The following is a 72,089-nucleotide window of genomic DNA, read 5'->3' as shown; positions in this document are numbered from 1 at the left end:
CTTTCATATAGAAGAACTGTAAATAATTTAAAATCAATAATTGTAATAATAATAATCAATTATTGACGATAATATAGCTAGTTCTTCTATGAAAGTGACAGATTCGGGTTTGCGGGCCTGCTCAGCGGTTGTAAATAAACAAGTACAATCTCGGCAGTGTCACATGAAAAGTCCTATTGTGTTAATCTGCATGTGCTTTTCGTGTGCTTCGGTCAAAGTGGGTCCGTTCACAAATTACGTAACGCAAATTTTGACATTTTCAAACCCCCTCCGTCCCAAATGTCATTTATTATATTCGCGAATACGAAGGTATTCACTCTTATGGCAAAAACACATTGCTGTCTGTCAGACTGCGTGAAATATGGCCGCCGAACACCCTTTCTTGTTCCTCTACAGTAAAATCCCATAAGAAACTGTCAGACTGTGCGTGAAGAATTTACCTTCGTAGTCGCGAATAGGACACTGCACGGGCTACTTTGTCTCTTTCTCGCTGCAAAGAAATTAGAAAACAACAAGGCCAGTAAATGTCAAAACTTATGAAGCACGAAAGAGAAAGAGATATTTCCGAGCAGTGTCCTCTACATAGCGTGCCTTTTGCTCGTATAGGCCTTTCACGAGACGTTTGAAAACAGTTGACAGTTGACAGTTCTTCTATGAAAGTGACAGCGTCGGATTTGAACGGTTTGCTCAGCAATTGTAAACAAGTGCAGTCCCGGCAGTGGCACATGAAAAGTAACAGAAGTTGGAAAAAGTTAAGAATTTTTTAATCGCATCTACGGGTAAGTATTTAACTTATTTTCTTGCCTATATTCTAATCTCCAGAAAACTTCCATCCATAATTTATTAAAAAACTTAAAGATTATTTACTATGATTGATTTCAGAAATTATGTCTCTTAGCTCAAAAAAATAGGAAGGCTATTCCATCGACGGTCAAAGAATTTTGATGCTCTGAACAGCTCTGAACCATGGAAACCATCAATCTGTCGAGTTCGAATATTTCGAGTCGGGTTCTCATTTGCGACATACATGATACGTTCTGGATAAAATATGACCTGCAATAGCTGCAGTCGGTTTATTTCAAGGACAAAGTGGTAGGAGAGCAGATTGATTAGGGCTTGCTGGATGAAAGTTTGAACGCAAGCCCGAATGCATATCACATACCGCCTTTACTAGTAAAGTGGGAAAGCAATATCCGTATGATTTCATTGTCCTGTTTCGGGACAATCTCCCTCACCTTGACGCAGTACGAAAGGACACCGAATGCCTCTGTGAGACGGGACAATAGATTAGTAAGTTATCCTAAACATGTAGCTCTAATATTTACTAATGATGTTTCTTTCACAAACAGCAAACTCCAGGAATGTAACTGATGGTCTGCTACCTGATGGGGATTTTGACGCCGAAGAACTGCGCATGCTGCTCTGTTACACCAAGGACGAAAAGCTAGATATAAAATATCGAACCGGTCTATGATGTAACCGCCCTGTACGACATAAGGACTACATTCCGAGACAATATGAACGACTGCTTCTAGGTGAAATTATAGAAGATGTTTGAGCATCTGACGCCGTTGAATCACGTGTTCCTTTTTAGTTTTAGAGAAATGTAAAGAACAAATTTATATTTAGTTGAATAAGAAAATAGCAGAAGAAAGAATATGAAGAGGTGCATGCAAGCAATGGAGCATAGAATACTAGAAAGCAAGATAGGAATTTTGAAGATATGTGGTATGTGAAATAAAATATATGAACAATATTCCTTCCGTAATAAGTAATAATTGTGGAATTCATAAGGCCCAAGGGTTCCATTAGCAGAGTCCATTCATGTGTTGTTGGCCTTCTCTATACTCTATACTCTATACAAACACTCCATAATAGGAAATGTTAGCTTACTATGTAATCATTATGAATCACCATCTGTCACAATGTTTATCAATTAACTACGGTCAAATTAACTAGGCCAAAGGCCTACCCATAGAACGGTACTAAACGTTTTGTATATAATTAGTTTTTAATGACTGCTATCATTCTCTGCCATAATATAAATTTAGATTTGTTATATTGTTAGCGAAGTTTCTAACCCCTTGTCAATTTCTGAAGGATACTATATGCATTTTTTTTAAATAATCTTTTATGAAATACTTCATCAAATAGCCAATCGAGTTTTCTCTAATTTCCGTACGTCGGAACTATATCGCGAGTCGTACACACAGCACGAGCACATGCACATATACGCTCACATAAAGTAACGAACGATTATCTGATCTCAATGGCTCTAATGTTTAGCCTCAAAACTATCGCATAATCTTGACGGTAATCGCACTAACCCTTTGTACCTACTTCAGAACTAGTTTCAATTTAGTTCCACTTCTATCATTGGGTAAAACATAGTTCATCTTTGTGTAAGATTGTTAAAAAAAATCCAAAATGTATGTTACCAACTTTACTCACAATACTCATGACGAGCAATTATGCTCACTCACATGAGAGTATTGGTATCCAAACTCACCTGCGAGTTACTCACAGCGTGAGTAATACTCGCAGTGAGTTTGGTGTCCTACTCACTGCGTGAGTATGAGTATTTAGTGAGTAGCTCACGGCCTGAGTATTACTCACAAAATGAGTAAAGAGTGAGTATTTTTTTACTCACGAGTAAGAGTTTCGCAACACTGGTTCTGCATACAAATGGTTTGAAAGCTATTTGTCTGACAGATCCCAACGGACTGCTTTCAATGATTATATGTCGAGTCCCGTGGAGAATGACCTTGGTGTACCACAGGGAAGTGTATTAGGGCCCCTTTTGTTCATTATGTACATTAATGATATGCGACGGGTCTTACGTTATTGTGATATTAATTTGTTTGCTGATGATACTGTAATATTCATTGCAGCTCAAAATCTGGAGGAAGCGATTGAACACTTGAATGAAGATTTGCAACAGTTAAAATTGAATATTAGTAAAACAAAGTATATGATTATTTCGCGAAATCGTTCAATTGATAACGTCTCTGTGAAAATTGATGACGAGACACTTGATCGCGTACGGGAAATTAAATATCTTGGCGTGATTATTGATGATAAATTGAAATTTGACCAACATATTGACAATGTCATCAAGAAAATAGCCAAGAAGTATGGAATCCTATGTCGACTGAAAACGAATTAAATACAGCTAGTAAAATACAGTTGTACAAATCAATCATCTCTCCTCACTTGTACTTTTGTCCTTCCATTTTGTTTTTAGCAAATCAGACACAAATATCGAGATTGCAGCGCTTGCAGAATAAGATTATGCGTTTGATTTTAAGATGTAACAGATTCACTTCCTTAACTTTTTTGTTGGATGCATTGCAGTGGCTCTCGGTGAAGCAAAGAATTGTGTATTTAACAATGGTGTTCATTTTCAAAGTAGTAAATGGTTTGCTGCCTCGATATTTGTGTGATCGAATTGAAAGAGGAAGTGACATTCATAGATATAACACTAGAAACGCGGAAGATGTAAGAACACCAAACTTTTTGCATGGAGCTTCACAAAATTCTTTGTTTTTAAAGGTATCAATGATTTCAATTCGATGCCTACACATATCAAACGTGCAACGACATTATCACAATTCAAGAGACTTTGTGTTTCACACGTAAAAGCTGTATTTTAAGCAGCTACTTAGTTGACTTTTTAAAAATCATTAATTATTGTATCTTGACGAAGTTTGACCTACGGATATTTTGTTTGGACAATTGTGTTTTTCAATTATTGAGGCACTAATAAACTATTTTGTTCGCCTCGATGATGATGATGGATTTTATATTTATTGACGTAATTGTAATTTGACCTTTTTCTTGTGTAGTCTACAAAAGTTTGAGTCTCGCGCGCGTAAAGCAGATATGAATGATTTTTAAATTTATGTACAGACTTGCGCTTTTCAGCTGTTTCAATGATTCTGCGGATTAGTAATAGGCTATCTAGTAGAGTTTGGTTTCCGCGGTTGATACCGAAACCTGGCAACAGGTTGAAGCGATAGCTGGGCAACGCTCAGGATGGAGATCTTCCAAGTCGGCCCTTTGCACCACCGGAGGTGTACACTGTACAGGATTCATAAGTAATTAAGTAAGCCTAGAAGTCCTACAGCTAACAACTGAAAAAAAAACCCCGCCTAATAATCAGCTGTTAGACAGTCGTTTGCCAAGTGGAAATGCCAACAAAGGAAACGACGAAAGCCCACACCACCCAATCTATAGAGGCAACTCCGCCCAAGCTATAAAAAACTATAGGGATTTATCGGAACACTTGTGACGAGAAAAGAAATCACGAAATCCGCTGTATTATCATCCCCGGACACAAATTTTGGTCGAACTTCGGATATCTTATATTGAAAAGCGTATAAGTATAATTGAACATCTTTATTTAAAAATAAGTATCACATGTAAAAGCACGACCGAATGAACTACAGCTCAACTAAGTGAACCAGCACCGGACGAAGCTGCCGCATTCAGCACGTCGCTCGCCTCACTAATCACGCGGCCACTGCAGGCGAAGAAAGGCCCGGGTAGCCTGTCTACGACAGCCTGGGCAGCACAAGCCGTGATCTGCTGCTGTGCGTTCGACAAAACCACACTTTTTACCGATTCTGGAGCATTGGATTTCGCAACCAGCACATTGACAATCTGCAAGGTGTAGGCCACCCGTTGTTCCACCAGTTGCTCGAAGCTCGGCTCCGTCGCTGTCAATTCTGCGCCAGAAGTCGGTTCAGCCTGAAAAGAGAAGGGAAGCTAGTTGCTAGTTTACCAAATGTTCGAACTTGTCGCTGAATCAAAACTATCCGAACAAGCCCCTGGCCCCCCAAAAAAACAATTTCTCTATATCATTACTCACCTTGACGGTCGTCGCAGTCAGAGCAGCCAACCCCAGGAGTGTCACCACAAGCGCGAACAATTTAACCGACATTCTACAGCTAATGTCAACCACTTTGAATTCGTTGCTGAGCCTTCTGCGGGATGGAACCAAAACTTTTTTATTGAAATTCTTCACACCGCAGGAAACACGCTCTCTCGCAAAAAAACGTGGCACGTGGTAGTCGGTTTGGCAGAAAGGATTCACAATACGCGCGCCGGCGAGGAGTTCCGTCTGATCCTATCCAGAGCGAGCGAGGCTGCTCACGACGACTGGTGGAAAACTTAATTAAATTCTATCGCCACGGCTCTATCGCTTTTATGGAAAACTGAGAAACCGCATCGTAGATACATGTCTCCGTGCACATCCATTTGGAGGTGTGTGCATCGGAACATTTTGCGAAAGTATGACCGAACTGGGGATGGTGGGGAAATATGCACCACGTTCATTCTTGTTGAACTTCATAAGGAACATGAAAGGCATTAAAACATAAATGCTTTATTCTTCTCCTCCCCAGACGATACACCTCCTTTCAGAAACATTAATTGGGCGTTTCTTAGCCTAGAGGTAAGACGCACTGCTGGATATATTTTCCGATCCGGATGGATTGCACACAAGTTTTTTCCTAGAATATCTTCGGATCGAGGGAGAAGTTCCACAGTTTTTGATCTCCATAAAATTAAGAACTAATGAACAATCTTTGACAAAGGTTCAGACACGTACAAGGAAGAATATATCACTGGAAATCATTTACTCGAAATACATTTGAAATTTCATTAAAACATTTCCCATTAAGAGACATGAATTAGCATGATGCGTCTACCGTGGCCAGCACCTCGGATATAAGTAGAGATGTCGCAAATTCATCGATTACTTCGATTAATCGATTCATCGTTGTGATAATCGATTAATTTTGAATCGATTATTACCCAACGAATAATCGATTCAATAATCGAGAGGAATCGTGAGTAATCGATTAGTTACTAATCGATTAATCAGAATTTTACGACATCATAAGGATGTCGAAAATTAATTGATTATTTCGATTAATCGATTCATCGTTGTGATAATCGATTAATTTTGAATCGATTACTATACTATGATTAATCGATTCAATAATCGACAAGAATCAAGAGTAATCGATTAGTAACTAATCGATTAATCGGGATTTTACGACATCTCTAGATATAAGCACCACCGGATGAGACTCATGATGCACATGGGAGATCGATGGTCTGCATTGGAGTTGACCTAAATAAAAATAGGGAAGATCCATAAAGTACGTCACGCAAAAATTGGCGATTTTCAACCCCCCCCCCTCGTCACACTTTTTGTATTAACATTCTAATTTTTTTGTATGAGTCGTCACGCTGCTCGGGACCCCCCTCTCCCCTAGGAGCGTGACGTACTTTTTGGATGGCCCCATATGGTTTTTAGTTTTGTGGATCGACCCCTGACTTCGCTTTAAGCTAGGATATGTTCAATTCCATCGTCCTCGTCCCCCGTACTAACATAGTCATCTCCTCCGCTGTCTTGAACATATGAACCAGCGTTTTCAATGTCAATCAATTTATTCGACTATGTCGTTTTATTCCCATTTCTTCTACTGCTCACCAACAGATAGACAAACAAACGAACGAACAAACAGACATCACTATAGTCATAGTGGCAACAACAAGGAAAACCACGACCGCGCCTGTGGAATGTATCCAGCATAGAGACGGGAAAACACCGTTCTCGTACATGAGCAGACTGCGAAGATAGTTTGGAGAAATTTCAAGAACGATCGGACCGGAAAGAGACGGAGGAATGTAGTGCCATGGAATCTCACTACCCTTCCATAATTGTGCTCGGGTGGCAAGACGACAATGATAAACACGGCGATGGCGGCATAGATGGTCGCAAAAATTAATTGTGCGCTCTTCTTATCTTTATCTATTAATTATCATATAATTTCAACTTTGCCTCTTTGCTTGATAGTTCTGATTACGACATACACCTGTCCGAGACGAAAACTTTCCAGTGCAATTGCTGGTCATAATATCCAGTTGACAATAGCTAAGGCGATAGTAAACACCAGGAGACTTTACATGACACATCCCGATCATCACGATGGCTTTGGACAAATCAACGTCTGTATCTTCTGCTTGTCTTACCCAGTTTTTTTTTTTGTAGAAAGTCATGATGTTCCGATTATCCAATTCAAGATTTTGCTGAATATACCACATGCCAGTCTCAATTACGACTCCGTAGATTTTTGGCTTTTTTTATACAGTAAAGTTATACACCGAGGAAATTTTCCGCATACCTGTTATGTGTGAAACTACATATTTTTTTGCAATTAACTTTGGCTAATATATATTATGTTTGAGGAACATAAACAACATTAGACCCATAACAAATAAAATTTATGTGTGTAAAATTATTAATATTTATGATAACGCAATTAAAATTTATGTGTGGGATTTATAACAATCATTACAGGAAGGACTATACTATTTAAATGCTTTTCTACTTAATATTCATATGTTTTTTTTCGTTTCTAGGCTCAAATTTGAAAAAAATGTAAGAACTTTTAAAACAAAATTCCTTACGTCGCTGCAACGCTTGTACGGTTCGCCAACACTATCCAAATAAATAATGAGCGACAAGCTTAACATCGACGTAAAAATCTTGCTTATAAAAGCAGTTCTCTGTTGTAATGTTTAGTTTATTTTGAATCTTTATTCGTTGTTAGTATTTATTTTACAATTTACAAGAAATCTCTAAATTTTACAATATTTTATTACAGTTATTCTTATTACAAATTCATCGAAAGAAAATCTATACTATACTATACCCAAGTAACCACTAAGCCGTTAAAACCGGCTTTATTTCGGTTTTATAGTCGCATAAAAAAGTTGGTTACAATGTTAGTAAGCCCTAAATTATGATTTAGTGCTGCTCAAAAGCCGCTTTTGGCGAATTATTTGGCTGATATACTGCATGCCCCTACCTATTTTTCCACGCCTATGCCAAAATGTCAAAAATTTTAGACGAGTGGGGAAGGAACAAAAAAAAATGAAATGAAAAATATTTATTTACATTTTAATTCATTCTTTCCTTTTTCTTCCCATTGGAGATTTTATTTTTTGGTAATTATATTAATTTCCGGATTTGAACGCTTGCTGCGTTTGGAGGAAGTATGTGGTTTCGGGTGGCCGATGAGTTAGCCATCTGATCTACCTCAGAATTGGTTAGATATGTGTCTTGAGAAGGGTTAATAAACAGAAGGATCCTGTTTGCCTACAATTCAAGGGCTGGGTAGCATGAAAATGGAAATATGAAACATCGGTAATAACATGGAAGTTTTTGTTTTTATCGGGGTATTTACGAATCCATTCTTCAAGTGCCTACTAATAAATATGACTATAGACTAAATCTACAGCGTCTACAGCTTACGAATCATTTATCTGGCATACATACTCCATGCAATATGCTGCAGTTCTCTAAACAAATGGTAATTATGTTACTAATAGCATACATCACAGGTTTAAAAAAAATCTCTGCTGCAAATGCGAGTAAAAGAGACAGGTTATGGAATTCTATGCGTTATTGTTGTTGATTTCACATAAACGTCAAAGATTGTAGCCCCAAATTGGCAATGATAGTTCCCTTATACGGCTTGTATCAACAGGGCTTCTTCGAAGCGTTATATACCGATATACGACTTCTTTTACTGCTTAAAGTTTATACTGCCAATAAGCACTTGAAAATCATATATACAGCTTTTAGACACTGAAAAGCTGATATATGGTTAACATAAGGCTTATTAAAGTGCTTAATGGTTTCCTGGGTATATATATATACAATACAATTCAATGTTCTACAATATTTTTTTTTTAACAGGGAAAAAAATCACATTTTTTTTGTGAGATGCAAAAAAAACTTACTTCTTTACCAATCATCATTGCAATTTGTACACAGAAAGAAAAAAAATTGTGTTACTGAGAACATTGCGCTTTGATTTTAACAGTTGGTCAGTTTTGGTAATTTTGAGTAACGAAACATCAACTGTGACAATAAAACTCTAAATACAAAAGTTTCTTTTTAAACAAAAAATTGTTATTTTGAATGCGAGAGTTTTTCAAATGACTAATCAAAAAATATCAAATAGTATCCAAATCTTCTTGAAGCTTGGCAACACTAGACAAAAATTAAATCCATTTGGCACCTATCCGAGCTGTCAAATAATTCCCGCTCTCTCCCCAAAAATATTCACGACTAAATTGCGTTTCGAATTACTGACCGGGATTCGGCATTTTTAGTGATTTGTCCGCAGTGTTCCTTCAGCTTCCGATACACTCCAAATCCCGGCAAGAAAAAATCATCCGCCGTGCCAATAATAGGTAGATGGGGCTCTGAAACTGATCGGCGATTACGGAATGGAGGAGTGTATGAAAAGGTGAAGGAGGTCACCGGAAGGAGGAAGTAATGGCAGATGTCACTGACTTCACAATTCGAAGCTGAGCGCCGCAAAAAATATTGTTTTCATTGATTACAACTTTAAGCTACATGGAGATGAAGGACGAACGGATGGCCTTGAAATTTCTTGAAGGTAAGAAACTTCTCAATGCATCAAATAACTCATTCACATTAAAATTATATTTTTCAGCATATTTGATGTTCTCGGTTAGGGAGAGATATCACCAAGGACATCCCCAAATAGCAGAAGAGAAAGCTGGACTACAACGCAGCGGAGGAGATATTTAAAAAAAAGTATCATTTACACAACTATGCAAGATAATATATAATAAATAAATAAAAACGAAATGATGGCATACAGCATTTTATTGCTTTGAATATATCACAGTTGATTTTAATATAAAATATACTTTTAGTTTTGAGAGGAAAATGTAATTTTAAGAGTAGAATTCACATGTAGTCTTGAGAGGAAACTGTTATTTTGAAAAGCAAAATACACATTTAGATTTGAGAGGAAAAAGTTATTTTGACAAGTTTGCTCTTGTCAAAGTCTTCACCGAAGTGACAATTTTTGCATTGGTAGATTCAACAATGTTATACTTTCTACACTGAAAATAATGTTGAAGTAACAATAACCATGGAACAGCGCTTAAAATTACTATTTAAGTTTGTTTTTGACATAAACGAAAACATATTTAAAATAAAAACACATTTGTAAATTTTACTACACGCATGGTTCAAATAACAACATTATGTGGTGAAGAAAATTTACAAAACAAAGAACATTCTCAGGCCAACATCGAGAATGATATGGGTGGCAAATCAATTTAGCTGCGAATAATTAAGTACTAATCTGCTCAATCGAATACCTTGGGGATAATGGTGAGTATTTATTTAAATTTAATGAGTTAAAGGAAACACTCGTGGCTGATGAAGAATCTCATTATTGTTCCTTGCATTTTTGTCTTACAGACTATCGTTCTATTCGTCACTGAAAGTGGTTCGTATGGATTCATTTACTGGCCCGGAATATTCATCAAGGAAGTGCAGGTTCTCAGGTATTACGAGAATCAAGAATGTAATGACCAAAGTGATCCGACGTAGGTGCCATACAAGTAACTGCTGTCGCTGAAAGATTCCTGTTGCTGCCGAAAACTTAGAAAATCCGGAGGAATGATGGATTGCAATTTTTATTCGTACCTACTCGAACATGTTTTATCACAAATATTCTTTATCATGCGCCAATGTTCTATTAGTTAAACAATAGATGCTAATAAATGTTCAATGCAAACAATAAATAAACCAAAATTAATCATTTTCTTATTCCCTTACATAAATGAAAATATCAATTGTTATACTATTGTTATACTATGGATCAAAAATGGGCATGGTTAAAAGTACCGCAATATTTACTGCTGCACATAGTAGTATTAACAAAAAACATGGTACAATTGGACAAGAAATGTCAAAAAGACACCATAGTAAAATCAACTGCAGTTATGGTTGATTCAAGTGTATGCTGTAGTCTGCACAAATCAAGTGGTAAAATGTTTTTAATTTTACCCTCGATTTGGTAGATATTACCATGCCGCTTCTTTCAGTGTACTGAAAATCACTATTGCCTGATTTTCTCAAAATTGCACGCGGCGAACCTTTCATGAAAGGTACCGCCGCGCTTTCTGCACCCCGTTTACTTGATTCTTATGGATGAATAGCATTGCGGTGTATCGTTTGTCGCGGCCGTACCTTTCGACAGTCATTCGCCGCGTGAAGTTTTGTGCAAGTACCCATTTGGGAACATTACAAACGCCGCGCAGTGTATCATATCCAGAAAATCTGACAATAACTATTTTTCTCAATTTTACCAACGTTTCTTTTAATTTCACCAACGATTTTTTTTTGTGTGTAATTGACGATTGTGTAACAATATTTTGTAATGCTTATTATTTTATGCATTTCACAGGAAATGTGATTTTTCTCTTGTTAGTAAAATAAATTATACCCTGCATTTCATTCATTTTTCTTATTTAAATTTTAATTTAATGTTCTTTAATTTTTAATTCATTTTACTATTAAATATTCTTTTTTTCTAACGCACGATACTTTTGTCATCTTATGGATTGATCAGGGTTTTCAGTTAAGTTTTCATTTAAATTTAAATTATTTTGTAAATGCATTTTATGTTAAATAATTTCAATTTTATGTTTACTGTACACTAATTTTGATTTCAACCTAAGTTCAGTTAGTATTATTTTATCAATTACTTGAATGTAATGAGCATTTCAACTTCATCAGCAAGGCGGTACTGTACTGTCGGTTTCTGGTGATCCATAATCTGGTGGTTTCTCGTGGTCAAACCGGGTCCAACCAACTCAACCTAGAATATAACGATTTTTTTTTTCAAATTTCGTTCAGGGTTTTCCTATTTGTTTCTAATGAAGTTAACTTACCAGCTAAGTTGAATCCAACATCGGAGCATCTGTTGCGATCCAGGATGTTGACACTATGCGGTGCTGCCAGAAGTACACGTCGAACACAATGAAGGAAAATGATCGTTGCGGATGTCCAAGCGAGAACCAGAAGTTGTCAGCTGACTTGATCTGCTCTTCAACCGTTTGACCAGCGGCTTCCAACATTTACCGCAACAGAAAACACTTTTACGAACTCTCTCTTTCCGAAACTTGTTTCATGTTTTGGTGCAGAAGAAAACATGTCAAATCTCCAGCATACACACTCAACGGAAACTACGAAATACTCAAATAAAAGAAATTAAAAATTTGAAGTTGATTAAAAAATCAATAATATAAAAGAATAATAAACATCTTGATAAGCATAAATTGATGCTAACAGAACATGAAAAATAACAAAAAAAAATCATTTTTGTTCAAACAATAGGGTCAATTGAAATTTTACTGTTTTATACTGTTGTTTATCATGAAAGCATATTCGAAGAATCGTATATTTTTTATCTATAAAAATGATTTTCATAACAATGGAATAGAATAGTTTTAACATTTTGTACATTTTTGATAAACAATACAAAACAATACAAACATAATATAATGTATTAGTAACATTTAAATGTATTGTTCTTATAATGTGGCTACAATAAAGATTTTTTTCTATCGTCAAAAAATTACAATGAAATTACAATAGATGGTACTGTGTACCATAAAATTTATAATATTTCAATGGCTTATACCATACAAGTTACTGTAAATTTTTATCCGGGATGTTTTAGATAAACATATGACATCGTGGTGTATCAATTATATAATTTGCTATAAACATAGTCATTTGAACTGAGTTTGTGAAGAACATCTCAGTGATGTGAAATACATCAGACTTGATGGTGTAATTTGGAATGAAATATCAACTTTCTGAAACACACGAGTCGAACGTGTATTTGTTATGGTTATTCATGGATGTGCATATCATATGGTAGTGTATCAATAATGAATTTGGATGTATACAATGACATTTGAACTAAGGATGTCAAGAACATCGTAGTGATGTGGATTGCACTAGAATTGATGGTGTAAGCTGATTGAAAATATCCATATTCCGAAAAACATGAATCGAACGTGTATTTTTTTATCAGTGGATGTAGAGTTCAAGCGCAACACGAAAAAAATCCTAGTGTCATATCCCGGTTATTAGTTCCTGACTAAACTATCTCATAATCATCATAAGCCTCATCTTATAGAGATGAGTGACGTTTAGCGCTCGCACACTAATGTGCAATTCGTCATGTGTAAAAACATGTTTGTTTTCCTTCTGCTCATAACCTCATAACCTCATAAACTAAAATGTCCCCTTCCACAGGTTCCCCGGGGCCAATCCGTAGATCCTGGAAGCGGTCAGAGCCATCAATGGACCATTTTATATTCATACTTCGCTTCCTGATCAAAAACCATGAAAAAAGAGCCGTCGAATGACTGGTTTTGGTGGTAAAACTAAAATGTCCCCTTCCACAGGTTCCCCGGGGCCAATCCGTAGGTCCTGGAAGCGGTCAAAGCCGTCAATGGACCATTTTCTATTCATACTTCGCTTCCTGATCGAAAACCATGAAAAAAGAGCCGTCGAATGACTGGTTTTGGTGGTAAAACTAAAATGTCCCCTTCCACAGGTTCCCCGGGGCCAATCCGTAGGTCCTGGAAGCGGTCAGAGCCGTCAATGGACCATTTTCTATTCATACTTCGCTTCCTGATCGAAAACCATGAAAAAAGAGCCGTCGAATGACTGATTTTGGTGGTAAAACTTAAATGTCCCCATTCACAGGTTCCCCGGGGACATCCCAGCGACTCCAGGATTCGTTTATTCATATGGGTTCTTCATTCTGGACACATTAGAGGCCATCTGAAATAAAATCATAGTGGACGATCTATCAAAAAGCGAGATTCAAATGAAGTTTTGGCCTGACCCCTTTGATAAGTATCGATCGGAACCGATTTTAAAGAAATGGCCATATCTCACTTGATTCTGGTCCGATTCCAAATCTCAATATATGGTTCCAATCAGCAAGAACCCTACTTCATTTGTGGTTACTAATATTATTCAATTTTTTACTACAACTTCTCCTAATATACACCTCAAATTTACGGTTTTGAACCTACCTCCGAAAAACCCGGAATATCTCCGGAATCCGGTGGCCATAGTCGGTTCCATGGACGTACCGTCAAACTGCATTAATTTTCTAGTTCGGGCATGCCTGAATTGTCAAAATCGGATGATAACTAAGGTAGTTACAACACATCTAATTTTACCTAAAATTTGCCTATCCTAATTATTTTGTCCATCCCCTGTACCACACATGTTTCGGACAGAACAAAGGGAACCGAAGCGACAATCTTTAGTAACTAAAATATCTTTTGTGTAAACAATTGAATTACCATACTCTCTACGGTATACAATAGGATAAATTGTTTCTTGATGGTTGTCCATATTGTATCAACACCGTGGATATAATACGTCAACATAGTTCTCTAATGTAACAATACTTCCAATTGTTTTTAGAACATTTAGTGCATAAATTTTAATCATTGATAACTTCTGAAAATTGTGTTCAAATTGCGTATAAGCAATATTTATCCAATTGCCGCAAATATGCATTATTTTTCTTCAAATTTCATTGTTGAACGGTAAAGCCGTCATAATTAATACTATATCCACACTACGGTCTAATAACATGTTATTCGCGCTTTGGTGTTATTCGGCCAATAACATGTTATTCGAAGGTAATATTCCCATACATTTCTGACAGCCGAATAACACCTATGAAAAACATGTTATTGCGAATAACATGATACAACTGATCGAATTTGCTGCTCGACTGAAGTCCGAAGGCCCTGCGCATGTTTTCTTGCATTCAAGTGGTTGGTCATTTCGCGTGTCCAATTGGATTATACGGCAATGTCATTTTTGATTTCCTTTTCGTTTTCTATCGGATTCTCCAATCAGCCGTGTAGAACGATGGACTGAAAATTGACAAGGTATACTTCATGATGGACTGTCGCATTTAATATTTAATATTTAATATATTTTATTAATAATTTATAAATATTTAATGTAAAATACTGAAAAAAATATAAAATATTAAATATTAAATATTAAATATTAAATATTAAATATTAAATATTAAATATTTAATATTAAATATTAAATATTAAATATTTAATATTTAATATTTAATATTTAATATTTAATATTTAATATTAAATATTTAATATTTAATATTTAATATTTAATATTTAATATTTAATATTTAATATTTAATATTTAATATTTAATATTTAATATTTAATATTTAATAAAATTAAAATATTAAATATTAAATATTAATATATTAAATATTAAATATTAAATATTAAATATTAAATATATATTAAATAATAAATATTAAATATTAAATAATAAATATTAAATATTAAATAATAAATATTAAATATTAAATAATAAATATTAAATATTAAATAGTAAATTTTAAATATAAAATATAAAATATTAAAAATTAAAAATTAAATATTAAATATTAAATATTAAATATTAAATATTAAATATTAAATATTAAATATTAAATATTAAATATCAAATATTAAATCACAGACAAACAGACATAACACATTGAACATTTACTCATCAAATTCATCGTCGTTCAAACACTAACGACATCCACAGACAAACAGACATAACACTCGTCAAATTTCCATCGTTCACTGATTTACCGGTCAATTCAAATAATCATTAGTTGGCCAATCGATCACTCGTGGCACGCGCATAGCTTTTGCTCGAGTTTGACGTTTGCTCACTACCGCCATCTGGTTCGTGATTTGCCCAACTAACTGAAATTAAGAGATTTCGTTAGTGTTTGAATGACGATGAATTTGATAAGTAAATGTTCAATGTGTTATGTCTGTTTGTCTGTGCGACATCTGTTGATTTCAGTTAGTTAACCAGATGGCGGTAGTGAGCAAACGTCAAACTCGAGCAAAAACGATGCGCGTGCCACGAGTGATCGATTGGCCAACTAATGATTATTTGAATTGATCAGTAAATGAGTGAACGATGGAAATTTGGCGAGTGTCATGTCTGTTTGTCTGTGGTTAAATATTAAATATTAAATATTAAATATCGATTATATTACCAAGTAGCTGCTGACTTGCATTTTAGTTCCTAAGTATGTAAAGGAGAAACGATTTAGAAATTGCCTGCAGAATGCACACGATAAGTCGTAATCGGTACTGGATTCCGCCGATCTAACTTTGGATTTCTCCCGATATTCAGAACACAGACAAACAGACGTAACACTACAGAAATTCCCATCGACTATGACTTCAACGCTCAATTTGAATTTGATCGATTGCGCGTTTCACAACTAGAGGCGCTAGCGTCGAAACCCTTCGAGTTTGACATTTCACTCCAGCGCCTTCTGGTGACGATGTCATACGAAATATTGTTTCGTGTAACATGCTCGCAAGATGGTGATAGAGCAGTTTTGCGATGGATTTATCTGAAAAATGTTCAAGCTGTTACGTCTGTTTGTCTGTGGTCAGAAGATCGTGTGCATCGAAGAGTTGTAGAAGTACTCCGGTGTTCGGGTGAACGACCCACATCGCGAAAGAATTGATCATATCGAAATTCCGGCCATACTTGAAAACCCGCCATTGTAACGTATTCCACAAGTGTTCGACTTCTCATAACTCATAATAAAAGTTAAATGGAATTAAATTGGGATTGCATTGAACTGGACACTGCAAATAAAGTTCACGTAGCATTTACCTGAAAAGATACGTAGATATTTTCCACCTATTTTTTCAGGTGAATTCTACGTGAATCAGAATGTCAATCTTGATTTATGTGACTCAGGTAAGTTGTACGTGATTTTCAGGTAACAATTACCGTACAAGATCAACGTAGAATTTACGTGATTTTCAGGTGGATTATAAATAGGATATTCTAGTAGATTTGAATACAATTCATGATTCTTTCGCGCTTGCTTTTGGGCTTACTCTTTATATCTAAATTTGCATTTATTAAAGAAAACAACATTTTCCAAACATTAATGACTACAGAGAACACATTTCACAACAAAATATTTCAGGATTAATTAGTTTTAAGTCAGAGTTCAACTGTAGCCTTTACTGCTTAGATACTGTTTCCACATTCATATTGATATTTAAATACACTTTTATTGATAACCGTAATCCTGGCAAAACATATATCGGCAGTCCTGATTGTTTTATGATTATGTTGGCGTCATTTTTCTCGGCGAAATTCTATTTAGCTATAATTCGAGAACCCATACAAATTGCCTTTCCGCATTCTGAAATTATTTTATATTAGAAATGATTCCAAGACAGATTTATTCGAAATTCATACTTACGTGAGCCTGCTGCAGAATGCAGAATTCTAATATACAAGAAAAGAACCAAAAGCCGCCTTGCAATATTCTAACTGATGTCGCCATGTTGTAGCATATGCAAGTCGTGACAGTTATTTTATTTACCATCATGCCATATACAATTTACCAAAAATTCACGTAGATTTCACCCGAATTTATGGTAGAGGTCACGTTTATATCGGTGAACTCTAAGTGCATCACATGATGTGTATCATATTCAAGTTCTCAAGAGTTTACCTGAATATTCAGGTAAAATGTACGTGCGCGATTGGTTCAGTGGAGGTGTACAGGATCCGTAAGTAAGTATTGAACCCAAGTAACAAAGTTTGTTGAATGAAAGTGAAAAAAAAAACATATAGGTTGTTTATTTTTAGTTAAGTTGGAAGTGAGTTTTCAATAACATTCACTCAAAATAATAAGATCTGTAAATTTAATACAACAAAAGCTGTTGATAAATGTTTCATTTCAAAAAAAAATATTTGCAGGATTGGATGAAAAAAATCCATGCATACATATTTTAGAATTCCATTTTGATTAAATAAATTAAAATACACATACATGGTATTTGAAATTCATGTCGATCATAACTGCATATCTTCTAACTAAACAAATGTCAAAAAATGAACATGTTTATTGAATGTTCGAGAAATCATCCTGGCGACATGTTCTATATCTAGAGAGTGTAAAACAAAACATCTTGAAAAACCAAACAAATATCTAAAAATTACATGTTATCAGAAAGTCGTAATGTAATACAAAACATCTTCTATCAATCAATAAGCTGTATGTTTAACAGACACCTTTTCACAACTTAGGGTCTGTTCACAAATTACGTAACGCAAAAATCCGAGATTTTGACCCCCTCCCTCCCCCTCGTAACAAAAAGTAACATTTTTGGTACCCCCTCCCTCCCCCATGTAACGCGTAACTGTAAAAATTTTAAAGGCAGATTTTTTACCTTCTCTGAAGCGTTTGGGTTTTGGTATTTTTTGAACACTGTTAGACGGCACATAATCAAAAATCAAGGATATCAAGAATGCAGCTAGTAGAAACGAAAATAGAATTTCCGATCATAACCATTTACATAGTTTTGCGAAACTGTGGTGTCGAGAAATACAATATTCGCATGGTATTTTTACGCATATTAGTCCCGCTATGTCAGCATGCCTGATTTCATTAATGACTAATAAACGATAACGATAAACAGAAATTACTTCAATCAGTGATTTAAAAAAAAGACATTCAAATATTTTTTTTATTCGCGTTATGCGTAACATTTGGTAGTACCCACCCCCTCCCCGATCTTTTAGTGTAACAAAGTATAACGCAAGTTGGACCTCCCCCCTCCCCCCAGAAGCGTTACGTAATTTGTGAACAAACCCTTACCGCACGGCCAAGGAGGGCCCCAAAGCACGAATGAGTGAGGTCTTCTAATCACAATCAATCATAATTGGTTTTAACAAACACCAGAACAATTAAAAAATGTCCTGATTTTGAATGAATCCACTGAATTAAAAATGAATTTAGCTTTCACCGAGACATGGCTACGTGAAGACAAAATATCTACCCAGATTTTTGGTACCGATTACAATGTTTTTCGGCTGGATCGCAACTGTAAAAATAGTAACAAAAAAACTGGCGGTGGTGTGCTACTAGCCGTTCGAGCGAAATATAAAGCTCGTCAATTGTCCATCCCGAAAAGGATGTCACCATGAACATGAATGTTAACTCTGCTATTATTACGGTCTCAAACATATTACTCTACTCGATTGATCAGTTTGTACCAAAACGTATATCATCTCTTCCTATGAATCCACCTTGGAGCAATAATTATTTAAAACGCTTGAAAACCCGGAAAAGGTCTGCCTTGAGGAAATACTCAAAATTCAAAACGGACTATTACAAGGTCATGTATCACTCCACAAATCGGCGTTATAAATATGTGAACGACAGGCTCTACTCTTCGTATCAACGAAAAATTCAAAGAAACCTACGACTTAACCCAAAAGGATTTTGGGGCTTCGTGGATTCACAACGGAAAGAATCCGGTCTCCCAACTGTCATGACTAATGGGCATATCGAACAGACGTCTACTGAAGGAATTTGCGATCTTTTTTGGAGCAATTCTCTGAAACCATCTTCTCAACGAATCAGAAGTTCAGCAAGCTGCTGCCAATGTCCCGTTATATCCTCCAGTTGGGCAACATCCCGTTGTCACCGCCGAGTACGTTGCCGAATGCTGTTCCTCTTTAAAATCATCGTGTAATCCGGGACCGGATGGCATCCCATCAATCATTTTAAAAAAATGTTCCTCCAGTTTATGTCTGCCTCTATCAATGTTGTTAAACTTATCGCTGCGTACTGGAACTTTTCCGGATCACTGGAAAAAATCCTACATTTTTCCTGTTATCAAGATACGTGATAACCAGCAAGTCAAGAACTATAGGGGTATTGCTGCTCTATGTACAATCTCAAAGCTGTTTGAAAACTGGTCCACAATTTTTTACCTCACAACTGCCTAGGTTATATATCAGAGGACCAAAATGGCTTCATCCCCAAACGATCAACAACTACAAACCTACTTGTTTATTCGTCAACCATCACTAAGGCTCTTCAGAAAGGACAACAGGTTGATTCGATTTATACGGACTTTACAGCAGCCTTTGATAAAATCAATCATAAAATCGCCGTAGCCAAATTCGAGCGTCTCGGAATCTCCGGGCCTCTCCTGAACTGGCTTCAGACATATCTGAGCAATCGAGAAATGGCAATCAAAATTGGAGATTGCATTTCCTCCAATTTTCCGATGACTTCAGGAGTGCCCCAAGGTAGCCATCTTGGGCCACTTGTTTTTATCATTTAGTTAAACGACATCAATTTGTTGCTCAAGTCTTTCAAGCTCTCATTTGCCGATGATTTCAAGCTGTACTGGATTATAAAAAATCTCGATGATGCGTCGTTCCTACAATCACAACTGAATTTGTTTTTAAACTGGTGTGATTTAAATCAGATGGCACTCAATGCTGACAAATGCTCTTTGATGTCATTCTCTCGCAAACGTTCTGTGATTAGCTACGACTACAAAATCGAATATTCTTCGTGATCCTCGAAATGTAGCAACAATTTTTCGAACAAAAGTCGATGTCTTTAAGAATAGCCAGCTCTGAGATAAGAAGTAAAAAACTACAAAGACTAAAGAGCCCCGCACATAGCATACGTTTGCGTTGTGTTTGACACATTTCCCATGGGAAAATTATCAAACGCAACGCAAACGTATGCTATGTGCGGAGCTCTTAACATGGGACAATTATAATTATTATGGTTTTGAAGAGGATAGGTTGATGCGTATTTATCGACTTGATCATGACATGTCAGCAATTACTTCAATTAGTGTTAAAAAACATTTAAAATATTTTTTTATTCGCGTTATGCGTAACATTCGGTAGTACCCACCCCCTCCCCCACCTTTTAGTGTAACAAAATATAACACAAGTTAGACCTCCCCCCTCCCCCCAAAAGCGTTACGTAATTTGTGAACAGACCCTTACTTCGAACACGTTATGTTTTGTATTTCATCTTTCTAACCATTATACAACAAATTCTTAAATTCGGTATTACTTGGGTAACTTTCATAAATACTTTTTAAATTCATAAAAATAAAGCTAGATTAAAACTGAATTGAACCCATAGTTAATAAAAACAAGAATAGATTTTCAGATTATTTACATTTTATTTAAACCGTCTAATTCATATTAACTTGAATATATTTACCCCTTAGCTATCTGCCTTTAACTGAATGCGTAGGACTGCGAATCAAGAGTTAACAAGTTCGATTTTTGGTTCAGTCTAGTATGTTTTCGGTTGGGAAACAATCTCGATTGCTTGGACATAATGTATCCATTGTACTTGCCAAATAGGAGACTCACTTATGCAATGGCGGGCATAGAAAAGCTTTCAAATTATAACTGAGAAAATGGTGAAGGATACCAAGTTGAAAAGCGGGCCAGGTCCCACTTCGAATGTAGACCCATAGAAGAAGAAGAAGAAGTAAATGCGTTTGAATATCTTTATTTCGGTCGAATCATTCTACTCTAGTATCTATTATAGTTAGTAGTACTCCACGATCCCTTCCTAGCGAAACGTAGTTCCGTCCCTGGCCTCGTTCACCTATAAGTTGAGATATAAATGGAATGTGATGAATGGTTTTTGATGATTTCGGCAACCAATACCATCTCCTCTGATGACGATTACGTGCGATATCATCCTGCGTTGTTCAATTGTTATTTTATTTTAAAAATTGGAAGTTACTCCATTGATGGCTCCATTGATGCTTTCTGCCTGTGTAATATTTATGGAATCCTCGACTTCACATCCCGTTCACCGATGACGAAACCTAAGACTAACAATACACACCATTTTATATAGAAAGCAACATCTGTAAACAAGCTAATGAAATTACCTTCTTGTAACCAAAAGTTCCTAGCCAATTTCCGATGGAAAAATGAGCAAAATAAAATTTAAACGAAGCACACAAATACTTCTGGCTTTTTATCGCACACAAATCATTATCAGTTTCATCCCATACTGAACTCAAGCCTTCTATGTTTGGTCCCCTTCTTGCAATTACGAAAAAAAGCAAATCAATAATAAATCTCATCACGGTTATTTTATTGCAAACAGAATAATTGTTTAATAATAATTGAATTCTAATTTGAAGAATCTCGCTGCATATTTGTAAACAAACAACAAACTGCTCGAAAAAATTTGGCGCTTGACACATGCTGTCAGCTGTCAAATAGTATTACCTCAAATGCTAGTGCGAACGGTTTTGTTATTCAGAAGTAACACCTTTGAATAACATGTTATTCAGCTGTAATCTGAACAAGGCATAAGACATCCTTCTTCTTCTTCTTCATGGGCATTACATCCCCCACTGGGACATTGCCGCCTCGCAGCTCATTTAGCACTTCCACAGTTATTAACTGCGAGGTTTCTAAGCCAAGTTACCATTTCTGCATTCGTATATCATGAGGCTAACACGATGATACTTTTATGCCCAAGGAAGTCGAGACAATTTTCAATCCGAAAATTGTCTAGACCGGCACCGGGAATCGAACCCAGCCACCCTCAGCATGGTCTTGCTTTGTAGCCACGCGTCTTACCGCACGGCTAAGGAGGGCCCTTAAGACATCCAATATTGTATTGTTTTACTATAAAAATACAATTCAATCCTGGGTGCTGCGGATAGAGCCGCTTTTCTGCTCTCAAGCTAGTAGAGGGATATTTTGAAATCAATCCCTTAAGCAAAATTATTTTGCAGTTACTTGAGACTCTACATGACTTTACGATGATTTACATACATTCTTGCTCCAATCAGCTGCTGAATCTCGTGAAATTTCGTAACGAGTGCTTTTTAATTGCATTCCTACTAATTTTCAACTCGAAATAAATATAATGTGAAAATATTTGTTACAAAGAATACAAAACTCAATCTAAGTTTATTTTTATTTTTTCCCAAATAATATTGTACGTGGATTTCCCTATTGGACCCGACCGTTCGAAATGGTCGCTCCTTGAACGGTCGTTGAAATCACCGTTTTCTTCTTCACACCCGTTTAATAGTAAAATCTGTCAAAACTGACAAGTCTACCACGTGCGTTTTGCTGTTTCCCTCGGACTTTTCTGTCTTTTTCCGATGTTTTGACATCTGTTTTGATAGACAAGGAGCAAAAAACAAGGTAATCTTCCAAACATTTATTGAGTTTGGCAAACCTTGCTGGAAAAGGAAACGTTTGAAATAGGCAAGTGAACCGACCTTCGAATCCATTGATCAAGTAAATCCACAATAACAATGTTTCTCAATATAGGATCTGAAACGAACATAACCACAATCTTCAATGTTTGGCTCCGGCACAATAGAAAAGTTTGGCTTCAGTTTGACAACTAAATCAATTCTATTCGCACCACCCAGATTCAATCTAATGTAATTTGAACGGTTTTCTTTTGATATTTCAACAATATATTTACTATACACTCTATTGTTTGACAAAAAAAGTGTATGAAAAAATCTCAGATTTTGTATAGTTACGATCAGAGCATTAGTGATTAATCATAGATTTAATCATGATTAATGAATAATGGGCTATTTAATTATTATTCATTAATCATAATCATACAAAAAATATGATTCAATCATTAATCACTAATCGTTAATCATAGAATTTTACATTTAATCATTAATCACTAATCATATTCATAACTGTTGTGAGTTTAATCATTAATCATCAATTTTAATCATTGTATACATCGCTTTTATTCATTAATCTTTAATCATAATCATTTAATTTTCATACCTTTCAATAACCCAAAATGGTAAAAATGTTACTTGATAATTGATCAATATGCAAACCATTCAATTTGATTATTCATAATCATTAATCATTAATCATACCGATCTTTAATCATTAATCATACACATATTGTGTCAGCATTTAATCACGATCGGTAATCGTTAATCATACTCCAAACGTTTTAGTCATTAATCATAATCGTTAATCATTGTCAAAAATCAATTTAATCGTTAATCATAATCATTAATCATTGTGAAAAATGATTAAATCATTAATCATAATCTTTAATCATAGAGTTGAATGATTTAATCATAACAAATTTAATCATTCATTCTAAGCTTTATTCATTAACGATACTTAAAAACCCGTACGTTCTAATGCGAAAACTTCATTTACAATTTAATGAATGGTTCATAACAATACATTCTAATGTATTTCTGTTATTTCATCTACAATAAAATCTATTGTTAATTTATTGTGTTGTATACACAGAAAAAAATAAAATTGTACCTTTAAAAATTATGCCCTTTTAATCGAAAAAGTTGCGAATTTTCTTAAAATTAAGGCTGTGAACCATTCCAACGATTCGTTTAACTTTTAGTTAAAATTTGACACTCCGATGGTTTTTTCCCATTGTGGTTAAAATTTTACTCCGAAGCCGACCCATTTGAGTTTTGACAGATTGATAGTTATTCGGAACAAAATGGATTTGGCGCCAATTTTCTCGCGAACAAAGTTTAACTATCGAACTGTCAAATCTAACCATGCTCCGGAGCAGGGTTATTTTTAACCACGGCGAAATAACCATCGAACTGTCAAATTTTAACTAAAAGTTAAATGAATCGGTGGAATGGTTCACAGCCTAAAAGTGAAAAAACAATAAAAGAAAATTATGCATTTCATTCAAAAGTGTTTTTTTACTTTCCTGAGTGTAATTTTAAAAGTTCATCTTTTCAATTTCAAAAACTGTTAAACTATCAAAAAACTGTTCAACTGTCAACAAAAAGTTCTGAAAAAACAGAGAAGAAGAAGAAGAATATATTGCTTTTTCGGTTGTATTCGATTGCCTTTGCCAACCAAAACCAGAAGTGCCATCAAGTTCACGCAAATGTGTCGTCGATATTAAAACGCTATCGTTTATTTCACGGAACAAGAAGGTAGATATTTTCCTAATTATAACGTGAAAAATGTGAAATGCAAAGCAGTGCCAGTGTTCACTAATTCTAATTAAACAGCGTTGAAATAACGGAACACATCACGATAAATACTTATGCGAGATTTTCTTTTTTTTTGCCTTGCAGATAATTCGCATGAGTCGGAACTTCTGGCCGACAAGAAAGATAGCGCAGTATCTCCACATGCTAACTACGTGCTCTACGATGAGTAACTGTATTACTCCGAAGCGGCCACCTTTGCATTTTAGACGCAGCTGTAACGTGTAGTACAAATTAATTCTGAAAATGCAATTAAACATTAAAAGCTATTTAATACGATTTTATTAGGTTTGAAAGAAACGATAGATGGTGGGTAGAGGGATTTTAAGAATGAAAAATCTCTGAATTAAAATTTTACACATGCTGCTTCCACCAGTGTAATAATTTTGTATTGACATTTCTACAATTTTAATTTGAAAGTTCAAACTATTAAATTTAGAGTGGTAAGCAGCTTTTAAGCCATGGTAGTTGCAAAAGTTTCCATACTTTTATTTTGAACATAACCAACTCTCTACGAAAAAGAACCAACGCAACTTTTCATTTTAACCAATGTTTTTCTTAACTTTACTAATGATTTTTCTTTCTGTGTAGTGATGTTACAATAAATTGTATTGTTTTTCTATACTATTTTTTATTCGGGTATCGCACTATACGTAATTCTACGTTCAATTTGAGGTCGTATATTTGATACAACCCTCCACTTTTTTAATATAATTTTAAATATGGAATAAAAATACTGTTTATTATGCAAGTGCATCTATTTTTTTCAATTCAAATCAAATCAAATCAATATAAGACAAAAGTGGTATTTTAAATCATTCGCATTCATATTGCCGGGTCATACGATTATCGGATGATTCTCTTTCGGAAGCTCCTCATCTGGAACAGAAAAAAAAACGAATGAGCATCAACCGAAACATGAATGACGTTTGTCAAGGGGCGGGCCGTATAGACTCACAAAGTACGTCACGCTCCTAGGGGGGAGGGGGGGTTCCGAGCAGCGTGACGACTCATACAAAAATTTGAGAGTTTTAATACAAATAGTGTGACGAGGGGGGGAGGGGGTTGAAAATCGCCAATTTTTGCGTGACGTACTTTATGGATCTTCCCTTATGGAACGTACACACGGTCAAGCAGTTTGACCAACATTGACTCCACCTCTCGTTTGTTTAAACATCCATCAAGTTTCATGCAACGTACACACCAGTCAAGCAGTTTGACGAACATAGACTCCGCCCCTAAGAAAACGCTTCGGTTGCTGCTATGTTTGAACGTGTGTGAAGTTGTTTGAACAACCAGTAACTGGCTTGGAAGCCTCCTTTCAAGAGGCTCGGAAGCCTCCTTTCAAGAGGCTCGGAAGCCTCCTTTCAAGAGGCTCGGAAGCCTCCTTTCAAGAGGCTCGGAAGCCTCCTTTCAAGAGGCTCGGAAGCCTCCTTTCAAGAGGCTCGGAAGCCTCCTTTCAAGAGGCTAGGAAGCCTCCTTTCAAGAGGCTCAGAAGCCTCCTTTCAAGAGGCTCAGAAGCCTCCTTTCAAGAGGCTCGGAAACCGCCTTTCAAGAGGCTGGGACGCCTCCTTTCAAGAGGCTCGGAAACCTCCTTTCAAGAGGCTCGGAAGCCTCCTTTCAAGAGGTTCGGAGGCCTCCTTTCAAGAGGCTCGGAAGCCTCCTTTCAAGGGGCTCGGAAGCCTCCTTTCAAGAGGCTCAGAAGCCTCCTTTCAAGAGGCTCAGGAAGCCTCCTTTCAAGAGGCTCAGAAGCCTCCTTTCAAGAGGCTCAGAAGCCTCCTTTCAAGAGGCCTCAAGCCTCCTTTCAAGGCCTCAGAAGCCTCCTTTCAAGAGGCTCAGAAGCCTCCTTTCAAGAGGCTCAAGCCTCCTTTCAAGAGGCTCAAAGCCTCCTTTCAAGAGGCTGGAAGCCTCCTTTCAAGAGGCTCAGAAGCCTCCTTTCAAGAGGCTCAGGCCTCCTTTCAAGAGGCTCAAGCCTCCTTTCAAGAGGCTCAGAAGCCTCCTTCAAGAGGCTCAGAAGCCTCCTTTCAAGAGGCTCGGAAGCCTCCTTTCAAGAGGCTCAGAGCCTCATTTCAAGAGGCCTCAAGCCTCCTTTCAAGAGGCTCAGAAGCCTCCTTTCAAGAGGCTCAGAAGCCTCCTTTCAAGAGGCTCAGAAGCCTCCTTTCAAGAGGCTCAGAAGCCTCCTTTCAAGAGGCTCAGAGCCTCCTTTCAAGAGGCTCGGAAGCCTCCTTTCAAGAGGCTCAGGAAGCCTCCTTCAAGAGGCTCAGAAGCCTCCTTTCAAGAGGCTCAGAAGCCTCCTTTCAAGAGGCCTCCAAGCCTCCTTTCAAGAGGCTCAGAGCCTCCTTTCAAGAGGCTCAGAAGCCTCCTTTCAAGAGGCCTCAGCCTCCTTTCAAGAGGCTCAGAAGCCTCCTTTCAAGAGGCTCAAGCCTCCTTTCAAGAGGCTCAGGCCTCCTTTCAAGAGGCTCAAGCCTCCTTTCAAGAGGCTCAGAAGCCTCCTTTCAAGAGGCCTCAAGCCTCCTTTCAAGAGGCCTCAGAAGCCTCCTTTCAAGAGGCTCCGAAGCCTCCTTTCAAGAGGCCTCAGAAGCCTCCTTTCAAGAGGCTCGGAAGCCTCCTTTCAAGAGGCCTCAGAAGCCTCCTTTCAAGAGGCCTGAAGCCTCCTTTCAAGAGGCCTCAGAAGCCTCCTTTCAAGAGGCTCGGAAGCCTCCTTCAAGAGGCTCGGAAGCCTCCTTTCAAGAGGCTCGGAAGCCTCCTTTCAAGAGGCTCGGAAGCCTCCTTTCAAGAGGCTCGGAAGCCTCCTTTCAAGAGGCTCGGAAGCCTCCTTTCAAGAGTCTTTGAAGCCTCCTTTCAAGAGGCTTGGAAGCCTCCTCTCAATAAGTTTAGAAGCCTCCTCCCAAGAGGTTTGGAAGCCTCCTCTTAAAAGACTTGGAAACCTCCTATCAAGAGGCTCGGAAACCTCCTTTCAAGAGGCTTGAAAACCTCCTTTCAAGGGGCTTGGAAGCCTCCTCTCAAGAAGTTTAGAAGCCTCCTCTCAAGAGGTTTGGAAGCCTCCTCTTAAGAGGCTCGGAAGCCTTCTCTTAAGAGGCTCGGAAGCCTCCTTTCAAAAGGCTTGAAAGCCTCCTTCCAAAATGCTTAGAAACCTCCTTTGAAGAGGTTTGGAAACATTCTTTCAAAAGGCCTGCAAGCCTCATTCCAAGAGGCTTGGAAGCCTCCTCTCAAGAGGCTTGGAAGCCTCCTTTGAAAAGCTTGGACGCATCCTTCCAAGAGGCCCGGAAGCCTTGTTTCAAAAGGCTCGGAAGCCTCTTTTAAGAGGGTCGAAAGGCTTCTTTCATAAATCTCAGAAGACCCTTTTCAAGAGTTTCGGAAGGTTCTTTTCAAAAGGCTCGGAAAGCTTCTTTCAAAGGACTAGTAAGCCAACTTTTAAAAGGGTTCGTAATTATTCCTTTAAGAGGCTTGGAAGCCTACTTCCGAGAGGGGGTACCTCAATTAATGTAAAAGTTCGAAGGGGTACCTTTCAAGAAAAAGGTTGAGAACCGCTGCTATATAGGAAGCAGAAAGGAGGAAGAAGGAAGAAGGAAAACAAGAAAAAAGAAAAAAGAAGAAAGAAGAAAGAAAAAAAAAGCAAAAAAGAATAAAGAAGAAATAAAAAAAGAAGATAGAAGAAAGAATAAAGAAGAAGGAAGATAGAAGAAAGAAGAAAGATGAAAAAAGGAAGAAAGAAAAAAAGATAGAAGTAAGAAGAATAAAGAATAAAGAAGAAGGAAGATAGATGAAAGAAGAAAGAACAAAGAAGAAAGAAGGAAGAAGGATGAATGAAGAAGGAAGAAAGAAGAAGAAAGAAAGAAGAAAGAAAAGAGAAGAAAGAAGAAAAAAGAAAGAAGAGAGAAGAAAGAAGAAAAAAGAAAGATAAAAAGAATAAAGAAGAAAGAAAAAAGAAGATAGAAGAATGAAGAAAGAAGAAAGAAGAAAGAAGAATGAAAAAAAGAATAAAGAAAAAAAAGATAGAAGAAAGAAGAACCAATAAAGAATAAAGAAGAAGGAAGATAGATGAAAGAAGAAAGAAGGAAGAAGGAAGAAGGAAGAAGGAATAAGGAAGAAGGAATAAATAATAAGGAATAAGGAATAAGGAATAAGGAATAAGGAATAAGGAATAAGGAATAAGGAATAATCAATAAGGAATAAAGAATAAGGAATAAGGAATAAGGAATAAGGAATAAGGAATAAGGAATAAGGAATAAGGAATAAGGAATAAGGAATAAGGAATAAGGAATAAGGAATAAGGAATAAGGAATATGGAATAAGGAATAAGAAGTAAGGAATAAGGAATACGGAATAAGGAATAAGGAATCAGGAATAAGGAATAAGGAATAAGGAATCAGGAATAAGGAATAAGGAATAAGGAATAAGGAAAAAGGAAAACGAAAAAATGTAAAAGGAAAAAGGAAAACGGAAAATGAAAAAGGAAAATGGAAAAATATATGTAGAAAAAAGGTAAAGGGAAAAAGGAAAAAGAAAAAAGAAAAACCGAAAGGAAAAATAAGGAATAAGAAATAAGTGACGGAAGAAGGAACAAGGAAGAAGGAAGAAGGAAGAAGTTAGAAGAAGGAAGAAGGGACAAGGAAGAAAGAAGTAGGAAGAAGAAAGAAGGAAAAAGGAACAAGGAAGATGGAAGTGTTCAAAGTGAACTTTATTTTTTGCAATGAACCTAGAAACAATTTCCATCAATCAAATGAGAAAAATCCGTACGAAAATAGCGATTAGCTTAAAACTTCAGCTTTTTGATAGTTTAGTTTGCCTTGCACGCAAAGAATAATATTAAAAAGTTGTAAAAGGGAAACTTGAATTATCATAATTCTTTCCCAGAGTAACAATCTGTGAGAAGTTAGACACTGGTTAGGGTCTGTTAGTTATGTTACGGCTCGAATACATAACCATTTTTATGCTTTTATGCTGATTCCATTTTTTCTTTAAGTTTTGACAGACAGCAATGCAACTATCATCACTAAGTGGTAAGATTGGATCCAAATAGTCAGGAAAGGGGAACTAACTTCTGAAAGTGTTTTGTTTTAGGTATTTGGTAAGGCTTCCTGTAGGAGAGATGGAGAAATATCCAAAATAACTTCTGGAAGAATCTCCGAATGAGCTCCTGTAGGAATCATCGGAGGAACTTCTGAAGGAATCTCCGAAGGAACTTCTGGATTAATCTCCGAAGAAATTCCTGCAGAAATCTTTAAAGGAATAACAGGTGCAAACTCCAAAGTAACTCCTGGAGGAACCTTCGAAGGAACCCGCGGAGGAATCTCCGAAAAAAACTCTTGTGGAATCTCCGATAAAATTTTGCAGGAATCTCTCAAGGAGACCGTAGGGGAATCCAGTGGGAGTCCACGAATGAATTTCTGGTTGCATCTTTGCGAGAATCCTTGGAGGAATCTCCGAGGCAACTCCTGATGGATTTCCTGGAGGAATCTCAGAAGGATCTCATGCCACAATCTTCCAGGAATTCCTGGGGGAATCTCCAAACGAACTGTTAGAGGGATCCCTCAGGAATTTCAAGAGGAATCTTATTTCTCGTAGAAATCTCCGAGGGAAATCTTATAGGATTTTCTTCCACTGAAGGATTTTCTGGAGGAATCTCAGAAGAATTTCCTGGAGGAAAAATATTCCAGGAATTCCTGGAGGAATCCCCGAAGGAACTTCTGCAGGAATCTTTGAAAAAATTCCTGGGGGAATCTCCGAAGCAACTCATACGAATCTCTGACGGAACTTCTGGAGGAATCTCCGGAAAATGTAATTTATGTAAAAAAAACTTACCGTTGATCTTGTTTGATATTTCATTTACATCCCATTGTCATTCAAGGCAGTTTGGTTATGTATTTTCGCGATTTTCACAAGTACATAATCATTCTGCCATGAATGACAGCTGGATGTAAATAAATCAGCATAAAAGCTCTTTTCAAACAACCCTAACAATACCCTAACCGCCCACTGCGAAACATAACTAACTTCACTCTAAAGTTAGACTAACATGTTAGATCAAATCATGCAACAAACATAAACATACCTAACAAAAGTGTTGCAGATCTGTCTAATTTTAGTCTCATTTTACCCTAAAGTTAGTGAGAATATTAGAGTAACTTTCTAACAGGTTACACTCATATTAGGGTCAAGTTAGAGTAACCTTCCTTGCTGGGTTGCTATAAAATGGTCCCGCAAACCTAATGTCCCCAAATGTCCCCTCATCTGTAAATGACGGATTGAAATATAACCCTAGTACCACCTTTTAGTGAGTGATTTGCTTGCGCATATTTGCGCGTTTACGAGAAAGCTGCAATCAAAGTTTTCTTGAAAATTGTGGTTTTTATTCTCTATACCTCGTAATGATTGGAAAATGAACAACATTATCACTAGAAATATGATTATTTGCTATTCTATGCATGCTGTATTGGAAACAAACAAAAAAAATGCCCAAAAAAAATTTTAAAAAAGTTTTTTTTTCATGGGTGACATTTTTTGAAGGGTTGACGATGGCCCTTAAAGGGTTGAAAATAGTTCTTAAATATTCCTTCACATAATATATGTTGTATAGAAACAGTTTTCATTGAAAAAATATTTTTGACCGCCCATTTGTATGAGAATTCCCCATAGTGCAATGGGGACACCGTCTTCGACCAAAGGTCGTACAGACTGAACTTTTAACACCTGAGCATGAGACAATGGACAGGACACATAACACCCGTTGGACCAGTGGAGAATTTTTTGATTCGGGAATCGAACCCACACTCCACACACGGCCTCTGTGCCGTCCCAAAAAAGCTCGTTTTTGGCGTGAAATGATCGCTTGGCATAGTGAAAAGGGTAAAGAAAATGTTCAATTCCATAGGTATCCTATATCTCCTCATGGAAACCCTGCAGTTTTCCAATGCTTTACACTTCGTTGTTTCTGGAATCTTTAGGCTAGCTTATAGACTGTTCAGATTTTAAGCATTAACGAGGTATTTCACGTGAAATGAAAATAAGATGAGTGAACTTTGACAAGTCCCTATCTCACGCTTCCACGGGTCGTCCGATGACAAAAGACCGCCAGCTAAGGGTTGTGTACTTAGCTGGTAGTGCAGCCTGGGCACTGTTGTCCTTCTGACATCAGCTAGAGTGAGAAGGTACGCCTCGAGCGTCTGCTCACCAGGAGGTGCGGCTCAAACAGCGTCTGCCTGGTACCCAGCGGCTGATTAACGAAATGCTGTATCGCGTCAGCTATACCTAAGGCGACAGCCGCATCATCGCGATATAGGTAACGCGACCCCGGTAAGGTAGCTTACTGTAGCCTCTCAAATACCACGAAAAATGGAGATAGAAGAAAAGGAGAACGTTAGTTTTCGCAACCGACCCGGCAACGAAATAAGGACTATGATTGGAAACTCGGTACCTTGAATGTCAGGACCAGGGCCGGATTTATGAGGGGGGCCGTGGCCCCGGGCCCCCACAAATCTTATGTACCAAAGCCAACCTTTTTTGTACATTTTGGGGCCCCCACATACCGTCGACCTGGGGCCCCCTTCCGGCTAAATCCGGCCCTGGTCAGGATCCTAAATGAACCTGAACGAGTGAGCCTTCTGGCTCGCGAAATGCAGAAGGTTGGAGTGAACGTGGCCGCTATTCAAGAGGTCCGATGGCCCAGATCCGGAGAACGTGAATTCCGAGCCGTGGACCCCACGGCCAACACTACATTCAAGTATAACATCTATCACAGCGGCAGTGAAACAGCAGAGCATGGAGTTGGTTTCGCAGTGATGGGCAAGCAGATGAAGCGAGTGATGCGGTGGAAACCCATTAGCGAACGAATCTGTGTGTTGAGGATACGGGGCAAATTCTTCAATTACAGCCTAATCAACGTTTACGCACCGACGAACGATAAATCCGGCCATCAGTAGTACCTACTTTGCACGAAAGAACATCCGAAAGCACACTTGGAGACACCCAAATGGTGAAACTTGCTAACAGATAGACCATATTCTGGTGGATGGGTGCCATTTCTCAGATGTTATCGATGTGCGGACATTCAGAGGTCCGAACATTGACTCTGATTACTACCTCGTTGTCAGTAAAATTACGGTTGTCAACTGTATCGAACGAAAGATCACAGCGAACGATGCGTTACAATATCCAGCGATTATCGGCGGAAGGAGTATCGGCTGAGTACCGTCAGAAGCTCGACGAACGGATAAGTGCAATCAACGTTAGCGACAACATCAACGATCTATGGGAGTCGATCCATGGAGCGGTGAGCACAACAGTACGAGAAGTGGTAGGCACTGCACAGAGGCGACCCAGGACGGGTTGGTTCGATGTGGAGTGTCAGAGAGTGACAGACGAGAAGAACGTTGCCAAAATATTTTCAAAAATTGTCTAAGCATCGCTTCACGGTCTATGGAAGCGCATCTTTTGGTTACATAAGATGGTTGATAGCTTCATTTTCAACAAAGTCGTACAACAAAGTTGTACCGATTAGGCAATAATTTCACTCTGAAAACGAACTTTTTACAGGAACATCTGACAGTAAAGTTTCTTATACCATTCGACTCAGTTTGATGAATCGAGGTGAGTGTGTGTGTGTGTATGTTTGTGTGTCTGTATGGTCACTTTTTCAACCTCAAAAACTCACACGATTTTCATGTACTTAGACTTAATTGATTTTATCTCAACAAGTTGCATTCCGCAGAGCCAATCTTCTAATTACATGCTATTTAATTTCATCAAGTTTGATTAATGCGTTCGCAGCTGACAAGGAAAATGGTTTAGGCAGTTTTCCATTTTTTTCCCATATAATCGGGACTACGAGCATTGAGCAGCTACCATGCTATAATATAAATTACGTTCGCTCCATGGGTTCGAAACCTCGCTACGGCAATATCAATAACGCTAACGCAACGAGCAAAGCTTTTCAATAAAGCTTGCACCCGCTCGGAAAGATCTTCTAGACTTCTACCACAGACAAACAGACGTAACACTAGAGAAATTACCATCGACCATGACTTCAACGTTCAATTTGAAATTGATTGATTGCGCGTTTCACAACTAGAGGCGCTAGCGTCGTAATCATTCGACTTTCACCCCACATTTCACCCCAGCGCCTTCTGGTGACAATGTCATACGAAACATTGTTTCGTGTAACATGCTCGCAAGATGGTGTTAGAGGAGTTGGACGATGGATTTTCCAGATAAATGTTCAAGCTGTTACGTCTGTTTGTCTGTGCTTCTACCGTGATATCTCTGAGACAAAAAGATGAGTCTCCTAGATATTTTTCTTCGATGTCTAGAACCTGTCAGACCTCAAATCCGCCTCAAATGCAACAACCGTTTAAGCCGGTGTCTACCTCAAATTTTAGACGAGTAGACCGATTGAACCGATATGGATTTGACAGGTGTGGTCTCTTAAATTTTACCTCGATATCTTCTAGACTCGAATACCACGGGTCTTCTAGATTTCTCCTAGATGTGGGTACCAAATTGCTTCTTCTTTTTCTTTTCTCTGTTGATATTTACATAAAAATCCATGAAACACCGCATTTTTAGGAAGATATAAAACATCTCTTTATTTTTGTATAGTGATAATTATGGTTAAATATAAATTGGGGAAAACTAACCAAGGTGCATAGTGGGTAATCGGATAGGAAAGAAACTGGACATGTGCATAAACCCACGGAATATCAACCCGGTCCTTATCGAAGGAAAATCCCAATCCGAGTGACGGCTACAAAGTGTTATACTTTTACGTTCCTTTAGCTCTTCATGGCTGAGGGTTTTTTTTGTCGACTTCGATCAGTAGCTTGTCTTCTGGTTTCATGAAAGAGACGGTGCCCTTGGGTTAATTGTAGATGAACCTGGTGCTCTTGTCCTCGCCTTGGAAAAAGGAGCAGGCAGAGGTTCCTGTTATTGATGTCGGAGTGTCGTTCAGTTGTTCGGGTGTCCCCCATGGGACGGAGTGGCATGCGTAGTCAGCGTCATCACGATGGGATGGGGTAACGTTGGAGGTTGTCTCATCCCAACGGAATCGACGTTTCAAAGTCGGCATCGTGCTCTCCACTACATAGTCGCTTCCGCCAATCCGTTGCGATGGGTGTTATCACCAGGATTTTAAGAAAGGAATTTCACTGTAATGTGCTGGCGTAGCGTCCAAATGCGTACTTTAAGTATCGTCCCAAGGGTTTTGCTTCCCTTGCCCTGGTTCATCACAACGAAGATCAGCTGCAAAAATAGATAAAGAAGAAAATTAGTTCAATTCGAGTCAAGTACGAGACACTGAAGACGGCCTTACTGTTGAGGTCGAAATCCGTATTTGTCAAACAAAAAACAAAATGGAAAACTTCCAAAAATGTTTGAAGATGTACGGTGCGCGTGCGAAGCGAATGATATTGTCTATCCGGAATAAACTTAGAACGCTTTTTATACCGAAGTTGGATTTTTCTCCAGATACAGGCAATTAACCCAACTTCGGAAATAGTGTGATGGATTCCTCTAAATATGCGCTTAACAAGGCATCAATTAGTTTGACAGATAAAACTTCGGAAGAAAGTTCGGTTCGGAAGTCCTGACTTCCGAATTCTAAGTTGGTGCTACGCCGACAATAAAAGTGAAAAAACATGGCGCGTGGCATTTGATCGACGAGTGCATCGGTAGATACACACACAATTGTAAATAGCCGAATGTATCATTATACGGGCCCGAGTATAAATGAATCTTGACTAAGGTGGTTTGCGTCTTTTCGAGGTAGATTCCAGTTCGCTTTTAGACATCCTTCCATGCGGGCAGTGTGGAACGTGTTGAACACGAAAACTAATCGACGAACAATGTACGCGCTTTTAAGTTTAGAGGCGACTCGATGATGTTTAAGGATGTTTATTGCCATTATACTTTATCGGAGCATTCGCACCAACACAGTTGTAAGTTTCATTTCTCTGTGGTTTCATCGTTGGCAACAGAAATTGCACTCGATAACGACACGATTAACTGCTGGTTCGTACGCTCGTGGCCATTAGGGTCTCGCCGACATTTCTCACCAACACGAACGCAGGTTCGTGGTTGCAAACAATCCCATTTGATTTTGCCGTGACAGCTGCTCGTGGTTGCAAACAAACCGAGTAAAAGTGTGAGTGGAACCTGCGTGTACGTACACGATCGCTGAAAGCCTAATGGTGGTGTTTGCGTTTGTTTTGTGTCATACATTGGAAGGGGAAAAAGAGGGGTTTCATTGATGCTTCAACATGCTGTTTGGTTTGGGTGGTGTGTGGTATGATGGGTGGTGTGGAGTTATAATGAAGTTTGGGTGATTTCAAGGGCAAATTTGAATATAGTTTTCGTTTTATACATCTCCTTATTTCCATATTATATTATGTATGCGCCCGCATGGAAGGATGTCTAAAAGCGAACAGGAATCTACCTCGAAAAGACGCAAACCACCTTAGTCAAGATTCATTTATACTCGGGCCCGTATAATGGTACATTCGGCTATTTACAATTGTGTGTGTATCTACCGGTGCACTCGTCGATCAAATGCCACGCGCCATGTTTTTTCATTTTTATCATTCGCTTCGCACGCGGACCGTACATCTCGAACATTTTTGGAAGTTTTACATTTTGTTTTTTGTTTGACAAATACGTATTTCGACCTCAACAGTAAGGCCGTCTTCAGTGTCTCGTACTTGACTCGAATTGAACTAATTTTCTCATATCTCATTTTGCAGCTGATCTTCGTTGTGATGAACCAGGGCAAGGGAAGCAAAACCCTTGGGACGATACTTAAGATACACATTTGGACGCTACGCCAGCACATTACAGTGTAATTCCTTTCGTAAAACCCCGGTGATAACACCCATCGCAACGGATTGGCGGAAGCGACTATGTAGTGAAAAGCACGATGCCGACTTTGAAACGTCGATTCCGTTGGGATGAGACAACCTCCAACGTTACCCCATCCCATCGTGATGACGCTGACTACGCATGCCACTCCGTCCCATGGGGGACACCCGAACAACTGAACGACACTCCGAGTCATCACCGAGGTCATCACACGTAGAAACCGATTTTCCGACGATAAGGATCTGGTTGATATTCCGTGGATTTATGCACATGTCCAGTTTCTTTCTTATCCGATTACCCACTATGCACCGTAGTTAGTTTTCCCCAATTTATATTTAACCATAATTATCAATATTCAAAAATAAAGAGATGTTTTAGGGCCGATGCCCACGTAGCGGTTTTTCAATGCCACGTGCACGCAGCGTTAAAATAACGCTGGTGTGCATCGGCGTGGTGACGCTGCGTTACCGCGTTTTCCCGGTGCACACCTGCGTCTTTTTGACGCTACGTGCACTCTGCGTTGAAATGACGCTACGTGGGCATCGAGCCTTATATCTTCCTAAAAATGCGGTGTTTCATGGATTTTTATGTAAATATCAACAGAGAAAAGAAAAAGAAGAAGCAATTTGGTACCCACATCTAGGAGAAATCTAGAAGACCCGTGGTATTCGAGTCTAGAAGATATCGAGGTAAAATCTAAGAGACCACACCTGTCAAATCCCTATCGGTTCAATCGGTCTACTCGTCTAAAATTTGAGGTAGACACCGGTTTAAACGGTTGTTGCATTTGAGGCGGATTTGAGGTCTGACAGGTTCTAGAAATCGAAGAAAAATATCTAGGAGACTCATCTTTTTGTCTCAGAGATATCACGGTAGAAGTCTAGAACATCTTTCCGAGCGGGTAATCTGGTCACCCTAGCTAAGAGCAAAACCGCTTCTCTCGTTTTCTCCGTTTTCTCTGCGTGCATAGCTGTCAGATTCGTCACAAAAAAAACAAAAACAGTTTTAATCAAAATAAAAAAAAGTATTTTACGTGCGCTGATATGCAAAAATAAAGAAATTCGTGAGTTGCTTTGGATATTTAATTGTAGAATCTATCGTTTAACCGCACAGTGCGTGGCAATAAAGTGAATTCGACTCCATAATGGGCAACCAGCTGGTTGGTGTGGCCCCGTCGCAAATATTCCCCGTCGAGCACTATCTGACTGGTTCTTTCGAATCCGATCTGCAGTATGAATCAGGGTAAGTAGGGGAACACTGTGCTCAGAGTGTCGATATTAATAAGTGACCCATATCTTGCATCGCTTCCAGAATGGGTAGCACCAGATTCCTGAAAGTGGCCCGCGCCAAGAGTGACGAAGGACTGGTTGTGGTGAAAGTGTTCGTCAAACATGACCCGTCGCTGCCGCTGGAGCAGCACGTCGACAAGATAGAATACATCAAGAAGAATTTGGCAAACGCTGTGAATTGCCTTCCGTTTCAACGAGTATTGGTATGTGATAACTGATAAGTGTCTTTGTTGGACTGTTTGTTAATATTTCTGTGTTTGCAAAATTAAAAAAAAAAAACATTTAAATATAATCATTATCAGGGATGTTCTTAAAATGATTATTTTTTTATTTGATTTTGAATGATTATTTTCAAACATTATCTTTTAGCTTATTGGTAATTTGTAAAATTTTGATATATCAGATTTTAAGATATTTTATTAAATTTATTTTAGACAACCGAACGAGCCTGTCTGATAATTCGGGAGTACGTCAAACACAGCCTCTACGATCGAGTTTCTACACGTCCATTCCTAACGCTGATCGAGAAGAAATGGATCACTTTCCAAATTCTCTGCGCAATGCATCAGTGTCACAAGCAGAAAATCTACCACGGAGACATCAAGTTGGAAAACATAATGATCACATCTTGGAACTGGATTCTCTTGTCAGATTTTGCTTCATTCAAACCGACGTACTTGCCGGAGGATAATCCGGCCGATTACAGTTTTTTCTTCGACACTAGCCGCCGAAGAACCTGTTACATTGCTCCGGAGAGGTTTGTCAAGACCGCTAGTGGGGAATCGAAACCGGATGGTCCGTTGGTTGGCGATGGTCCTTGCTATACTGGAAATCTTCAGCCTGAAATGGACATCTTCTCAGCCGGGTGTGCCCTACTTGAACTATGGACCGAGGGCACGGCTCCGTTTGAATTCTCCCAACTACTGGCGTATCGTCGTGGTGAAGTGGAAATGGTCAACAAGCACCTAGAATGTATAGAAAATGATGGGCTTAAAAGCTTGCTACAGTCCATGTTGAGTTTGAACCCGAAGGACCGAAAATCGGCTGAGATCTACTTGGATCAGGAGAGGGGAAAACTGTTCCCGGAGTATTTCTACTCGTTTTTGCAATCGTATCTGCAAATGTTTTCAACAATTCCGATCGTTCCAGCGGATGAGAAGATAACCCGACTTTACTCAGACATTGAACAAATTATCAAAATCGTCACTGGTCGGGATGTGCATGATGTGGTTAGTGTGGTTGATTCAGGAAAGGAGGATTCGGAAAGTCTCACCACGCAATCGGATAATGACGGTTTGATCTTGATTACAGCGGTGGTTACTTCCTGCATTAGAGGTATGTTGTGAAGATTCAAAGGCACAAGCTTTATTTTGGTCGCAACATTTGCGATAAATTTTCAAAATTATTTTCTCGTCTATACTAAAGTATTACCTGGTTGATGCGTTTTATGTTAACAAAAATATTTATGATTTATTTGAGTATTTCATAATTTAGGTAACACCTAATTTCGGAATTTACATTTTCTCGTAGGTCTAAAGTTTTGTGAATCCAAACTTGCCACTCTGGAAATCCTTCAGAAGCTTGCCGAGAACACAACGTCGGAAACCATCCTGGATCGCATTCTGCCATACATTTTGCATCTTTCCCAGGACAACACGCCGCGCGTTCGAGTTAGCTCCCTGGATACTCTGACGGTATGCCTCGGCCTAGTGCGAAATCTCTCGCGAAGCGATGCAAACGTATTTCCTGATTACATCCTACCAGCAATCGCGCCGCTCGCCACCGACAGTTCCACTATGGTGCGTGTGGCGTACGCCAAAAACATCGCCTCCCTCGCAGAGACCGCCGTCGGATTTCTCGAGCAATCTCAGTTCAGCTGCAGTTCCGAGAACCATCCGGCACCACACTACGAAACGGAGCTCAGTGCCCTGCACGAAATGCTGCACCAATCGGTGCTGTCGCTCCTCACAGACCAGCAGCCCATTGTGAAGCAAATGCTGATGGAATCGGGTATTACAAAGCTGTGCGTCTTCTTCGGTCGTCAGAAAGCTAACGACGTCATCCTTTCTCACATGATAACATTCCTGAACGATAAGGAGGACAAAAGTCTACGGGGATCATTCTTTGACTGCATCATTGGGGTGGCTGCCTTCGTTGGTTGGCATTGCTCTCCGATGCTGATTCCTCTACTGCAACAAGGCCTGACGGATCCGGAGGAGTTTGTCATTGCTAAAGCTATTCGAGCGACCACTTCATTGATCGAACTTGGTCTGATTCAGAAGTCTGGAATCATCGAGTGTATAGCCGAGTGCGCTTGTTATCTTAATCATCCTAATCTCTGGATACGGCACGAAATTGTCGGACTAATATCGACTTCGGCCAGAGTTCTGAACGCGTTGGATGTTCAGTGCAAAATTATGCCGTCCATAGCGAATCATTTGAGGGGCCCCCTCATACAGGTGGAAAAGCCGGAACTGCTGATGGATAGTTTGCTATCGCCGATTCCCAGAAGCATCTACGATGCTGTGATCAAATGTCCCAACATCAACCAGTTGATTGAGGTGCTTCGCGAACGACGGGTAGCCCGAAGCCGATGTGGTGAGGGATTCATTCCGCAGTACGGGGAAATGAACACTCAGATGAAGAATGTAAGTACCCTTCTTCTTCTTCCTTCTCCTGCGATGTGTCAAAGCAACACATCTATTTATGGCACATTGCTATACTGCCCCTCTTCGCATGTCCGTCCCATATCGATTTTTGGTGAGTTTGGTTTTCTTGTGGGAATTAGCTTTAAACTATCTGTAGTTTAAGAAAAACTGATAAAAAAGTGAACTTTGTTCCTTACATATGGAAAATCAAAACCCGTTTGTTTTGTCCCATGTCGAAAATATTCACATAACAGTCACGTGACTTCGTTACATCGTCCAGGTGAACTGTTCAAGAATATGCATGGTTTGCATAAATGTGTATCGAACAGTACAAGCGTAGCGATGGGGTTCCTCTATTCAATCATAACTTCAATAGAAAAAAAAACAAAATTTTTGGTCCTTCATGTGTTTTTGAATCTTAAATCAGAATAAAACATATTTTGCTCGTTTAATTTGTTTTATTGATATTTATTTTAAAATGCTTCATCAAGTACTATATTACGATCCCTTTTGCTCAGGTAGATCATTCCAGAACTGCTTCTGTTCCTCTTTGATGACCGGAAAAATAACATTCAGGAGCGCCTGCTTACGATCGGTACTTATACCGATTGGATGTTTGCGACACAAAATGTCAGTTAAACTGAAACTCTTGTCACCAATCGTCTTCATTTGTTTCTTGGACATGATGCAGCAAGACAGAATTTCCCCGCTCTCATCTACTGAGCTGCTGTAGTTCATTTCAAAGCTGCCTTAATTGAAAACAATCTTTCTGATGTCTTCGATGTATGGACGTGGTTTGCAGTGGTTTAATGTTACTGCGACACAGTCATCTTCATCTCGAAGAAATCATTCGCAACCATGTCTACCACAAAAACATTCTGTTTAGCTTTTTTGACCACCTGCTTAAATTCAGGAAACGTTGTTGTGGGATCACCATGTCGCATGGCTTTCTCTACAGCCGCGTGGAAGGAGTCGGCTGCCATAAATGTATGGCCGGACTCAAAAAACTTAAGAATGATTTTTTTTACTTTAGTAGTGTTTGCATTCAACAAAAGTATTAGGTACAGGAACAAGTTCCAGTTTTTGTTCTGACTAGAACAGTTGTCTAGCCAGAAAGTAATTTGTTCCACTCCGTTGCTACAGCACCAGTTGACAACTTTGTCAAAGCAACTTGTAATGTCCGCGGCTGACCTTCCAGAAGTAGACTCGTCCCAGACGCAGGCTATAACGGGGAATGCTTTGGCATAGCTGCCGACCGGGGCGAACGTCTCGTTAAATGCTAATAAGCGCTGGGCAAAAACGATGGACTTCAGACCTTCTAAGCGAGGAAGCTGAATGACCTGTAATTAAAAATAAATGCATAAATGCAAAATAAAGCAGATTCAATGATTTTATATTTTTGAAAATAACATTCCAAGTAAATTGTACCTTCTGAAGATCAACAGCGAAAACGATTTCTTTGGTTCGAATGTTGTCGCCATCAGCACGGTACATCAATCTGGAGGAAGATGCCAAACGATTTGCATAATGAACATATTGCAATGAAATTGTCTTCGTCGATGTGTCCGGATGCACTCTGATGTAATGTTGCCGCAACGCATGCCTCGCATTGCTCGTGGCCAAGCTTTACCAGTGAAATATTCATGCGTAACATTACATTGGAATAAAACGAATAATTGACCTTTAAGTCTGGTTGAGCCGAATCTTGATAGTTTGTATACATGGAAACTCCTGTTAGATCAGATGGTAGATAATATCGGTTCGGAGCGTGAGCTCGTCGATAGTGCGATACAGTTGGGTTGTATGACAAAATGTGCGATTTAACAGCTTCCTGTTTCAGTTTGCTTCGCTCGTATTTACCACGCTTGGAAGGCTTTGGATTCCCTTCGAAATCGCTATCGAGGCAACGATACACAAGGTTCCTAACAATAGACAACAATCAATATCATTGTTTACACATACTGTTATACACAGCTTACCCGCAGTTTTCTCCATATCCGATAGTGTTCAAGAAGAACTTCCGGCATACTCGTTCATCGCTTTCGGTCTTTTTTGCATTTGCAGTGAATCGATTTTTACGTCGGAGTGGCTTTGAGCTTCGGTTCCTCTAATATAATTGGTTTGACCCGTTTTATCGAGCTTCCAGAACTGATCATGTATAATTACCCGTTCGTCCTTCGACACAATCTAGTCACAATTCTTCTTGCAACCACATTTTTCGATGATCAATTTGTGGGCCAGACGCCGGTTCACGATCTTTGCTTTCAAAATTTCTTTTTTTGTTCGTTTCCGCTTTCTGGTTTGGATTTCAAAAAAACTTCCGTCTGAGTCCAGCACTTCCTCTTCAGAAGTAGAACACTTCTCCGCACTCTCCGTCTCATCTACAGAGTTCCCGTTTGGTGTCTGAATCACCTCTTCACCATATTTGTCCAAAAGGAACTTTTTCAATGGAAAATTGTAACCACCGGGTTCATCATCGAATCCGATAAATTCTTCTTCGGAATCTTTCTCACTAACGTCACTACCGTATTCTTTCAATGATTCCAACGCAGACATTGCCATATTGCCGAAATACTTGAGTTATTGTGTTCCCGGAACGATACTCAAAAACTAAACACGCGCACCAAACAAGCAAAGTTTACGCATGGCCTGCTTTTTAAATTATAGTCAAGATACAGGGTGAATAAGGACACAGGAAATAATGGAGAAAAAAAATTTGATCGCGAGACGGATATGCGAATATTTAGGTGATTTGATCGAAAATTATTGACATGTATGTAACATTGCTGTTTTTGGTGGTGGAAAATAAAATCTGTTACTTTTTTCAACGCAATTCAATCAAACTGGCTTATTCAAACCAACTAGTAACGAGTAACAAGTTGAAAATTATTTGCCGACGTGAAATGACGGAAAATTTAGAAAATATTTCAAGCGCCATTTTCTCCGCTTGTTGTTTTGCGCTATGGTACGGACATGCGAAGAGGGGCAGTAATAACGCTAAACAGCTTTTTCTTTTTTTTTTAATAATTTTATTTGCTAAATATCTAATACATGCATTCATCTCTTAGACTAGGTGTTCCGTGTTTTCTTAACACTATCACCCTTATTTGCTATGTTACTTTTTAGTTATTATTAATACATTTCAATTGCCTCTGGCAGTTAGGATTTTTCCTCTGGTTGAATTGAACCATGTAGGAATTACAATTTTTTTAACTTAAACTAAACCTAGCCTAATTTATACTAAGGATACAAGGAGCTAATCGTTGCAATAGAAGAGATTTTTGTCTAAAATTGGAAATTACTTTGTTGGACGTTTGTTGCTATGACTCAAGATTAGAAATTCTATGAAGTTCATTGGTACTATACCACGGAGGCAACTTCAGAATCATTTTCAAAATTTTATTTTGAATCCTCTGAAGTGTCTTCTTTCTGGTATTGCAGCAACTAGTCCATATTGGCACAGCATACCGTGGAGGTACCATATTCTGCGCATTTAAGAAAATTTTGAAATAAAATCGTTGTTATCGGGAAACCATAATGATTTATGAATATCTTTATGTAGTAGATCTGTAACTATAATCGCCGGAGGACAATGAGTCATGAAAATTTTGATTAAATTGACTAAGAACATATATTATTAATCGATTTGTAAACTGCCATATGGTTCCTAATTCTGCGCACATATTTTGAAATGTTCCATATTCTGCGCACAATGTTCCTAATTCTGCGCACAATAATAAAAACTCAGTTTGGGTAATTTTGTGTCTCATAAAATGGTTTTGAGCATTTATACAAATATTTCATTACTTTTTTAGTACCATGTATGTTTCCTGAAGTCTATCTGACTACAACGTTTAAACGTTCGCTAAGTATACGAAAAAGCATTCGCTCCAAAACGAATTAGATGGCGAATTAGACCCAAACCCAATCGATTCAGCTGCATTGAATTGAGATGATGCCTGTGTGTGCGTATATGTGTGTATGATGTATGTGCACACAGATGCTATTCATTTTCAAGACCATTAAACGTTTGCTCGCCATCGCCACAAATTACTTTCAAAGACCTTTTTTTCCGTTAGACAACATTCCAGATCGGTTATTGTGTCCATGTCAAGTCACTATTTTGTTGTGTTTACTAAAGTTCTCCAATGATGAAAAGCCATTTTATTATTCTGATGAAATCGGATATTTATATGGAATGGAAATAAATGTAATCCAACGTGAATAATAAGACCAGTCCTACATAAATGGTAATATTACCCAAAGTGCTATTTTCTCAAATGTCGGAATTCCAGTCCGGCCTAGGAAATATCCAAGTGGGGAATTATGTCGAATTTTCAGGGAAAATTATTCGTGCTAGTCACGTGATATACACATTTAGATTAGACACCTCGAAGTTTCAAAAAACACATAGTGGAGCTGTGGTGCGCAAGGCCAAGTAGCAAATGTCCCTTGTATCTTTCCGGATATCTATCTATCCGGATATCATTTTAAAATATGTGTTCTTGCCAAAACAGTTGCTACGTCCAATTTGGGTTGACAACCCAGGCTTATTGTACCTATCCATAATTAGGAACAGAAAGTAAATTTTGTGCCATATTCTGCGCAACATAAATTGTTTCCTATTGGATAGAGATTACACTCTGAAAGCCGATTTTCATAATATTGAAGCAACAAATAATCTGCTTTTGCACTTCGCTTTAAAAAAAATGAGTCCAAATCTTTTTTTGCTCAAATTCGAGAAAAAAATGTTTACGTGCCTTTTAGCGCTGCCGCTAAGGGAGCGTCCATAAATTACGTAACGCTTAGAGGGGAAGGGGGGTTGAGCGAAGTGTGACAATCCATACAACATTTTCAGATGTTTCATACAAAAAGTGTGACATAGGAGGGAGGTGGGATCGAAAATGCCAATTTTTTGCGTTACGTAATTAATGAATCTTCCCTAATGGAGGCCATTTTTTGACATTTTTCGTTTTTATCGATTTTGTTTTTCTTAATATTCCCGCTATCGACGCTAACTTATTGCTTTATTATCTGCTTATGACAACAATAAATTCCAAACTTTTTGATGACATGTAAGTAAATATGATAAAAACAGTAAAGAAAATTTAAAAAAATGTTTTTGTGTCGAAGTGCGCAGAATTAGGAGCCGCGCAGAATAAGGCACGCTCACGGTACAACATGGCAGGTCTAAAAATTTGTTTGTTTATCAAAAGTTTGTTCTTAAGACAAAGTTTTGATTTTCTGTTTATAGGTGGATATAGACACTTAATATATTTGTTACATTTGGCTTGAAGGTCTTCAATGTGATTTTCAAAAGTTAATTTATGGTCTAGCAGAAGTCCTAAATATTTGGCTTCGCTAGACCAATTAATTGGAACCCCATTCATAGTGACAATATGTCTGCTAGAAGGTTTCAAAAAAAGCTCTCGGCTTACGTGGAAAAATAATAAGTTGAGTTTTGGAAGCATTAGGGAACATTTTCCATTTTCGCAAGTAAGTGGAGAAAATATCCAAACTTTTTTGCAATCTACTACAAATGACACGAAGGATTCGCTCTTTGGCAGAAAGGCCCGTGTCATCTGCAAACAAAGATTTTTGACATCCTGGTGGTAAATCAGGTAAGTCAGAAGTAAAAATGTTATACAATATGGGCCCCCCAGTATGCTGCCTTGGGGAACACCAGCTCTTACAGAATTTAGAATACTGATTTTTTTTTTGTGAAATTTTATTGACTGGCCTAATTGATTAAAATTTAGTTACAAAATATTAACAGTTAAATGGAATTCTAATGAGGGTACATCAACTACAGTGTTAGCATCATTAACAAAGGAGATGTAATGAATGAAAAGCTTTAATATTTGTATTTTGCTATTTTCCCTATTCTCTCCAGTGATGGTCGAAGTAATTCGTCGAAAGATATTCGTCTCCATCCGCCTAAGATGGCTGTGATCTTGCGTTGAAAGAAGCTCCATGCGGCTCTAACTCGTTGGCACTCGCTGTATTTGTGTTGCAACGTTTCAACAGGTTCATTACAGTGTGTACAATTCTCGCTGTCCACACGATTCATGGTGTATAGTAGTTTTCGATAGGTACCTTTCTCGTTTACTATCAGGAATAGGTTGGTTCGTTCTGCTGATGTGAAGACGCGCCAGTGGAGACTTGGCCAGATCCTACTCCAAATAGCTTCAGGGTGTCTCTGTTGTACTCTTGGTGTTTCGGTTTGCTCTATGTAGTAGCGATGTATCTGGTCTACTGAAGGATTTTGCAGGACGTTTGGTGGTAATTGTTGGCGTTGGTGGCATAATAGTTTTAAGTCGGGTAGATCGGCAGGGATGATCATCGCTGGGTTATTGTTTTCAACATAGGATTTGTAGAAAGGCATATACGGGAGTTCCTGCAGGTGTCGATTCGTCATCAATGATTTACACTTCATTGATGCCAGTTGAAGCTTCATTCCTCCATTTATTCGCTCTCGAGCGAGCTGTGTCAACGGGACACGCGTGGGGATTCCACTCCAAAGAAATCTACCTAGCGTCGAAGTAACTTTTGCTGTGTGTATTGCGTAAGGTGGTAGAATAGAGGAAATGTACCATATTCTGGACATAATGAATGTGTTTGCGACGATCACTTTTTGATGCAAAGTCAAACTTCGCATTGAATGGCTTCTAATTTGATGGTCAAAGCCGTTCATCACTTCATCCCAGTTGAGTTTTACCATGACCCGTATTGAGTTGGCGAATGTTACACCAAGAACTTTAACAGTGTAGCTTGTTTGTAGCCATGGTACCGTAAGTGCATTCCCTTCAGTTTGGCCAATATCAATTGCTTTTGTTTTTAACCAGTTGAGTCTGGCGCCTGACACACGTTCGAAGCGGATGAACATTTCTCTTGATCTCTCGATTCTTTCTATAGATGAGCAAATGATCGTAATATCATCGGCATAGGCAACAACGATATCGTCCTCGCATACACGCTCTAGCTCTTTAACGAGTGGATGAAGATATATAACAAATAGATGCATGCTTAATGGACAGCCTTGTCTAACCGATCGTTGTATTGCGAAGGGTTGTGATAGGTGTCCATTTACCAACAATCGGGATGTAGCCTGGTTAGCAAGGACAGCGAGGAGCTCCACGAAATCCCGATTAAAGCCGAGCGAGCACATGGTCCGATGTAGAAACGACCGTCGCACGCGATCGAAGGCAGAGTCGAGGTCAAATGATATCAATTTTGCTCTCTGTTTACGTTTGATAATTTGAGCCAATCGATCTTTCAGTGAGAGAGTTGCTTGGAAGATGTTACGTGGGGAATTAGCACATTTCTGACTGTTGGTGAGGATGTCATGAGTTCGCATAACATTCTCCAAACGGCTTTTTAGAATTCGCGAGAGTAGTTTGTAATCAAAATTCAGCAGTGAGATGGGTCTGAAGGAGCGAATCGAATCATCTCCCCCTTTTTTCTTGACTAGTACGATTACTCCGTCCACAAATTTATCTGGAAGATGACTAGAGCGACTGAAGCAACCTTATGTCGCCACTGCATACGCGCAGCATCTCGAGGCAGCGTTGCCGGAAGAGGGTGAGCTCGATGGGGCCCCTCTTGAGGACTGCTGGAGTACAGTTGAAGCAGCCATTAACGACGCAGCGGAGAACAACTTCGGGTATATGGGACGAAGTCGACGGAACGATTGGTTCGACGAAGAGTGCAGACAGATTCTGGAGGAGAAGGACGCAGCGCGGGCGGTCGCGCTGCAGCAAGGTACCCGGCAGAACGTGGAACGTTATAGACGGAAGCGGAGACAGCAGACCCGCCTTTTCAGGAGAAGAAACGCCGCCTGGAAGAAGCGGAGTGCGAGGAGATGGAACAGCTGTGCCGTTCTCAAGAAACACGCAAGTTCTACCAGAAGCTCAACGCATCCCACAAAGGCTTCGTGCCGCGAGCCGAAATGTGCCGGGATAAGGATGGGAGCATCTTGACGGACGAACGTGTGGTGATCGAAAGGTGGAAGCAGCACTACGAGGAACATCTGAATGGCGCTGAGAGTACAGGCAGTGAAAGTCAAGGCAGCGGAGGAGATGACTACGTCAGTTCAGCGGACGATGGAAGCCAACCAGCCCCCACCTTGAGGGAAGTTAAGGATGCCATTCAACAGCTAAAGACCAATAAAGCAGCTGGTAAGGATGGTATCGGAGCTGAGCTCATCAAGATGGGCCCGGAAAAGCTGGCCACTTGCCTGCACAAACTGATAGTCAGAATCTGGGAAACCGAACAGCTACCGGAGGAGTGGAAGGAAGGGTTATATGCCCCATCTACAAGAAAGGCGACAAACTGGAGTGTGAGAACTTTCGAGCGATCACCATCCTTAATGCCGCCTACAAAGTGATATCCCAGATCATCTTCCGTCGTCTGTCACCATTAGTGAATGAGTTCGTGGGAAGTTATCAAGCCGGCTTCGTTGACGGCCGCTCGACAACGGACCAGAAAAATGCCGTGAATACCAGGTCCCAACGCACCATCTGTTCGTTGATTTCAAGGCAGCATACGACAGTATAGACCGCGTAGAGCTATGGAAAATTATGGACGAGAACAGCTTCCCTGGGAAGCTTACCAGACTGATCAAAGCAACGGTGGATGGTGTGCAAAACTGTGTGAAGATTTCGGGCGAACACTCCAGTTCGTTCGAATCGCGCCGGGGACTAAGACAAGGTGATGGACTTTCGTGCCTGTTGTTCAACATTGCGCTAGAAGGTGTCAGGCGGAGAGCCTGGTGTTACAGCCGGGGTACGATTTTCAACAGATCCAGTCAATTTATTTGCTTCGTGGATGACATGGACATTGTCGGCCGAACATTTGCAAAGGTGGCAGAACTGTACACCCGCATGAAACTTGAAGCAACAAAAGTTGGACTGGTGGTGAATGCGTCAAAGACAAAGTACATGCTTGTGGGCGGAACCGAGCGCGACAGAGCCCGCCTGGGAAGCAGTGTTACGATAGACGGGGATTCCTTCGAGGTGGTCGAGGAATTCGTCTACCTCGGATCCTTGCTAACGGCTGACAACAACGTTAGTCGTGAAATACGAAGGCGCATCATCTGTAGAAGTCGGGCCTACTACGGGCTCCAGAAGAAACTGCGGTCGAAAAAGATTCGCCACCGCACCAAATGTGTCATGTACAAGACGTTAATAAGACCGGTAGTCCTCTACGGACATGAAACATGGACAATGCTCGAGGAGGACTTGCAAGCACTCGGAGTATTCGAGAGACGGGTGCTTAGGACCATCTTTGGCGGTGTACAAGAAGACGGTGTGTGGCGGCGAAGAATGAACCATGAGCTCGCCCAACTCTACGGCGAACCCAGTATCCAGAAGGTAGCTAAAGCCGGAAGGGTACGATGGGCAGGACATGTTGCAAGAATGCCGGACAGCAACCCTGCAAAGATGGTGTTCGCTTCCGATCCGGCAGGTACGAGACGGCGTGGAGCGCAGCGAGCGAGATGGGCAGACCAGGTGCAGAACGACTTGGCGAGCGTGGGGCGTATCCGAGGATGGAGAGATGCGGCCTCGAACCGTGCATTGTGGCGTCAAATTGTTGATTCAGTGTTATCTGTTTAGATGTTAACTAAATAAATGAAATGAATGGCCACCCTGATCTAAGTAAAGTTGCTTGTTGAAGTATACTTTAAATACCTTCCCCTCGGATATGTTTCCTTGCCGCGGTGGGTCGGCTTACGCCATTAGCACTGATATGGCAACCAAAGACATATCCTGTCGTGGTGGTATCACATGTTGACATTTTGTTTGTTGTCGCGTCACGTATCTGGCATTGACACACTGATTTAGCATTTGCATGTGATCCAACGGACATCGTGTCTTGGAGCCTTGAATGGTGGTGCAGTCAGACAGAGGCCGTTTTCATCAGTGTTAATGATGTGAGTTCTCTTCTTTTCTGCAATACTTTTCTGATGCGTTCCCTGTGACGATGAGTCGTAGCCACGCTAGCTAGGCATTTATTGATACACAATGTATTCAAGACATTCGTAGGGAAATGACTACTGGATTCACTGAGTAGAAGTTTTTTTTTAAACTTGGAACGTGGTGCCAGTCTTATTTTGTTATGTCTCACTTTGAAGAGCCATAATAAAAAATACCACACACTATAATGATGGTATATGAACAATCTTATGACGGCTTCATTCTTGATAATTTTTACTAATAGTAGGGAATAAAGCGTGATGAAGCTTTGCTTTGCCACCGAAAAGTGAATCCTATGGCTGACTCATAACTGATCATTAGTATATAATAGATAACGACAGTTAGTTTGGAGAGGATCAAGCTACTTCTTAGAACATAATAATAGTAATACCTTGACAAAGGAATAACAATAAAATAGACTAAATGCACGAACAGTTTCCACTCTTTACAAGATATAACTTAAATTGTGTTTGATAGTATTGACACAGGATGAACCAATAACTTAGGCAAACAAAGTAATTCAAGGAACGCATACTTCATACCTTCTGACCATAATGGGGCCATCCAGAAACCACGTGGTCATATTTTTGAAGATTTTCACCCCCCCCCCCCCCCCATGTGGCTTATCGTGGTCATTTGGCAGACCCCCCCCCCCCCCTCCCCCCCCTATGACCACGTGGTTTTTTTCAAGTACAAAAATTTAAAAAAAAAACTTGTGTAACTAAAACATATGGTTATTCCGATCAATTTTGAAGATGGACAATTTCAACTGATTCAAAATCAAGCTAAACCCAGCATGGAAATTATAAATTTTCATGAATTCAAAAATTTTGATGTATCCGTGTATCGCTAAGCATACAAGCAGGTCTATTGAGCCGATGCGATTTCATTTATTACTTTCACAAGCTACAACAGACCTTCCATGAGTCGATGTTCTAAGATACGATATCGACTGAAGTAAAAAGGCAGCCTGAAAATTTTTAAATTTTTTCCATGACAATTAGGAAATTTCCAATAAAGAAATTATGGTATGAGCAACAAAAAGCAAATAATGCAAAATTTCCATAAACAATTAAGAATTTTCCACAAAACAAAAATAAATTAACACTTTTAAAACCAAAAATTGCAAATATAAAAAAAGAATTTTTTTATAAAGAAATCAAAATGACACGGAAAATATACAAACATTCCACAAGTAAATCAATATTAGAAGTAAATAATTACAAAATTTTTAAAAAATTACTGAACATATTTTCTCGGTCACTCAGATGGTTCTTTCGAATATTTTTCCAAGGAACTTCTATTCCACATCTCGGATTTGCTTCAGTTAATGGTCCTTCACAAGCGACTCATAGAGGAATGAATGTATTATAGACCAATTATTATTTTGTAGTTTGGATCATTTGATTTATCCAATTAACCAACGCATGAATGATGTATGATATAATATCCCAGTAGGTTCATTGGGTTGATATGACTTCAATTATTATTTATACAAGCTACTACAGACCTTTTAGGTTATACAAAACGTCCTGGAAGTCGTAATGTTTGCAACTTGTCTCTTGGATCTCATGTTAATGGAAATTAGGATCATATGATTATTTCATCGGATTGGGTATATACCGATGATGAGGACATTGCAAAATATCTAGCAGTATCGTGGGCTGAACTTGAGAGCATTTTGGAGTACCTTGAACATCTCGTATTCCTGAATATTAATCACTGGCTTAACGTTCAGAATGACCCATATTATCTGAGTGTTCAGAATGATTCAAACATTTCAACTTCATTTGTATGCTCTAGAATCGAAATCTTCCCAAGGTTTCGGATATCTGAGTTTTCAGGGACAGTCAAATTTTAGCTCCCATATTTTTTCTGTTGCCAATATCTTGATGAACAATTTTACTGAAGAAAATGGTAGCCTAGCTCTCTTTTGGGATTTTATAGACAATCTAAAATGCTGGGCATATATGACCCATCCGTCCTGAAAGGGTTGAGATTTGTTTTGGAATTCAATTTCAATCATTATTATAACACAATTTTTTAACAAAGATTGTTTTAGGAATTGGAGGGTTTTTTTCTGGAACACTGCCGCTTTTTTCATATCGCAGGAATCTCCTTAGTTCTAAGACCCTTTTATGAATTTAAAAAGCATTTTATTTAGAATTTCATGTTGATTTTTTAGATGCAAGCTTCTCTATGTCATACCCTTTTTCATACGCACTACTAGAATTTTGTGCATTTAGAACATTTAGGTGCATTATTAAATTTTTCGATCATATATCCTGATTATTCAATATCATAAAAACTAGGCTTCTTAAGCCTAAATTATTGCCTTTATTTATTGCTTGGATTAATTTTAAATTCCAAGATCTTCTTAATTATCAAGAATAATTATTCTGGAGTTGCAAGGAAAACCCTTCGGAATATTGACAAGAAATTCTTCGGAGTCTCCACGGAAAAGTCTTTAGAATTTCAACGACATTATTTTCCGAAATTCTGTGGAAGAGTTCCGAAAACGTTCGGTAGAAATTTTGAAGAACTTTAAGAATCCGTAGAAGGATCCGAAATGCATATTTACGATGAAAATTCCAATAAACATCAAATTCCGAAGAATTTCCAATATAAATTAGAAAAAAATCCAGCTTTTTTTACGTAATCTCAGACGACGGAAGATAATCTGGGATATCACTTTGTAGGCGGCATTAAGGATGGTGATCGCTCGAAAGATCTCACACTCCAGCTTGTCGCCTTTCTTGTAGATGGGGCATATAACCCCTTCCTTCCACTCCTCCGGTAGCTGTTCAGTTTTCTGGTTTTCAGATTCTGGCTATCAATTTGTGCAGGCAAGTGGCTAGCTTTTCCGGGCCCATCTTGATGAGCTCAGCTCCGATACCATCCTTAACAGCTGCTTTATTGGTCTTTAGCTGTTGGATGGCACCTTAACTTCCCTCAAGGTGGGGGCTGGTTGGCTTCCATCGTCCGCTGAACTGACGTAGTCATCTCCTCCGCTGCCTTGACTTTCACTGCCTGTACTCTCAGCGCCATTCAAATGTTCCTCGTAGTGTTGCTTCCACCTTTAGATCACCACACGTTCGTTCGTCAAAATGCTCCCATCCTTATCCCGGCACATTTCGGCTCGCGGCACGAAGCCTTTGAGGGCTGCGTTAAGCTTCTAATAGAACTTGCGTGTTTCTTGAGAACGGCACAGCTGTTCCATCGCCTCGCACTCCGCTTCTTCCAGGCGGCGTTTCTTCTCCTGAAAAAGGCGGGTCTGCTGTCTCCGCTTCCGTCTATAACGTTCCACGTTCTGCCGGGTACCTTGCTGCAGCGCGACTGCCCGCGCTGCGTCCTTCTCCAGAATCTGTCTGCATTCTTCGTCGAACCAATCGTTCCGTCGACTTCGTCCCATATACCCGACGTTGTTCTCCGCTGCGTCGTTAATGGCTGCTTTAACTGTATTCCAGCAGTCCTCCAGAGGGGCCCCATCGAGCTCACCCTCTTCCGGCAACGCTGCCTCGAGATACTGCGCGTATGCAGTGGTGACATCAGGTTGCTTCAGTCGCCGGAACTTCAGCCGCAACTTCAGGTAGTACCGCGGCGGTCGTCGGTACCGAACATTGTTGATGACGGATAGTTTTGGGCGCAGTTTAACCATCAACAGATAGTGGTCAGAGTCGATGTTAGCGCCACGATATGTCCTGACGTCGATAATGTCGGAGAAGTGCCGTCCATCAATCAGAACGTGGTCGATTTGTGATTCTGTCTGCAGTTGTGATCTCCAGGTGGACCGATACGGGAGGCTGTGTTGGAAGTAGGTTTGTGACGGATGGCCATATTCTTGGAGGCGGCGAAATCAATTAGTCGTAGGCCGTTTTCGCTCGTCAGCCGGTGAGCGCTGAATTTTCCAATAGTCGGTCTAAAATCCTCCTCTTGGCCAACCTGAGCGTTCAAATCTCCTATGTGATTTTGACGTCGTGGCTTGGGCAGCTGTCGTACTCACGTTCAAGCTGCGCGTAGAATGCGTCCTTATCATCATCAGTGCTTCTGGAGTTTGGGCTATGGACGTTGATTATGCTGAAGTTGAAGAACCGGCCTTTGATCCTCAACCTGCACATTCTTTCATTGATCGGCCACCACCCGATCACGTGCCTTTGCATATCGCCCATCACTATGAAAGCTGTTCCCAGCTCGCGTGTGTTGCCGCAGCTCTTGTAGATGGTATGATTACCTCTAAGCGTTCGCACCATTGATCCCTTCCAACAAACCTCCTGCAGCGCTACGATGCCGAATCCACGGTCCTTGAGCACATCGGCGAGTATGCGTGTGCTCCCGATGAAGTTGAGAGATTTGCAGTTCCACGAACCGAGTTTCCAATCGCTAGTCCCTTTTCGTCGCAGTGGTCTTCGCCGATGGTTCCGGTCCGTACTCTCTTGTTGATTGTTCGTTCTTCCCTAAGGTTGCTCGTATCCCGGCCAGCACCACGGGGAGGTAGGGATAGGAGTTGCTGGGTAAGAGGCTAAGGACCGCGAGATGGGGTCTATTTTATTCCTTCAGGTACGCGAAGTACCAATGGTACGCTTTGCCCAGCATTTACCGTGGACTGTACTTCTGATGTTTTCCTGTATTTCTTCTGGTGTCATCTCGATTGGTACTCCGGATATAACCCCGGATACCGTTAGGAAGTATTTCGAAATGTACGCTGGGTAGTTTTGTTTTTTCAACGACTTGTCTTCCTGCATCTGATTAATGCTGGTTTTTGTCAATATCATCAGCTTCCTCCGCCCAAGTGGTTTAACGTTAATCAAATTACACTTTGTTTGTATTCCGCTTTCCTGTTTAGGATTTTCCTAAACGAAGGTTTGTTTATTTCCCATGTTCCTTCTTTGCTGTCTGTTAGATCCACTATTACACGATAGGGTCCATTTCCATTGTCCGTATTGTTGTATGTGTATGTTGTCCTTGGTTTTTGGCCGATTGAGTTTGCCTTTCCGCCGGGGCTCTCTCCGGTCGGCATCTTTGCTGTTTTTTACACTTAACCGCTTTACCAGTTTTTCTTTGGACACTCGAAACTAATTTCCTTTCACAACATTTTTTGCCTTTCGTACAACAAAGTTGTGCCGAAAGGCTATCATTTCACTCCAAAAAGTAACTTTTTATAGAAGCCTCGGAGACCCATAGTGTTATATACCAATCGACTCAGCTCGACGAATTGAGCACATGTCTGTCTGTCCGTGTGTATGTATTTGTATGTATGTGTGTGTGTGTGTGTGTGTGTGTGTGTGTGTGTGTGTGTGTGTGTGTGTGTGTGTGTGTGTATGTGTGTGCACAAAAGCTAAGAAAAACATTAGACAACTTTTCGTATAGTAATCCTTAACCGATTTTCTCGCAAGTTTTATTCGACAGGGGACAAAGCATTGTTGATCACTATTGAATTTGATAACGATCGGTCATTGCATTTAAAAGTTATGAAGAAAATGGTACATCGAACCATATAAGCCCCATATAAGGTTGTTGTCTTGACTAAATACGAGAAAGGCACCATCAACGCTAGGTGGATTAATCTGGGTTTTTTAAAAAATTTCACGCTGGTTCAAAACTTGTTTCTATTCCAAGATGGCTGCTGATTATCCTGTTTCCGATGGTTAGCCCTATAGCCTACTATATTTGCGAATTAGTTTTATGCCAGGTCACTAAATCGGTACAGTAAGCGCAGGGCTCCGATGCTTCGAGTATCTACCGAATCTCCATTAGTTTCATTTACGTGCCTTTTGCGATTGCTCAACATCGTTACTATATGATCGATACCTTGCCAAGGTGTGGGTCTGCTTGGGACTAATCACCAAGACATCGGAATTGACTTGATTCAAAACAACGCAGAACTAGCAGAGTAAACACATCCCCTTTATTTACCCAAAATCAGAAATATTTACCAACAATAATTATTGATTATTACAAACAATTCAAACTTCTAATAACTAATCAACATCTAAAATATTTCCAGCTCTTCCGGCGCCTTTCGACGGAAGGCCTCACCGATCTAATTGAGGCCCAACTTCTTTCGATGAGCGCCCACCTTATCAAGCTTCACCGCTACAAACTGGCAGACACCCGTCTCCCACACAGCAATGGACGAATAACGCTCGATGCCAAACCGGACTTGGTGCGGGAGGTCCAGCTCTGCGATCGCGCTAAAATCGACCACACCACCAAAAACAAACAGCGCAAAAGTGATTCAGATGTTACGCAGGAATGGCAGCACATGTTCACGGCCATTGATTCACATTCCCCTTCGCCAACATCACCGTCAAACGATTCGGTCACATCGGTGTTGACGGTGGCAAATTTGGCACCACCTCCTCAGCCTACGCCCACCTCCAGCCTGGTCGAGTATAGTATGCCGGAGCGAACGGCCATGCAAGAGCGATCAGCCGAATGTCGCCTAGAATTTGAAAGCCTTGTCAGTAAGTTGAAAGGACGATATTCTTCGTACGCATTGAATAGAGAGCTACGCGACCCATCTGCGAATGCCATGCCGCTACCCTCGGGGTGGAAGATGAATGGAACAATAGCAGCTCACTTGCATGAACACAAGGCCGCTGTCAGCAGGATGACTACGTTGAAGCCGTATGGTTCGTTGTTTGCCACTGCTTCGATTGATTCTACGGTACGACTTTGGGACTGCAACAAACTTGATGGGCAGCAATCGATCAACCGATCCCGGCAATCCTATCACGCAAATACTCCACTCCATGCCATTGCTGCATGCGATGCCGGCCAATCGTTGGCCATTGCCGGTAAGGATGGTGCATTGCTGCTATTGAAGATCGACACGAACTCCAGCAAGATGGCTCTGCAACAGGCGCGACATTTAGATTCTAGCACTCGGGTCGATCGCATCGGTGGAGAACCGCAGGACGATGGCCCTGTTGTTGAGATGCAGCCTTTGGATCAGGGTGCCCAGAGTGTGATAGTTTATGCCACGTTATATGGCGCGTTGGTGGGATGGGATATCCGCATGCCCGGCTTTGCGTGGCGTCTGGAAAGCGATCTGCGGAAAGGTGTTATAACCACCTTCTGCGTTGATCCGACCAGTTCTTGGCTCACGGTTGGCACTAGCAGTGGTCGGCACATATGCTGGGACTTGAGATTTAGACTTCCGATAGCTGAGATCAAACATCCGTACGATTCAAGGATTCGAAGGGTGTCACATCATCCTACGGAACCCTCTTGGCTGGTGTCGGCTTCACAGGGCAACAATGAAGTCTACGTGTGGAATATTGAGACAGGGCATCGACAGCAGGCTTTCTGGGCTAGCCCGAGCCCACCGCTCTCGAATGCAAATGTATCGTCACATTCCGTGTGTGCTCTTCTGCCCGGTGTAGCAGATGGCAACGGGTTCCTGCTTACTGGAGGAACTGATCAACGGATTCGCTACTGGGATCCAGTGAACGTAGACAACTGTTCTCTCGTTGTTCCCGCCCCAAGAGATTATCTTTCTACGTCGAATATTTCTTACGAGTAAGTTTATTTATTTTTCAAATATTCCAGGACAAGCATTGAAAATACCGAATGCTAACCTGGGGATTAATATTTTTTGTTTACAGATCCCGTTTGATCGACGGAACGCGTGTGATTTCTGAGATTCACTACAGCAGTGGGGCGGGATCTGGAGGAGGGCAGGATCGCAGTACCCGAGCAGGCTCGGAAGACGCACCACGATCGGGGCCGGAAATGCCTGCCCCTGGGCATCACGACGTGATCAGCGACATGCTTATGTGTCGAACGTCTAAACAGACGTTTGTGGTGTCCAGCAGTCGCGATGGGGTAGTCAAGCTGTGGAAGTAAGTGATATCTATGATATTTATCAAACTCTAAACGATGAAGCATAATATATTATAATATATACTTTATTGAAGTTCAATCAACGGTTGACTCACTAGAATTTTCTATGGTCCGAAATCGACTTCCTAATGGATTTTTAAATTTATGTATGGCAACAATTACCAATAACTCCGGTTTATTCCAAATAGTAATAATAACGTCTTTCCCACCCGAATTCATTTCAAATACCTTTAACTGTATTTGGGTCCAAATCTGCACATCCCGTTCGTTGTTATTCACACACCTGATGTCTTTTAACTGGAAAATGAATGGATACAAACTTTTTATTCTTAGGTCCTTAGTCAATCTAATGGCTTTATCTGATTAATAATACCTTTTATTTCAAACAACATGCCTCACTTTCCCAGAGGACAAAAAAATCCGGATGACCATTTTGTTACTTGGCAAATTCTTTTATAGTTGTCGCCAGGTTTGGCTTTGGGGGCTGCTTCGCATATTGATGAGAAGCTCAATTGCACTATTAACAGGAGAATCACGAAATTTAAACACTGCATTCTGAACAGTAGGTCGCTGTTTGTAATAGTGTTCATCGTTTATATAGAATATGACCTACATCAGATGTGGTAGCTTTAAACAGTGGTAATATTGAGAGTAAAGTTTACTAGTTCTAGCAGATTTGCTAATGAGTTTTTAAAATGCATAACTGAATTATTTTGACTTGAATTAACAACGGTAAAATGTTGACTTCAATACGTACTTCTGGAACAATCAGAACATTAAAGTTTGTTCTATGAGCAGTGTAAAATGGGTGAGATGCACAGGTTGCGATTATTTTGACGTAATATTTACGTCCTTCTTTATTATACATGGTGTCATTTCAATCGAGATAATAATAGATAATAGTCGTTCGATACGGTAATACGGTAATAGATCTCACTTCATCCAGATTAGTTCCCAACGTCAAAAAGTGTTGGGTCAAAAACATTCTCTTGATTGAGAATGTCTTCGAAGCTCCGTGTAACTTGATCCTCAATTGGACTAGTGAGACCTAGACTAAAATTATGGGCACTCTCGAACTGCTTTTTTGTTTTGCAAGTTTTTGAGCCTTTTCGCCATTTGTTAATAAAATCGTATTTCCCTCTTTAAGCGCTGGAATTGGCTTTTGAGGTTTTTTTTAGGGATTTTCGTTAATTTCCAAAAGGGTTTCGAACTGGGATCCAACTTCGAGACATTATTCTCAAAGTTGGTATTTCTCAGAATAGCGAAACGTTTTTTTTTATTTCATTTTGCAAATCTCACCAAATAACTTTCAACGCGGGATCGCGAGTTCTTTGGTATTGCCTTCGCTTCACATTTTTAAGACGGAAGCTGAAGATCGTCGTCAATAATAATGAGTTGAATTTAATTTCACATTTAGGAATTGCAATACCTCTGGCTTCGACAATTAAATTTGTCAAAGATACAAGAGCATTATCAATGACCAGCTCCTGAATGTTCCGATGCTCCTCCTGGAGTTCTGATGACCAGCCAGCATCCTACCGAACGTTCCAACCTCCTGATGAATTCCGTCCGGCGCTACCCAAGACTTACGTGGCTGATCTATGATCCCACTGCGCCACGCGACTTATGCGGCCGATCCATGATCCCACTGCGATAACGTCGACGGCCATAACATCCCACTAAGATGGAGAACGGGAATTGTTCCTGGGCCCATAACCTATTGGCCAGAAAAGGGAACCCCCTCACAAAGAACAACAAATACTAGAGTTCCCTCTCTACACCACGGCAGGCTACTGACTGATAATTCTGCCAGCAGCTGCAGTTCTCTTCAACAATAGGTATATACAATAATCCATAACAAACTTCCTTAATCTGTACCAAAGAGCAACTACAACTAACCGGCGCCCGCTTCTTATCCATCTTCGATCCACAGCGAAGCGTCGCACACTACCTGATATTCCAACAGTTATACCCCATGATAAATTTCTTTTAGAAAGCTCCAAATGCGGGGAGCACTGACTCTGATGATGCATTTCAACTTGTTCTACACAGCTGTGCAGTAACCAACACGAAAGGAGCGAAAACAAAGCGTGAATCACCATATTTCTGTGCGGGCTGCCTATCCGATTCTGTTTTTTCGTACTTGTATACAAGTTTGATAAAATTTGTTATCATGGCTTGTTATGATTCGGAACAGTTTTGCCTCTCTTTTATCGTTGTTCGTTATCTATTGAGAGCGATTTCTGCAAACCCTGGTTAAAACTAAATCAATTGTAGAAGGATTTTGACTGGAAGAAAAACAAGTTGGTCCATTGGGATATTGAATAGAATAATATCCCGCAGAACAATCTTTAAATAAAATTTTACCATTGGAATTGCTTTGAACATTATTCTATAAGCGGTGTTTGGCATTGAAGTCACCAATTATGAAAAATTAGGATTTGTTGCGAGTTTGAATTTGAAGATCAGCTCTCAACAAATTCCTTTGCTACCCATTGCACTGGAAAGGCAAGTAGGCAGCAATAAAAGAGAATTGTCCAAAATTTGTTTCAACAGAAACTCCCAAGGGTTCGAAAACTTTGGTTTCAAACGAAGAATAGGGGTGATCGGGGCAATATGGGCCACCTAAGGAAATCGTTCCGAAAAGCGCTGAAAAGCTCAAAAAAGCATCGTTCAAATGTAGTTGACTTATACTAGAGAATGTTACCTTTCATATTTCGTCGATGAATGACGAAAAATGCGTTTGGAAATTGTTGGAATGCACTTTTAAAAATGTATTGATTTCAATGTGTGTTCCCGACTATACGGGGCAATATGAGCCACCATTTGGGGTAGTATGGGCCACCCTTCCAAAACCTTTATTTTGGCGAAAAAGGTATCGTAATATAGAAGAATATGATATTCCTACAACAGTAGTGAGTATTCCATATTAAATAAAATGAAAAAAATGCACAACAGCGGACTGAACTGATTTGCCACTCTTCACCGTTTGAACAGCCACATTTCAATTCTCGCGTAACATATGATTACGGCTTATAAACCAAAACCATGATTTTTGATTTTCTGGCATGAACGATTGCTTCGTAAATCTTCATGCTAGGTAAAACTCCGTACTCGATTTCTCTTAAGAAACACATTTATTGCTATTTTTAGTGAACGTCTTATGAACCATTTGCACCATGATGGTTTTTAAGTCCTTTGTTGGCGCCCTTAACTACCATGCGGAATGTTTGCTTTGGTTTTTAGGCCGTTCACTTTATATTGTTTATTTAAGAAAAGTAGCTTCAAGTTATTTAAAAATGTATATTCTTACTAGGTTTTCGATATATCGCATAGCAGAACTGCTCTGGCTTATAAATCTAAACAAATCCGATTATGTTATTAGCTTTGAGCAAACGACTTAAAAACCAGACGTGTTGCCGGTAATGCGAGTAAACGGCGCGATTTTTGTTTTAGCTGAAATTTTGTCGATTTCGAACGGTTTTTCAATTAATCTTAATCTGCTGTTATAATATAACCATTTACGTATAGCAGTGACATGGTTTTGGCAATGAAATGTGTTTCTACTTCAATAAATGAATTAAATTAGTCATAGAAAACTTGAACCCCATTTTTCTCGGTTCAGCATTGTTGGTTTTTCGGCCCTAATCATATGTTGCTCGAGAATTGGTCAATGGTCATTTTTTCTGTTTCTATCGCAGTAATGCGCTGTTGTATTTTTTTCGTAATGAATCTTGCATATATGATAATATTCTTGTATTTGAATACTGAAATTTGAACTTATTCGCATTTTAAGGCCATTGTGTCAAAACCTTATTTATAAACTTGAAATCTTATAATAATTTTGCCTATGCAGTGAAAATTTACATTTTCAAGTATATTTTCATGTTTGAATTGAATTTTAATGCGGTTTTCACGTTGATGCATATGTGGAGCATCCTTTTAAAGATCATATAACTTTTACATGATAAAACTTGTCAATAAGCTCAAAATGAGGGTGGCTCATATTGCCCCGTATGTTCATATTGCCCCTACTGCCCCTATACTTAATGTTTGATACGTCTATTAATGACAATGGCGACCCCACCACAGGCGTTCTCAAGACGATCTTTTCGGTAAATAAAATAATTTGAATCTCTTGTGATGAAAAGACCAGGTTTTAAATATGTTTCAGTTACAATGGCAGTGTGCCCATTATGAACTGATAGGAAGTTGAATAACTCATCTTCCTTACCCTTTAAAGAGCGGGCATTCCAATTTAAAATTTTCAAAGAATTACTTGGATTCATTAAAACGAAGTCCAATAACAATTTTTTGCGTAAATTTAATACCAACCAGTTTTGGTATTTGCTTTGAACATTGCATCAATCATATGATGCAATTGTTCATTTAGAAAATCAAAGTCGGAAGGAGACATGCTACCTGAGTCGTCAAAACGAACGTTATTTCCCGTTGAAGAATGGGTATGAAAATCATTCATCGTCGGTCAATTTTCAGAAATGAGATTTTGCCTGCCTGCAGCCAAATATACTCTATTACCAATATAGTCCACTCTGGCTGATTTGAAGAGACAATGCAGTAGCACCGCGGTGTCACAAAAGGCAAGCAATGTAGTGCAGAGACATTCCGAGGGGTGCTTGAACGTATAATTCAATATGCAACATAACATTTCAAAATGATATGTTAGAAATCATCCCATGACCCAATTTTGATATATGAGTATAAAAATAAAATTTTAAAAAATGTAATTCAAATTTTCAAAAATTGAAAAATTAGTGTAATTTTCGCAATTAACGCACCCCTTGGCTATCGTTTTTAGGCGTTAGTTGCCTTTTGTGACGCAAGATGGTGTTAATGTGCTGTCTCTTGCCTAATATATGGGGATTTACGAAGTGGACTATATTGTTAATATACTATATTTGCTGCAGCGATGCTGGCATAGGAGGGCGTGTTTGAAAAATTAGAATTCGACGAACTACTCGTTACCCGATGAGAGGTAGGAGCAAAATTTGTTCGTGGATTGTGGTTTTTTGAATCAAATGTGCGTTTCAAGTTGTTTCAATCAGCTAAATGTTTGAAGCAAACATGGATATTATTGTTTTGATTCGACCACTCATAATATTTTCTCATCAATTCTACCAATTTTCATATTCTGGTAGCATTCAACTACCAGATTTCACAATTCCAAACGTTCAAATTTCATTTACTTACCTTTCTGTATCTGAAAAACATCCTTATCATCAATTTGGAAGCAAGAAAACATATCTCGGGTACTTATTCAAAAGGACGTATGTGATTTTGTAAACAAAGATCCAGACGTCGATTTGTCCGATCTGATTGCCCTCCCACGCAAACCATCACCATAGACACATAGGGGAAGGCTTCGGCTACCTGTTAGTGGTGTTGGTTTGCGTGGGAGTGCCATCAGATCGGACAAATCGACGTTTGAATCTTTGTTTACAAAATCACATACGTCCTTTTGAATAAGTACCCGAGATATGATTCCGCTCTTGCTCCTGCTCCTCTGTTTACTTCCGATCGGATCCGATCGAGTTTTTGTTTACCTTTGCAAGAGCGTGCGAAGGGCTGCCCACTAGTGTATGTATAAAACAAACAGAGATTTAATTTGGTGGACGGATTTCGAGTCAGGAGTAGTGGATTTTATTCATTATTTTATTATGTTTTTCGTAGTTTTTAATGAGTATATGTGAAATAGTTCAAACGGGCTTGGTAGTCATATGGCAACTGCTTCTGCCTCATACGCAGGAGGTCGTGGGTTCAATCCCAGGTCCGTTCCATTCCTCCTACTTTGTATCTTTCTCTATATTTCTCATGTTCTAGCAATCGCTAGAATTGGAAATGGACTTCCATACCGTTTCCATTGCTATTCCTATACCTTCAACTTGAGTATTCTAGCAGTAATCTGCTAGAATTGGAAATGAACCATTAAAAAGAGCTCGTTTCCTACATCCAATTTATAAATCCATTAGTTATGCTTTCTCCTATCTATCACATTGACAGCTCGTTAACCAGGACGGACCTTTGCCTCTCGAACCTAACCCAAAAATTCCAACAGATTAGCGTTAGCGTTGTTACGGTATACTTCGTAGATTGGACACTAGTGATACTCATGTTTCTTATGGAATCCTTATCCAGATTTCTATCGGAAATCAAGGTGGGGAGTTACCCTTGATTCCAATCTAAGATAAAAATGGCATAAGCATGAGGATTACTACTTCCGGCCACGCCCATCTTTACCGTAACTAGGGATACGAAAGGAAGTGTTGATGTAGAACTTACTTAACGAGAGGCCCCCGACTTGGCGACGCCCTCATAAGTTCTACGGAGTTGGTGGCTGGGTAGGGTAAGGTAGGTCATGGAGGTTTGCCTCAAGCTGGCAATTCGACCCACAGACTATGTTGTTTACCTGTTTTTATTTAAACTCTTGCCAGCCGGCTGTCCAAAGAGTATATTAATATCGATTTTATTTACAGTTCATTCTTTAAATAATTTACAGGCGAATTCTTAACCTCAATCTATCAACAATAGACTGGCCCAGGAAAGAAAAAGTTGTCTTATTCCACGGGGCACCCCCCAGGATTGTGTCTTTGGGTGAGAAAATCAATCTCTGAAAATTTCAGCTCAATCGCTTGTTGCATAAGCTGGCGCATTTGATTTGAAGTTTGTATGGGGATTTCAGCCAAAATGTATAGGAAAATACACCTCCGTCACTCATTCGATCTGGAAATTGGTTCTGTTTGCTCGATTGACCTCAGAATTGCAAAAACGGCAGTTGGTATGCTACAGAACAATTTCACAGAACATTGTATGATGATTAAATGAACTTTTATATAGGTTTCGGCTGATGCGATTCGATCAAAAAACCCAAAAATACACAAATCAGCTCCTAATAAATCAGCCGAAAATTATATAAAAGTTCATTTATCCATCATGCAATGTTCTGTGAAATTGTTCTGTAGCATACCAACTGCCGTTTTTGCAATTCTGAGGTCAATCGAGCAAACAGAACCAATTTCCAGATCGAATGAGTGACGGAGGTGTATTTTCCTATACATTTTGGCTGAAATCCCCATACAAACTTCAAATCAAATGCGCCAGCTTATGCAACAAGCGATTGAGCTGAAATTTTCAGAGATTGATTTTCTCACCCAAAGACACAATTCTGGGGGGTGCCCCGTGGAATTCGATCACATTTTTTTCTCCCCATAGTAATCTGGGCCAGTCTAATCAACAACTATCCGTTGAACAAATCTAAATTTACCAAATTTGTACTTTTTGCTCAGTGAGCAAAACGATTCTTCTAGGTTCATCGAATAGAAAAATCAAACCATGCCTTTTTAAGATAATTATACATAACTACTATTTCCCGGTACCGGTCTAGGCAATTTTCGGATTGGAAATTGTCTCGACTTTCCTGGGCATAAAAGTATCATCGTGCTGGCCTCATGATATACGAATGCAAAAATGGTAACCTGGCTTAGACACCTCGCAGTTAATAACTGTGGAAGTGCTTACTGAACACTAAGCTGCGAGGCGGCTCTGTCCCAGTGTGGGGATGTAATGCCAATAAGAAGAAGAAGAAGATACTAAACATTTTACAAAGTTTTATTTCAAGTATTTTCGAGATTTCTGGTTTTAAATTCAATAGCTCTGTGACGTAAACGGCATAAATTCACCACCACCAGAAAATATTCATCACGCGCTGATCTACCTAAACACATATCACACATAGTAATAGAAATGGTACTTCCTTTTGCGCTGTACAAATATGTTGCATTTCACAAAGAACATGACTCTTCTCTTTTCCGCATTCCATCAAACAATTCACTCAAATTTCAATGATTCACTTCAATTTCGATAAAACACGTCACCGGACAAATAAAATAAAATAAATAAATAAATACCACAATCACTCGCGAGCGCGTCACTTGTTTGGGGTTTTCTATACGGTAAAAGCTATATGATCGCTCCAAAAACAAACTTTTTTTACCCTCTCTTGCGTTATGTGATGCTGAAAATAAGCTGCCAATCATTTGATGGCAAACAATATTTAAAAAAATAAAAGCAATCAAACAAAATTAAAATATTCTTGCTAAATTTTACTATTTTGGTCGAGCATGAATCAGCCGCCTAACACCCGCGTTGAAAAATATGTTCCATGCTTGCCCCCCACATAAAATAATAACGTGTGCTAATCACTAATGATACTAAAAGATTTAAATGGAATTAGGTATCATCATCTATGATATTTCAACGGAATCTTATTGGGAATTCTGAAAAGGCAGACAATCAATGCAGTTAGATTGCCAGGTAATACGTGCACATCGTAGCACTGGTGTAGGGTGGTTAAAAAAATCGATTTTGCTCCACAGTGCTCATCTGATTCTTTATCATGTCTTGAGTGTCCTCTGAAAATTTGAGCTCATTTGGATTAAAATTGATTTAGCACAAGTCGTTTCAAGTTTACATGCAAATTAGTGGGGAAATTATTTTATTCATTATACTGTTAATGGCGCTTCCCCATTTAGCGCAGGTTAAAAGAAAACCAACACAGCTAAAAGGAATGCTCAACAGCTTTCACCCAACGAAAATCGCATGTTGATTAATCGCCCCAATAATTAGTAATTGAATTTAATCTATACCGTAGTTTTCTGGATCTAATTGCATAACTCATCAACAGGCAACATTCACATTCCGTGCCGATAGTTCGAACGAGCCAGACGTGTGTGCTGTGTCTCATCGCGGGTGTTGTTCGGTAGTGCGAGTCTATTGTGTGGTGCCTACCTACGGATCCAAGGCGATCACTGTCGGCGAGCGAAGTAGCTGCTTCTGGCGAAGCCAGTAAAGCAGGCTATTGTTTCTGCTGCTACCTACAGCAGCAGCACAGATAAGTGGCAGATTTTGTTTTATGAAATCAATTGAATTAGTTTTTTTTTTCTCATTATTTTTTTCCGATTTGCTAATAGTTTTAAGTTAGTATAAGACAGAATTGTCCTTCCACCTCTCGGGGTGAGAATGGAAGCAGAGACTATGGGAGGTGGTGAGCCACCAAAAGAGGTTCGCACACGGTTTTACCAGGCATCTTCGCCTGGCCCTTGGGTTGTTTACTTTCGGCAGAAAGCGAAAAGCCTAGATTTTCTCGGCATCAAACGAGACTTGACGCGTCGTTTTACGAAGCTTGAATTCAATCAAATCAACAGAAACAAGCTACGCATCACCGCACCTACATACCAGGTGGCGAATGAAATTGCTGGCGACAGGGCATACAATATTGAATATTTAGTTTATGTCCCCTCGCGAGAGGTCGAAATTGAAGGTGTGATCAACGCAGCGAGCTTAACTTGCAAGGATGTACTTGCAGGAAAAGGTCGCTTAAAGAATGCCCTGCAATCTACCGTGGATATCCTGGACTGCAAGGAATTGCATTCAGCAACCACAGTAGATGGTAAAAAGGTATATGCTAAGTCAGGCTCGCTTCGGGTGACGTTCGCCGGTTCGATGCTCCCAAAATATGTAGATATCGAGAATATGTTGTTTCCGGTGCGTTTGTTTGTACCCAGGGTATTTAATTGTACCAACTGCAAACAATTAGGTCACACTGCCGAGTTTTGTGACAACAAACCACTTTGTGGTAAATGTTTCCAAAGACATAGGGAAGATACCTGCCAGCAACAAGCCACAAAATGTGCTTATTGTGGTTTGGATCCTGCCCATGGTTTGCAAGATTGCCCGGTGTACAAAAGACGCACCCAAAAGTGAAGCGCTCGTTGGTACAGCGCTCCAAGCAGTCTTATGCGGAAATGGTTAAAGCGCAAGACACATCCGCCACTGCCACCGCAAAGACTGCTATTTCAGCTGCCGTTCAAGTAAGTGACTATTATGATTCCATCTCCATTGATGAATCGGACTCTGACGCAGCCGACATGGATGATTCTTCGAGGTACACGCGCCCGAAAAGAGGAAGCAACCGTCTTCCCTGGATCGCGCCGAAAGAAAACAAAAGTCATCCATAAAGGCTTGGCAAAATCTGAAGGTAATGGGGATTATTTAAATCCCGAAGCAACCAGTCTTCACTGCAGATCCCTGCTGCTCTAAGACATTCCCGCCATTGCCTAAAACCGATGTTCCTAAGAAACATCTGGCTAGGATTATCAATGAAAAAGAAAATGTTACTCGCACTTCCGAAAATAGAATCTCGTCCAAGCGAGGATTGATATCCTTTAAGGACCTCGTGGACCGCTTTTTGAATCTTTTCAATATTCCGGATTCATTGAGGCCAATCATTGACCTATTTATTCCAACAGTAGAAAGTTATCTGAAGCAATTGACTGTTTCATGGCCCCTTCTTGCAGAAATTGTATCTTTCGATGGATAATACGGCCATACAAGATACAATCACTGTGCTGCAGTGGAACTGTCATAGTCTAAAAAATAAATTGGACGTGTTCAAGTTTTTGATTCGCAATTCCGATTGTGATGTATTTGCTCTCTGTGAAACATGGCTTTCTTCTGAAGATGAAATCAACTTCCACGATTTTAACATTATTCGCCAAGATCGGGATGATCATTATGGTGGCGTTCTTTTGGGGATCAAAAAATGCTACTCCTTCTACGGAATTCCCATTCCGACTGTTCCCGGCTTCGAAATCGTCGCATGCCAAGTAAATGTGAAGAATAAAGACCTTTGCATAGCTTCAGTGTACATTCCTCCAAATGCCTCTATTAATCGTCGACATTTTTGGAGCGCAGTCTCCCTTCTATCATCTCCAGTATTGATATTGGGTGATATGACCGCACATGGTATTGGATGGGGCGAAACGTATGACGATTATAGAGCGCCTATTTTCTATGATTTGTGTGACGATTTCAATTTGAATATTTTGAACACTGGTGAAGTAACTCGAATAGGACCAAATGGTCAACAAAGCCGTATTGATCTATCTTTATGTTCTAATTCACTATCGTTAGATTGCACGTGGAAGGTTATCCAAGATCCCCACGGTAGTGACCATATGCCGATAGCCACCACCATTAAAAGTGGCTATCAAGAATCTGAGCCAGTTAATGTTCCTTTCGATCTCACGAAGAACATTGACTGGCAAAAATTTGCATCGGCGGTAAAAATTGGTATTGAATCAACTGATACTCTTCCACCTTTGGATGAATATCGATTCCTTATTGAGTTGATTCAAAAAAGCGCACTAGAAGCTCAGAAACGACGCGTTCCAAGTACATCTGTCATCAGAAGACCAGCCACTCCTGGATGGGATGATGAATGTACTAAGTTGTATTCTGAGAAATCTGATGCCTTCAAGGCCTTCCGTAAACACGGAAGGTCAGAGCTTTTTGAAGAGTATTTGAGGCTCGAAAGAAAACTCAAAAATCTTCTCAAGGCAAAAAAACGTAGCTACTGGCGACGTTTTGTCGAGGGACTATCACAAGAAACCTCAATGACAACACTTTGGAAAACGGCTCGCAACATGCGGAACCGCATTTCCACCAATGAGAGTGAAGAATACTCCAATCGATGGATATTCAATTTCGCAAAAAAGGTCTGTCCAGATTCCGTACCAGCAGAACCGCTATTTCGAGAATCAGTCACTGATCCTGGTTCTTTGGATGGGCCATTCTCAATGCTGGAACTTTCTATGTCTCTTCTTTCATCGAATAACTCTGCTCCGGGATGCGATAACATCAAATTCAATCTTCTTAAAAATTTCCCAGATATCGCAAAAAGACGGTTACTTGACCTGTACAACTGCTTCATGGAGTACAACATCGTACCACCAGAATGGCGACAGGTCAAAGTAATAGCTATTCAAAAGCCTGGGAAACCAGCGTCTGATTACAATTCCTACCGACCGATTGCCATGCTTTCATGCATGAGAAAATTATTGGAAAAAATGATCCTTTCAAGAATCGACCATTGGGTTGAACAAAATGCATTACTCTCAAATACTCAGTTTGGATTTCGTAAAGGTAAAGGAACAATTGATTGTCTAGCGTTGCTCTCTTCAGATATACAGCTAGCCTTTGCGCACAAGGAGCAATTGGCTTCAGTATTCTTGGATATTAAGGGCGCTTTTGATTCAGTTTCCATAAAAGTGCTGTCAGACAATCTGCACAGTAATGGATTGCCCGTTATTTTGAATAATTTCTTGTACAATTTGTTGTCAGAAAAACAAATGAATTTTACACTCGGCACTCTGACAACTTCCAGAAATAGCTACATGGGTCTTCCCCAAGGTTCATGTTTAAGTCCCTTGCTTTATAATTTCTATGTTAAAGATATTGACAATTGTTTGGAAGGACAATGCACGCTTAGACAACTTGCAGATGATGCCGTGGTCTCTCTAAGAGGTCCATGTGCAGCTGTCTTGCAAGGACCATTGCAAAGTTCCCTAGACAATCTGACTGTTTGGGCCAGACATTTGGGGATCGAGTTTTCACCGCAAAAAACTCAGTTGGTAGTGTTTACTAAGAAGCGGTACCCTGCTCAACTGAAACTAAAGCTGTTGAATGATGACATCAACCAATCTTTATCTTCTAAATACCTTGGGGTCGTATTTGATTCTAAATGCACCTGGAGACTTCATATTGAGTATTTGATAGAGAAATGCCGGAAAAGGATCCATTTTCTACGTTCTATCTCCGGAACATGGTGGGGTGCTCACCCGGAAGACCTCATCAAACTCTATAGAACGACTATTCTCTGTTTTAGAGTATGGCTCCTTCTGCTTCCTCTCAGCAGCTGATTGCCACCTGATCAAATTGGAACGAATTCAGTATCGTTGTTTGCGTATTGCCCTTGGCTGCATGCATTCAACGCATAACATGAGCCTGAAGGTGCTTGCTGGAGTCACTCCTTTAAAGCACCGTTACTGGGAGCTCTCACTTAGAATACTCATCAAATGTGGAACAAGTAACACACTTGTTCTAGATAACTTCGATAATATGCTTGAACTAACTTGTCGTTCAAGATTCCTGAGAGTTTATCTCAACTACATATCGTCAGATCTTTGTCTTCCATGTTATACTCCCCCTCGAGTTGACTTCACCAATGACAGTTTTGTAGGATATATAATGGACATGACAATACATGCAACAGTTTCAAAGGTTTTTGACACGTTTTCGGGTTTATTTCTTTATCGTGTGAAACGCATAATTCAACCAGAGATAACGTGTGTAGCAAACGCAAGTTTTAAAAGCTTGCGAAAAGAAAACGGAAGCGATGCATACCGGAAGACTCGAAACGTTGAAGAAAAAGCTTCGATGGAGTTTATGACAGCTAGCGAAAATAGGTTCGTGCCAATGCGGAAAAACATAGATGTGAGCTCTCTGTCTCGGAAAAGAGCAGGGCAGAAAGAGCAAGCATTTTACGATGATGCTTCAACAGCTCATTAGAATGAGACGGAATAAAAAAAAAGCTTTTGGACGGGGTATGACTGAGAGGAGAAACTGGCATCAAGTCATTCAGTGTACGGAATTTGAAGCGTATAGACGCATATTGAGCGCTGCAATATTGGTCCAATCGTATCTGGACGGAATCAAATACTGAGGATGAATTCCGAGTACCACAAGTTTCTCAATTGAATACGATCTGTCCATGAAACATGCTATTCAAGGAGTACCAGATCATCTTCAAAATC

At 39.5% G+C, this 72,089-nt stretch overlaps 2 protein-coding genes and 3 long non-coding RNA genes across 6 annotated transcripts; 2 read left to right on the top strand and 3 right to left on the bottom strand.

The window, feature by feature from the left end:
• Positions 1 to 4,383: 4,383 nt before the first annotated feature.
• LOC134209814 (uncharacterized) lies at positions 4,384 to 5,186 on the bottom strand. 2 transcript variants are annotated; one of them, XM_062685844.1, is made up of 2 exons: positions 4,871 to 5,186; positions 4,384 to 4,767 (listed from the first exon to the last, which is right to left on the bottom strand). In XM_062685844.1, the coding sequence occupies exons 1-2, from the start codon at positions 4,940 to 4,942 to the stop codon at positions 4,450 to 4,452; spliced, it is 390 nt and encodes a 129-aa protein (XP_062541828.1). In that variant the 5' UTR covers positions 4,943 to 5,186; the 3' UTR covers positions 4,384 to 4,449. The 2 variants fall into 2 exon arrangements, with proteins under 2 accessions (XP_062541828.1, XP_062541833.1); XM_062685849.1 differs by having other exon boundaries at positions 4,384 to 4,749; positions 4,871 to 5,184.
• Positions 5,187 to 7,498: 2,312 nt separating this feature from the next.
• Positions 7,499 to 11,205, top strand: LOC134209862 (uncharacterized). The gene is made up of 3 exons (XR_009978785.1): positions 7,499 to 9,485; positions 9,543 to 10,234; positions 10,325 to 11,205. It is a non-coding gene; the product is annotated as an uncharacterized LOC134209862 (long non-coding RNA).
• Positions 11,206 to 21,305: 10,100 nt separating this feature from the next.
• On the bottom strand, positions 21,306 to 21,975 carry LOC134209809 (uncharacterized). Its single transcript, XR_009978783.1, has 3 exons — positions 21,712 to 21,975; positions 21,482 to 21,651; positions 21,306 to 21,419 (listed from the first exon to the last, which is right to left on the bottom strand). It is a non-coding gene; the product is annotated as an uncharacterized LOC134209809 (long non-coding RNA).
• A 15,651-nt stretch (positions 21,976 to 37,626) lies between these two features.
• On the top strand, positions 37,627 to 58,466 carry LOC134205679 (phosphoinositide 3-kinase regulatory subunit 4). Its single transcript, XM_062681194.1, has 6 exons — positions 37,627 to 37,905; positions 37,975 to 38,155; positions 38,387 to 39,287; positions 39,483 to 40,600; positions 56,579 to 58,095; positions 58,182 to 58,466. The coding sequence occupies exons 1-6, from the start codon at positions 37,808 to 37,810 to the stop codon at positions 58,420 to 58,422; spliced, it is 4,056 nt and encodes a 1,351-aa protein (XP_062537178.1). The 5' UTR covers positions 37,627 to 37,807; the 3' UTR covers positions 58,423 to 58,466.
• A 94-nt stretch (positions 58,467 to 58,560) lies between these two features.
• On the bottom strand, positions 58,561 to 59,741 carry LOC134205680 (uncharacterized). The gene is made up of 2 exons (XR_009978178.1): positions 58,793 to 59,741; positions 58,561 to 58,716 (listed from the first exon to the last, which is right to left on the bottom strand). It is a non-coding gene; the product is annotated as an uncharacterized LOC134205680 (long non-coding RNA).
• Positions 59,742 to 72,089: the final 12,348 nt, after the last annotated feature.

The sequence above is a fragment of the Armigeres subalbatus genome, chromosome 1, assembly GCF_024139115.2.
Source record: "Armigeres subalbatus isolate Guangzhou_Male chromosome 1, GZ_Asu_2, whole genome shotgun sequence".
Taxonomy (NCBI): domain Eukaryota; kingdom Metazoa; phylum Arthropoda; class Insecta; order Diptera; family Culicidae; genus Armigeres; species Armigeres subalbatus.
The sequence above is the reverse complement of the archived record's forward strand: the minus strand, read 5'-3'. Positions and strand labels throughout refer to the sequence as shown.

Coding starts and splice junctions, on each gene's coding strand:
- LOC134209814 (XM_062685844.1), bottom strand. CDS start 4,942: ATGTCGGTTAAATTGTTCGCGCTTGTGGTGACACTCCTGGGGTTGGCT. Junction 4,768..4,870: donor TGACTGCGACGACCGTCAAG/GTGAGTAATGAT, acceptor ACTAGCAACTAG/CTTCCCTTCTCTTTTCAGGC.
- LOC134205679 (XM_062681194.1), top strand. CDS start 37,808: ATGGGCAACCAGCTGGTTGGTGTGGCCCCGTCGCAAATATTCCCCGTC. Junction 39,288..39,482: donor GGTTACTTCCTGCATTAGAG/GTATGTTGTGAA, acceptor ATTTTCTCGTAG/GTCTAAAGTTTTGTGAATCC. Junction 58,096..58,181: donor ACGTCGAATATTTCTTACGA/GTAAGTTTATTT, acceptor TTTTGTTTACAG/ATCCCGTTTGATCGACGGAA.